We start from the raw sequence: 72089 nt of genomic DNA on the forward strand, positions 1-72089 counted from the left end.
GCATTCTCAGCATATTTGATCATGTAGTTCATTCCGTTTGCTTTGTTGGTTTTTGCAGGAAAAAAACTATCGATTGTTGAGATGGAGTATGGCATCAGAGTCAAGGGATAGGTCATTCGGTCAGAGATGCTTATTTGTGACTTCAGTTGTTGTGATTTGACAAAGATCTGAAAGATGAACCCACTTGTGGCCTTGGTAATGGTACTGGATCACTTTCTGGTTTGATGTCACAAGCTTCCTTTTAGGTGTGGTAGATGACATTGTCTTGAATCTGTTCCTCTTGATAGGTTAAAAGAAAATGACTTTCTTTTGCCTGAAGTCGATCACATATGAACTTCTCTTTTTGAGTTTTGCCATTTTTCAGGGCATTCAGCACATCATTGCGCACCACTTCTGGCATAGCTGCTCCTGAAGTCAAACTTGTCAAGGGCTGAGAAGTATCTAGCTGAAATGGGTTGATAAAACTCTGAAATGCTTCAACTGTTTGCTGGACTTGCTTCTCAGACAGAATGATTTCACGTGGTCTTAGATCTCGTTGCTGCTTCTCCGTATGTTCACCTCGGTCGCTTGTCATTTTCCACATCTCTTCTACATACTCTCCTTTGGCATTGGCAGTCAGGATATGATGTTGGCTGGCTTTATAGTTACTGGTGATTCCACAGATCACTGCAGAATATGTTCCAGACCCTGAGTTTGAATTAAGCCATTTCATAGCAGTCTCTTCTATTGTTTTGTCGGTGTGGCAGCGGTTGGCTGGGATATGTGATCTGGATACACTGATTGCTCCAGCATGCAAACGTTTCTCAGATCCTGGATGTGTTTCCTCAATGTGTTCAAGATAGTATCCCAAGTATGTGAGGAATCTAGCATAGTTCTGCTGGTATGAGCAGAAGAAAAGGTCTGGCATGTTGTTTAGGGTGGCTTTGTATCCTTCATAGTCATTCATTTTGATTGCCTTATTCATTGACAGGACAAACCAGGTGCAGTCCATGTATTCCATCCAAAACTGTCCAGTTTCTCCCAGCTCCCCATTTCTCACGGCTTCTCTGAATGCATGATATTCTGCCATGTGGTGAGATACATCTTCTGATGAGAGCACTTCAGTGAGAGTAGATTCATTCAGAGTGAGATTTTCCAAAAATGCAGTCCATTCTGCAGAGAGTGGTTCATGAGTTTCCAGATACTTGTCATAGAGGAGTCTCTAGAGTTTCCAGCATGGATTTGTGTGTGTTCATCGCTGGGATCCAGTTCATTTAGATCCAATGTTTCACATTTCATTGCCATCTAACCTCAGACATGGACTAATATCCCAGACTGGGGGCGTGGCTGATTCTTCTTTGAAGCACTCTGGCAAGGTATCCAGGCATCTTGTCATCTCTTTGACACCTTGACTATACCATAGCATTGCAACCATCAGAAAGTCAGTATATTCATTACAACAGCAAAATATTGTACACACACACACACACCATAATTTATATCCCACTTCTGCTCTCACTAGTCTCCCACTCCCACTCTCACTAGCTAGCTACATTGGGCTGGCAGCTAACAATCTTTTTTTGTATTTAATTTTTTTATTATTTTTTAAACAAACACATAAACAAACATGATAAACACAATAGGATATACAAAAGGATATACAAACACACATATGCTCCAGCTTGTACCCCCCTCTCCCGGACCCCCCATTGGATAATCCAACCATTATACCTTGTTCCTAACCAGACACTACCATTATATGCTTGCTTTTATTCTCTCCACCACTTCTAACCACATTGCCATTTTGGATTCATTGAGACCCAAAATTCTTGCTGTAGATATTTCTTGATAAATCACATCGAGATATGTAAGAATCCAGACCTTCCGGCAATTTTTTTCCGGTTGAAACCATTGTGATGCTATCAGCTTTTTTGCCACTGTGATACCGGATAAAACCAATCTCTTTAGCTGTGGAGGTACTGCATACTCAAAGACATCATTCAGCAGTAATACAGAGGGGTGTACAGGTATATCCAGAGTTAAGAGATTTGATAATTGCTGGGTCACTTCTTTCCAAAATATCTTAACTGGTGGGCAGTCCCAGTACATGTGCATAAATGTCCCTTCGTCCCCATTTGTACATAAGGAGCATTTGGAGTCTTGTTTAAGACCCATTTTGTTCAGTCTTATAGGAGTTAAGTATGTCCTGTGAATATAGTTAAGATTGATTTGTTGGTGGTCCGGGTTCCTTGATGCAAGTCGTACATTTACCCAGGCTTCTTGCCAGTCAAAGTCTATCTCCAGGTCTGGTATATCCCTCCTCCAGACTGAGTCTAGATGGAGGGTTTCATACGAGGCCGTTAGTAATTGATGATAAAAATCTGAAACAAAACCTCTCGATGTCTCTCTTTCATAGAAGAATTTGTGGTATCTGTGGTGTACAATTGGTATCCTTAATGGAACACCGTGAGCCTTCAAACATGCCAATAACTGTGCGTAAAAATAATATGTGGACTTGGTGAGATAAAATTTTTTGCGTATTTCATCGAAACTGTTGTTGAAAACGTCTCCTAATGTGTGCCTTGCTTTTCCCATCTAGGGAATCTTATAGGTTGTTTTCCAATCAAGAGTGCATTGTTATTGAATAAGGGAGTATGATTATGCCATTTATGTGGGATAGAGTATTTTTTTTGTGTTTCACGCCATATCCGGATCGCATGAGTGATTATGGGGCCAAATTTCCATTCGCATTGCTTAATTGATAATTTGGTGTACACTATGTCCTTCAGCCTATGTGGAGCTACTATATTTTCTTCTAAATTTCTCCAGGATACTGATGCTTGGGGATCAAACCATGTTGTCAGTGGTCTTACACCTTAAAATAGTGGTGGAAATCTGGAAATGCCATACCACCGTCTGCTTTGTTTCTCTGTGCGGTGGATCTTTTTATACGTGGTGGTTTGTTATTCCAAATAAATTTGTATGTGGAGGAGTGTAATTCTTTCCAGTAACCCTTTGGAGGGGGTAACGGTAGCATTGAGCTGAAGAAGTTGATTCTAGGTAGGATGTCCATCTTAACTATTGATATCCGTGCTTGTACTGAGTTTTTAAGTTTTGACCACCTGACAAGGTCGTATTTGATTTTGTTTTGGATTTTTATGTAATTGTGCTTCACCGTTTGGCTTATGGTAGGGAATATTTCAACTCCCAAACATCTAAAGTGTTTTACCATCGGTATCTCTTCTGGGAGGGTTATATTTCTTTTTGCAGGGGCGTTAAGTGGGAGGAAGGCCGACTTCGGCCAATTTATCCTAAATCCCGATAAATCTCCAAAGTCCTCAATCAACTTGAGAAGATGAGGCAATGCGGTGTTGGGGTTTTGCATGAACAGTATTACGTCGTCCGCATATAAACTAATTTTGTGTTGTGTGCCCTTGATTACGATTGGTTCTATGGATTGGGATTGTCTTATATATTGTGCTAAAGGCTCTAATGATAGATCGAATAGTCCGGGAGGGCAACCCTGTCTGGAAGAACGTGATACTGGAAAGATTTCGGAGGTGATTGTACCTGTTGTAATCATGGCCGATGGGTCTTTGTATAATACTTTAATCATATCAATGAATCCTTTTCCTAACCCCATCTTTTCTAATACTGCCCATAGATACGACCATTCCAACCTGTCAAAAGCTTTCATTGCATCCAGGGACAGCATCGCCATAGGTGTGTTGTCTTCCTTGTTAGCATCTAGTACGTGTAGTAATCGTCTTATATTATCAGTGATCAAGCGGCCTCTTATGAAGCCAGTTTGGTACGGATGAATTAAAGACATCATATGCTTTTGTAGTCTGATGGCTAATACCTTAGAGTACAGTTTGATATCGGTTCCGAGGAGGCTTAGAGGTCTATAACTACCACACTCTGTGGGGTCTTTGTCTTTTTTAAGGAGGACTGTTATGAGTGCAATATTGTCGTTCTATTGTCGTGGAAGTTCCCCTCCTTGACTGAGTATAAAATCATATTTAGTAATAAGGGTCCAATTATGTCCCAACAAGAGAGGTACATTTCTGGTGGGATACCGTCTCTTCCAGGAGCCCTACCACTTTGCATTTCAGATATGGCCTCCCTAAGTTCATCTAGTGTGATCGGTGTTTCTAACTGTTTAGCGTCATCCTCTGAAAGTTTAGGGAGGTTAATTTGATTAAGATATGTGTCCATTTTGTTTTGATCGAAGGTCGTTTCTGATTTGTATAAGTTGGAGTAGAATTCTTTGAATGTCGTGTTTATTTCTTTGGGTTCTGTAACAAGTCCTTGTTGTGCTCTAATGGTAGTTATATCTGCAAATTTTGCGTTGACTCTTAATCGCATAGCTAATAGGTGACTTGGTTTGGAACCTTGGGAGTACTGCTGTTGTCTTGTGCTACGTATTTGCATTTCAGATTGTTGTCTGTATATGGCGTTAATCTATTTTTTTAGTATATTGACTTGATTTTCTAGTTGAACCGAGTTGTTGTATTGTAAAGAATTAAATAATGTTGAGTAAAGCGTTTCCAGTTCAGCCAGTTTTGAGCATCGATTCTTGCATATTTGGGAGGAAAAGCTATCAGTGAAATCCTTGATCATTCCCTTTGTCGACATCCATAATATTCTGGGGTCCTGCACCAAATTCGCATTCCTCCGTAGGAATACCGTTAGAGCTTCTTTGATTTGTGTAATGAATTCCTTGTTATTAAGCAGCATCGTGTTAAATCGCCATCTTGGGGCTCGGGATGATAGTATACCAAATGTTCCTTTTAAGAGTAAATAACAGTGATCTGACAATGCATTGGGTATCATTTCCACATCGTAGTTATCAAATAGTCTCGGGTTGTAAAAACATAATCTATTCTGGATAATGTGTTATGTCTCGCAGATCGACCAGAGTACGTCCGGGTCATGGGGTTGAGTGATCGCCATAAGTCATTTACACCTGTAATCTTCGACCAATCCTTTAATGCATTAGATGAATTGTTTTGTTGGTTGGAAAAGGAGGGGTTTGATTTGTCCATCCTTGGATTCCAAATGGCATTAAAATCCGCACCAATTATAAATGAGTATTCGGGAAGGTCTAACATTGCTCTGGTAAGTGTAGTGAAGAAACTAACTTCGTATAAATTTGGGGCGTATACCGCTACCAACGCTATTTTTCTGTTCTTGTGTAAAATCTTAGCTATAGTTATCCGACCATCTGCATCAGACCATACTCCCTTCAATTCAATATTCAACTTCCGTCTAACGACTATGGCTACTTCCCGAGTTCTCGTTCCAAAGGAAGAGTGACTAATGTTATGATATGTGTTGTCCGCTAACGTATCTATGTCTTTCTCTAAAATGTGCGTTTCGCTTAGCAGAGCCACGTCCACCTGTTCTTTTTTCATCAGTGTGAGCACGCTTTTGCGTTTGTGTTGTTTATTTATTCCACCAGTGTTCCAGATCATTATATTCAAACTAGCCATAATCTATACATGTTGTTGTGTAGTTGTTGGTAATGCAATATTTTTTGACGCTTGACCACATTATTTATACCCTTCACATTGAGGGTTATAATTTTAAGATCACTCATGTCAAAAACTCATATAATACATAGTGTGTTGCATAAGTGCGTACTGGGAGCCTATTGAAGCTAATAGGTCTCTAAATGGCTGGAATAAGGAGGAGGTGAACGGAGGGGGGAGGGGGTGAAGTACATAAAACAAAATAACCCTAACGTCTTGCACAGACGGGTTACACATAAAACACATACGGCCCATCCCTAATGGTGGGCTAAAATGATTAACATCGTTCCAGTGAAGCTGAGAGGAGTCCCGCCGCGGGAGAGTAAAGGGCCAATCTACCGAGTGATAAAATCCCTACAGAGATCGGCCCCTCTCCGCACACCCCCCCCATCCCCACACCGCCGTGTGCGGGGGGGGGGGGGGGGCTATATAATAATAATAATAATAATAATAATAATAATAATAATAATAATAATAATAATAATAATAATAATAATAATAATAATAATAATAATAATAATAATAATAATAATAATGATAATGATAATGATAATGATGATGATGATGATGATGATGATAATAATAATAATAATAATAATAATAATAATAATAATAATAATAATAATAATAATAATAATAATAATAATAATAATAATAATAATAATAATAATAATAATAATAATAATAATAATAATAATAATAATAATAATAATTAAAAAAATAAACTATGGGAATGAATCATATTTTTTGTGTATATATTCAAATTGGAGTTACATTGGTCTGTTTGTTTGTCTGAATTGCATGAATACTGTGTAATATGTGATAATAATAATAATAATAATAATAATAATAATAATAATAATAATAATAATAATAATAATAATAATAATAATAATAATAATAATAATAATAATAATAATAATAATAATAATAATAATAATAATAATAATAATAATAATAATAATAATAATAATAATAATAATAATAATAATAATAATAATAATAATAATAAAATAATAATAATAATAATAATAATAATAATAAGACAAAGATGGTTGTGCCACTGATCTATAATCATGATTTTGAATCCATTGTTTGATATCTGAAGGAGTTAAGAGTATTTAAACCATAAATCACGTGACTAAAGCATAATCATGAAGCTGTATAGCCCATATCAGATAAAGTGATACAAATTAAATTAAAAGAAAAGCAGAAAAGAAAAGAAAGGCGGGGAGAGCCCGGGAGATTACGGTGACTCTGAAAAAATATCATCATAACCATGAACTACTGTAGCACTCCATAGGTTATAGATATGCTTGCCATATAGTTTTATCCAGACTACTCCATTCCAACTCATTGTGGGGGTTGGGGGGAGCCCCAATATTTGTGTGTCTGATATCAAAGCTGGACATTTCAATCATAAAAACTAGTCTTTTAATACATAATAACCTATATCAGTATAAGCAGCTAACAATCTACAAGCTAACTAGCTAATGTTATCACTAGAAGTAGAGTTGCTAATAATTATAATTTATTTTCTTAATAATTACAATTTCATAATTTCTCTCCCACTTCTACTCTCACTAGCTAGCTACATTGGGCTGGCTATATTAGCTAACAATCTAAAAGCTAACGTTAATGTTATCACTCTAGAAGTAGAGTTGCCACCTTTCATGTAAAAAAATATTGGACAGTCAATCTCTTCCCACAGCCAGAATAATAGATCAACTTACCCAAAATTGTCTTTGCTGAATAACTGACATGTGACATGAAACAGGGTTAGGGTTTTGGTTGGTTGGTGTGTGTAACCCGGTCAGCACTGCTTTATGTTGCACTGTGATACCCCGGTCCACCAGGGGGCGTAACATTGTTCACTTTTCATGTAATTAACTTCAGATAGTATAGCATTACATTACTTAAGTCTCAACTCTTGTTTAATATATTTTTTAGATATAAAGAAATAAGGGAGAAAAAAAGAGAAGAAATATGTTCTATTTTCTCGATTTGAGGTACAATGGAGAACATTGGTCATAGGATAGCAGGTGTACTATTCTAGATAGAAAGGTCATCTTGGACTTAAATTGAAGCTTATAAATGTGGGCAGTTTTTATATCCATGTGAGGCAGCAACATGTATAATAAAATACTTGAAAATTATCACTTTTTATGACAATTTGTCAGGCGGACAGATGTTTTTTTTGTCTGTTGGGGTATTCTGAGGGTGATATTTGACAATAGAAAGGTAGTAAGGCCCAGAGTATTATTCTGATACTTTTCCACTATGTGTCAGGATACACCATGCAAGGTTTCAGACTTATTTGACCATTTATGCAGTTGCAGTACCCTCATATTTGCAATTACATAATTTCGCCAGAAGCTTTTCCCAAAAAGAGGGTTTTTTGGCCCCTGAAGCCAAACAGGGCTGATTTGGGGGTGGTCATTATCAACTCGTGATGGCCCAAGGTACAGTATGGGATAACTGGAAATAATAATGAAAAAAAGGTAGCAAAAAACATCCTGAGGGGTGGACCTGGCTCCCGGCCTAATAGGGCCTGTTTTTTAATCTGCTCCTATGTTTTGTTTATTTTCTTTTTCTTTTTATTCATTTGAATGTTTCCTTCTGCTGAGAGCTCACTGAGTTTAAAGTGTGCTATATAAATTAAATCTATTATTATTATTATTATTATTATTATGACGGATGTCATCGAAGAGGCAGAGGACCGTGCCGCCCGCGCCGAGGCAGGAGCTCTGGCCAGGGCAGACCGACAGCGGCACTGGGCTGAAAACCCAAGAACCCGGACTCCCACAGCCTCCTCCCGTACCCCGTGTGGCGGCTCTCTCCCCAGCCGCAGAAGAGGAGTGTCCCCCGGGGCCGCTCCCACCACCAGCTCCGGTCTTGCCATCGCCGGCCCCTCAGCCTCCGTGCCCCTCTTCTGCCTCCAGTCTGCTGCCCGCCTGTAGCCTCCACACCAGTCACACCAGCACTCGCCTGCCTGCTTTGAGAGGGGAAGACCAGCACCCCTCCACCTCTTCCTCCTCAACAGCCATAAAGGATGCTATTTATTTATTTGTTTATCAGTTAGCAAAAGAGTATTAATTTTCATATGAATAAATAATCATGTTTTATTGTCATGTAGTGATGTTAATGGTCTTTTCTTAACTATTTCTCAGAGCCTGCAGTCCCACCGCAGTCCAGCCGGCGCTTTTCAAACATGCTGTAACTGTGGGGGACACGATCATTTTAAATATGTCGTTAATTTTGTCATTTCAAATGTATATATGCTAAATCAAAATGTACTTATCTCTCTTCAGAGCCGTTCCCACTGCCCCGCTCTTTCACTATGGTATGTGTGGTGATATTTTGTGTAGAATAAGCTATTAATGTCACTTAATTATTTTATGGACGGCTTCAGCTACCTGTTTTATGAATCCAAATTACACAGATATGTCACAAACAAGGTAACGGGGAACTACGCCTAAGTTCAGAATTCATACATGTTATTCCTCTGGTCTAAGACAGTACAAACATATTAGTGCAAATGAACAACTCTCTCTCTCTAAAATAAAAATGTTTGGCCAAATAGCAAACATTCTACATACTTTAAACACAACGTTGCCTAACCTAGCGAAGACAATCTTGTTCTGTAACTAAGATTTGCTGAAGAAGATAGTTGATTTCATAGAAGACTAGATTTCTCCAATGACAATTGGCCATATAGCGAACATTAATAAATACTTAACCTACAAACATGAAATGGTTCCGACAGCTCAATATTGATGTAACTATGAGAATAGTTGGGATCTGGTCTCTCTTTCGGCCAGTACGTGAAATATCCGAGCCCTTGCTCAGTGGCTGTCACGATACAGACTAGACTCAATGTGGAACGCCCTACCCAAAGCTGTAAAGGAATGTGAATCCCTACCCACATTCAAAACCGCTCTAAAAGAGCACCTACGGGAGGCTGCAATTCGAAACTGGCCATCGTAAATGTCCAAACCCACCCACCCCCTCCTAATGTACAGTCTCCTCCCCATCATATGTATATACTCTCGGTCAGGGGTGCAGTTGTAATATGGGCGGAGGCCAAACGGTATCCTATTATTATGCAAAGTCTAGGCACTTATCACATAGACTTTGCATAATAATAGGATGCGCGCACTTCGGAGCCCAAACGCCGTTTGACCGCGGTTGCCCAGCACTGCACCACTGCTCTCGGTCAGGAATGGATCTCTGGGTAACAGTACTGTATATTTGCATATCATATGTCACAAATGTAACAGTACTATATACCTGTATGTCATGTATGTCCCTATGCCATAAATGTCATGATGTCATGTATGTTGTGTTGTGTATGTCATAAATGTCACTATTAATTGAAAATGGGGGACCCTGATGTAAACAAGACAAACGTCTTTCTCAGGTCTGCATCCCCTTAACAATTGTGTGTATTGAGCCGTACTGTATTGTACCCATTCTGCAATATGTTCATTCATTCATTCATTCATTCATTCATTCATTCATTCATTCATTCATTCATTCATTCATTCATTCATTCATTCATTCATTCATTCATTCATTCATTCATTCATTCATTCATTCACAGCGATCCGAGAGAGCAGCTTGTGGAGCAGCAACCTGTGTCGTATCGCCATCTTGTGTTCAAAAGGTGGAACTTCATACTGTATCCATTCAATGGACAATAATGGAAATTAATTCAAATAAAATGCTTGTCATTGAAGGATTTGAAAAATATTCTGGAATTCGGGTCCTTTGCCTGGGAGATGTTTCATCCAAATCAGACCAGAAGCTTAGAAGTTATGGCTGATGCAGACAGACAGACACAGGAGTGATTGCCATACCCTCCAGGTATCACCGTAATCCAAAACTGCCAAGAAATGATCAATGATCCTCTTCCAGGTTTTCATCATGTGGCTCTGATTCTGTATAAGAGGCCATTTTAGCTGCAATTTATATTCTGTAAGGCTCTTGTTATAGAAAATGTCATGTTTCTCTGTTTAAATACATATTCTCGGTACAAGCCTTAACTAGTTATAGTTTAACTAGAATACAGACAGGACACTAGGACGACAGTCTAACACAGTGTTCTTAACACGACAACCCAAGGCCCAGGACAGTTAGTCTTAGATAGTTAGTCTTATGACATATTTACAGAAAATCACCTCTTGTCTTTTTCTTGTTTTTTGTTTCATATCAATCTTGTGTCAGATATGGAAAGTTTTTTCATTTGTAATCTTTGTTTTCATTTGTCATTCCAAGCTTGTGTATTTGATTGTAAGTCTGACCTCGGTCTCACTTTCTGGTCAGACGCTTGACTTGTCTCTGATTGTAAACTGAGGACTCTTCTGTGATCACAGAAATAAACTATTTTCTACAGTTCACTGTCTTGGCTAATTTTAAATATTCCACAACACTACAATGTTAGATCCATTCACAGTGATCTAGAAAACAGCTGGAACTTTATTCATAATAATAATACATCCGACTTATATATCACTTATCTTGGTACCCAAAGACGCTTAAAACACATTTGCATTCAGTACCAGTTAAACATTAATACATAATCTTACTCAGCACTAGAGTGGCAGATTCTCAACAGCTAATTCTACAATACAGTACAGCATTATCTGCATGAAAATAAGATGAGACAATATCAATAATAGAAAGTGAACAGGACAGGACCCAACTCTGGAACACATTTAGTTACCGGTAAGAACTCGGATAGGGTTCAATTGATCCCTGTTGAATCAAAACCAATCCTACGTAATCTCTCTAAAAGCAGTGAATTGTATCAAATGCAGAACAGCACAATGTTTTCTGTTGCCCATAGCAGATACACTATTTAAGACTAAATAACAACAGAGATGGTGCTTAACTCTGAAACTAACTGTCGAGAGCTCAATACAGACTACATTGGGTTGATTATTCATTATTACAGGATTTTTGTTAAGACAGTATAGTTTGGAAATTGGTCTGTAATTATTGAGATAACTTCTATCTTCACCATTATGTAAAGGAATGGGTCATGACTTTCAAAAACCTACAAACTATGCGAGATTAAATTATTAAATAGGTGTTATTTACTCTAGAAAAGTATCAAAGTTCTCCTCTTATCAATGGCTTGCAATGCCTCAATAACATTAGGAGAGGAAGGCTGTACAGTTTACAGAGAAAATTACTTATTGGGTGCACACTAAAGCCTCTTAAGGGCCCTTTCTCACTCACCCTATTCGTTTCTATTTCGTTCCGTTCTGGCCCGTTCCGAGATCTGATGCGAACTCCCCCCCCCCTCTCCCCCCTCTAGTTTGCGTACACACTGCAGTCTTGTTTCGTTCCGGGTTCTGTTTACGGTTTGCCTTTTGAGCGTTTACGCTTGCCGTAGGCGTACTAGGCGATGATGTCACGTTCGAAAATGTAAACACAGGAAGTGTTAACATGGCGCTGGAGACTCGATGCTGATATAAAATGAATAAATAAGCAATAAATATGAAGTTATATTTGAACCTCTGTTGTCAAGCCTTGTCAATATAACCCACCCCATTTTATCACGAATGGATGGTGTTGTAGTTCGCTTTTGAGCGTTTCCCAGGGCTAACGCTAAGCTAACGGTTAACGCTAGTTAGCTTAGCCTAGTCTAGTATAGCCTGTAGCACTTTTTCTTTTCAGCAAAGAACGTGCAATAAACAAAACGGATACATTCACTGTGTGTTCTGCCTCTTTTCTCACGAATGGAACTCTGTTGTAGAGTCCGCTTTTGAGCGTTTTGCAGGGTTAACGTTAACGCTAAGCTAACAGCTAACGCTAATTAGCTTAGCCTGTCTAGCAGCTAACATTATCCCATCGTTCGTGGCAATTATATTACATGTCATTGATCTACTGGTCGACCACGGCCGACTGGTTGGGCACCACTGGTCTAATTGAAATAAATGCATTCAAACAAGAAACTAATGTATAGAAAATAGCATGGCAAACAAAAATTGCCAGGCCTAATGCGAGCCAGGGAAGTGCTGTGCTTTGAAATGTGGTTTCATGTTTTCATCCACTTGTTTTTGGTTGAGGTCTGAACTCTCAAATTGCCCATAAATATAGTTTTTGTGGGTATTCTCCAGTTGTTGCTGTGTGTGGTGTTATCTGCCCAAAATTCAAGCAAGCATGACAGTAACGACGTTGTGTGTGTCACGCCCCCCGCACCCGCACGGCGCGATTCCGAGACCACCTAATCCAACTGATCCCGTTCAGCGGGGGGTAAAACGAATCAGCGCCGTTTCGCATCCCGAAAGGGGTGAGTGAGAACACTCCCCCCCGTTCTCGGGAGCAGTGATTCGATCCCCAAACGTGAGTGAGAAAGGCCCCTAAGTCTTAAGTCTCTTAACATTAGGACGATTTGCCCACCGGCACTTTGGCGACCACTAGTGGCTCGGGTGTGCATATTTTGTAATACAATATATATCGAATTGAAGGCCCATTTGTTGCCTGCCGAGAGCCCTTTCAGGTGACAAAATCCGTTCAGCAGTTCTCGAGTTACATGCCGGTATTTGAGGCTTGTGCAAAGTACACGGTATTGCGCAAAATACCACTCCCGACTCATGGGGCTCTAGTTCCGTCAATCATTTGGCGATCTCGAAAATGATTGTGGAGGGTTGTAGTAGCCAATGAGTGTGGCTTTCCAATGGTACCCCACCTGGGGATGTATGAATCAGGGATCTAGGTGAAAAACTAACGAGCAAAAACAGGAAGAGAAAGAAAGCCGAATGAATTGAAGTCTATGAGAAAACTGAGTTCTTCATTTGTACAGTTTAAAGTATAAAGTATAGTATTTTGGTTTGCAAAAAAAGTATGCAGTCCTCAAAAACGAAAACTAAAATGGCCACTTTTGGGGACGCAGGTTAGAAGGGACCCTGTGTTTTCATGTTCAAATACATGACCAGCAGACCAGCAGCAAAATGTGTATTAAAGGCTAATCTCTCTCAGATATTAAACGGTCAACCTCACACCAGCAATAATGACCATCTATGACTGAAATTGTTTCAATACTCTGGCTAGTGGCTACTGACTGTAGATCTGAGATAAAGGATCAACCACAAGGGGGAGCCAGTTTACCTGACATATTCTGCTCATATTCAGAATGATGTTACTGCATCAAGTCATGGGCTTTTAACCCAATACTTCTGTTATGAACTAGAAGACTAAGAAATTAGTAATTGGTATGACAAATAACTGTGCTGTCTGAAAGAGGATTGCAGTGTAACTTTGGTTAAAAATGATCAGATGGATTTTATTCATATTTTTTACAAAATTATAGCATAACATGAATTGATGTTGTGAGCTCCCCTCCATGCAGGATGCGTGTACCGCTTCCGCAACGGATTCTATTTCCGAGGTTGCCCTGATTGGCCGTGACGGCCACGTGACACGCCGCGGCCACGCCCCGCGGCAGCAGACGCGGCAGCGAGAGAGGCCACCGCTGTGTTGTACTTGAACGTGGACTTGAAACCAGCCTATTCTCTACCGTTAACCATGAGAGTTGTATACATTGCATAGTATATTGTATAGCGTATGGTGTATGGTAACTCAGTGGGGAAAGTGATTAAACAGCTCTGCACTCGGGAGATGTGGCGCGACAATGAGAAGCATTTTGGATAAAAGTATTCTGTACTTCTGTATGACAACAATGTATGCCTTTCAAATGTTAAATGATAAATGATTAAGCGTGGCGCGATGTGAAAGGCAGTGGGGCACAGCTCTGCACTCGGGAGATGTGGCGCGACAATGAGAAGCATTTTGGATAAAAGTATTCTGTACTGCGGCGTTGAAGTGGGGAAGCGGCAGTGAAACACAGCAGCCTCGGCGTTTTGCCGCGGGGCGTGGCCGCGGCGTGTCACGTGGCCGTCACGGCCAATCAGGGCAACCCCGGAAATAGAATCCGTTGCGGAAGCGGTACACGCATCCAGCGTATATACAACATAATATATAATGGGTTAACCCCTCCATCCAGGATATATACAACATAATATATAATGGGTTAACCCTAACATCTGTGGTTGTCCCCTCCATCCAGGATATATACAACATAATATATAATGGGTTAACCCTCCATCCAGGATATATACAACATAATATATAATGGGTTAACCCTAACATCCAGGATATATACAACGGACGGTGTGTCAGCAAAGCCAGCAGGATTATTAGGACCCCAGGCCTCTCAACCACAAACTGTTTCAGCTGTTGTCGTACGGCCCGGACCAGCAGACTCAGGGAGTTCTTTTCCCCAGCGGTCATCTACCGGCTTGTGACTGAGGAAGAATCTGTGCTATTCTATCGCGGAGAGAAAGGCTGTAGTTTACAAAGAAATATGACTTATTGGGTGCACACTATCTGGAGAATTATCCAGCGCCTTTCCTACAGAGATATTATTATTATTATCATTATTATAGGGGCACTTATTATACAAGTATTATTTATCATCTGGTGCCACCTAGTGGGCGTTTACTGCAACTGTAGGACGCCAGGGGACTGAGATATGGACAGGTGAGTTGATTCAGCGTCTCTGTGATGCACTATTTAAGAGACACACGTAGCCATATGCCTGTAATGAGAAAAGCCCCGTGGGCGATCTAACTGGCTAACGGTACGTTGCATTGTATTATCTCTTGTATGCACTGACTCTGTTCATAACTATCATTTATGTATGTAGCGCATGTGGCTAATGGATGCCGTTTTGTTTCCTGTTTTCTATAGGTAAATAATCTACTGACCGATGCTAAATGCTGACAGCTACTAACTGTTGCTACTGACAGCTGCTAAAATGCTACTGACTGTATCGACTCTACTGGCTAAATGCTACTACTAACTGGCTAAATGCCACTACTACTACCAAGCTGCTAAATGCTACTGACTGTATGCTGCTAACTAAGGACTAATGCTACCAGCTACGAGCTGTCTAAATTGACCATCTGGTGGCTATTAGTCAATGACAGTGGAGTATTGGAGCGTTTGGATGGGATATCCTAAATAAATAACGTTCAAGCAAGAGTCTGAATTGTTTCCTTTGGTCCGGTATAAACAGTTGATCGCCTGCACCCTTCCAATGGGGAGATCTAGTTGACATATTGACAGTGACTGCTAGATAATTGGACACTATCATTAATAAGAAGGGACCCTGTGTTTTCATGTTCAAATACATGACCAGCAGCAGCAACATGTATATTAAAGGCTAATCTCTTTCATCTCAGATATTAAACAGTCAACCTCACACCAGCAATAACGACCATCTATGACTGGAATTGTTTCAATACTCTGGCTAGTGGCTGACTGTAGATCTGAGATAAAGGATCAACCACAAGGGGGAGCCAGTTTACTTGACATATTCTGCTCTTCTGTGTAGGAGAATGATGTTACTGCATCAAGTCATGGGCTTTTAAAGACTTCTGTTATAAACTAGAAGACTAAGAAAATTGTAATTGGTATGACCAATTTGAAAATAGTTACCACAAGCAGGGTTTATCACTCAAAAAGTTATTTTATAGGTACCTTTCTGATTAAATATTTTGCCACAAACTGGACATCTAAATGGTCTAATATGACTTCTTGTACATTTTCACATTCCCTTTATCTCTGAACCCGTTCCAACTAATTAAACAACTAGAGTTTCTCTCCAGTATGACTTCCCATGTCTTTTCAGAACCCCTTTATCACTGAACCATTTCCACAAACTTAAACTTCAGGGTTTCTCTGCTGTATGAGTCATCATGTGTCTCTTCAAACTTCCTTTCTCACTGAACCCTTTTGCACAAACTGAACAACTAAATGGTTTCTCTCCTGTATGAGTTATTGCGTGTATCTTCAGATATCCTTTCTGACTGAACCCTTTCCCACAAACCGAACAACTAAATGGTTTCTCTCCAGTATGAGTTATTGCGTGTATCTTCAGATATCCTTTCTGACTGAACCCTTTCCCACAAACTGAACAACTAAATGGTTTCTCTCCTGTATGAGTTCTCATGTGTTTCTCCAGCTCTTGCTTCGTAATGAACCCTTTCCTACAAACTGAACAACTAAATGGTTTCTCTCCTGTATGAGTCATCATGTGTGTCTTAAGATGATATTTCCTACCGAACCCTTTCCCACAAACTGAACAACTAAATGGTTTCTCTCCTGTATGAGTCATCATGTGTGTCTTCAGAGCTCGCTTCATACTGAACCCCTTTCCACAAACTGAACAACTAAATGGTTTCTCTCCTGTATGAGTCATCATGTGTCTCTTCAGATCTACCTTCATACTGAACCCTTTCCTACAAACTGAACAACTAAATGGTTTTTCTCCAATATGATTATTTATGTGTATCTTCAGATCTCCCTTCTTTCTGAACCCAGGACTGCTATTAGACAAACTTTGTATTTTCTGTGTCTTCTTTGGTTTCAGAGTCATCAAACCTGGTCCTCCACTCTCCTTCCATTCATCACCGTCATTGGGCTCAGTTTCAGGACTGTCATCATCACTGTCATCAGTCTCATTTCCCGAACAGTCTGAAGAGAGGAGCTGGCCATCTCTAGTTGGTTCTAAATCACCAGCTGGATCTAGGTTACTGGCTGGTTCTGATACTCCACAGTCCTCAGCATCAGGTTCTGTTTTCATGTGTTCAGTTGAGGTGCTGGGTAAAGAGTATGCTTCTCCGTTTCTCTCCCTTTGGGTTTGAAGAGGCTGATCATTCTTTTCACCATCTTCACATTTCACTGGGTCTACTGTGATCTTGGAGCGATCCGCTTCTTCCAGCCCTGGATGTAGTTCAACTTTAATCTGTAGGAGCTCTGGGTCCTGGGTTTGGCTGAGTTGTGAGGACAGAGTATTCTCACTATAGTTTTCATATTTCACAGGATGTAAGATCATCTTGCACCTATCAGACTCCTCTAGATATTGACATAGTTCCTCCTGTTCCTCTTTAATCTGTAGGGGATCTGGGTCCTGGGTTTGGTTAAACCACGAGGACTGAGGTTTCTCTTCATCATGTTCACTCTTCACAGAGACAGGGTTGAATGTGACCTTCATGATATCAGCCTCCTGCAGACCTTGGAGGTGCTCTCCCTCCTGACTGCTCCAGAGTTCCTCCTGTTCCTCTTTCATCTGTAGGGGCTCTGGCTCCTCCTGGTCCAGACTGGGGCTCCTCTCCTGCTGCTCAGGGGGAACCTCCTCTTCACAGATGGACAGTTGTAAGGCAAGGGAGTCTAGAAAGAAGAAGAATTTAAATGTAAGTTGTAACCATTACTTTTGAAAGTAACAAATACTACACTGGAAAGTAACATGTTGAACGAATAGGCCTATATAGGGATACACAGATATTTTTTTTTCTTTTTTCTTCTCTTTCTTTTATTCTTTATTCTTTATCATTATTTTATTTAATTTTTTCTTGTTTAACTGTGGATTGTGTGTTTCTTTTATAATGGTATAAATGATTATTTGTGTAAATTAGGCTGTTAGTTTAGTTATAAGGGGCAGGTGACTATAAGATGTATTCTTCTTCCTGCTCCTTTTGTCCATGGAATGACTATTTATGATTGTGTAATGAAGAAACTCTGATTGTATGATTCCATGTGGCAAATAAAACTCTGAACTGAACTGAACTGAACAGATCATATACCCAATATCACTATCAGGGTGATACTAGCTACATTTGATTGATCTGTATCGACTACAGTTGGTCAGATCTATTACCAAGTTGTGATAAAGCTTCCTTTTTTAGAAGGAAAAGGTTCCCAGCTTTCATCCAGAATGGACCTGATTCAACTTGATGAGATATTGGCCAAAGGTTTGACACATTTCTATTACATAAGGCTATAAAGTAAGACATGTTCATGAGTATCTCATCTTTTACATGCGTGTTATGTTTACAGTCTATGCTAACTCGCCAGCAGTCTGAGCTGACCAAAGATTCTTCTTCTTCTTCTTCTTCTTCTTAACTTTTTAAGTTAATGTGGAAAGTTTTTATCTCTGGTCCCATTCCCACACTGGCCTGTTGAGTAGAATCCTCAGTCTTCACACCTGGCTCCAGTGCTCAGAACATGGCTTTCATTGACAATTTGAATCTGTTTTGGGAATGTTCCTCGCTTTTTAGAACTGACAGAGTCCATCCAAACAGACTGGGTAGTGTGAGACTTTGGCAATTATATTTGTGCTCACATAGGGAATGTCATCAAATGCATATGGACTCCACCTGTCTCACAATCTCACACTATTTCCAAAAGACACCCCTGATGTTGTTCTCTCTCTCAGTCATCAATAAACATGCTCCTTTTAAATAAATTAGGATAAAAGATAGATTAACCCTGTGGTTCTCACCTGAGCTATGTGATTTATTTAGAGAAAGGAACACACACACTCTGGAGACCCTTCCCACCTGTCACTATTGCAGCAATTTAGAAATAAATGTGCATCTGAGGTAATCAATGCTACTATTTGAATTGTATCACCAGCTCATATTTACATCCCTCAAATTTTTTGAAGGCGGTGAATTAAAACAAGAGCAAGATTACTACTTTACCTAGGCATGTATAATTTAATTGTCTAATATCTGAGCAGAAAGAGATTTATCTGGCCTTTAATAGGCACATTTTCTGAAGCCGGTCATTTGTTTGATAATAATCATATGGAGCAGGGTTCGAAATTAAGGGGGGCTTGGGGCAAAATGCCCTCGAAAATTGACCAAATGCCCTCGAAAATCAGTTAAGGGGGATAAGAAAAGCCCCAGACAGTTTACTAATTATATATATAATTATATATATGCTCTACAGTGCGACCATTTCACTCGTATTTGCCCCTAATAATATGTGTGCGCGAACCTGAAAAATCATTTACTCGCAGTGTGCGAGTGAAGATTACAAACAGCTCCGCTGTTCTGTATCGTATGGCTCCGCTCGGCGTCACTACTGCACTGTACCTCGCTTGTGCACGCGCACTGAATAAAAAATTCCACAATGCACCTTTAGGGCTCGCGTCCACCTGCCTCACATTTATGACCGCACGCGCCTTTTTTCAATGTATTCCAATGGGGAGGGAGCGTATGCGGCCGCATGCGGCCGCCTGTGGAAAGTGCGCTGCGGTCGGCTTTTTTTTTCACCGCCTTTCAACTTTTCTATGCGGCCACATACAGCCTAGAGCAGTGGTTCTCAAACTTTTTACACCAAGTACCACCTGAAAATGTAGCTGGCTCTCCAAGTACCACCATATGACCGGCGTTAAAATACAGTCTATTCAGCTATGCACAGTTCACGCAGGAGGCAAATGTATTCCTAATACCATTATTTATTGTTAACTTTTGTCAGACACAGCCACAATGTACAAAGGGGTAGCACTAGAACTAGCAAACGCTTCCACACAACTCATACAATGCAAGGGGCATTGAGAACATAATAACTAACATTCTCACATAGCAAGTGAGAAAATTAAGAACAACTGTATTTCAGCAAAATGTACTTAATTCTCTCTCTATCTCTATCTCTCTCTCTCTCTCTCTCACACAGCAAGCAATTGTCCATCATTCTCTCTCTACAAAAACTTAATTTCCTGTATTCTGGTGCAGGACTTTTTGAATATTTACCCTTTAAATGCCAGTGTTTGTGATGGGCATCACAAATTATTGTAAAAAAAGAAAAGAAAACACATATTCAATACATTTTTTTATTTTTACCCTTTAAATGCCAGTTTGGGTGATGGCATCACAAATTATTGTTAAAAAAAACACACAAAGTAAAATATTTTCAATATATCAAATGCAAAGTAAATTTTTCTGGGGGGGATTATTACAGGCTAGGCATGTGTCAACACAGATTTTGATGGATGTTTTGTAATGTCAGATTTAACACCAACTCTTTTCAGAAAAGTGGGAGTATTTCCTTTTTCTATCTGACATTTATTTGTGCTTTTTTGTAAATGTTTTCAAGTACCACCAGCAGTACCACCAAGTACCACTAGTGGTACGTGTACCACAGTTTGAGAACCACTGGCCTAGAGAGTTGAAACGTTCTGAACTTTTTCTCACCGCATGCGCCCCGCCCCATTCTACCGGGCGCACTGCCAGCATGTTTCAGCTAGAAATATGCGCCTGGTGGATGCGGGCCCTTACATCCCAACATCCGTCTGGCCACACCCCCATCAGCTTACCTACATAAGCAGGGGTGGGGCCACACACTCGCCTCCTTCTTCGCTTTCACCACAAGGAAGTGCCTTCGGTAGATCCCCACTTGACGAGGTTGCTAGTTGAAGAAAGTTGGAAAACAAGAGATACGTTGACATCATATCTTTATTTTCTCTCTCACTATTTTTCGAGAAAATACGGCGATATTGTCTTCGTTACTGGAGTGTCTGGAAGATGATGATCATTCTACACCTCCACCGGTTTTTTCGTATTAGGAGTTCACGCCGCTGACATGCCTCCCAACTACAATCCTCCTTGCTGCGGCTGGATGGGGTAAGACCCTCCAGCAACACAGCTGGACTGTAGGATGCACCAACTGTTGTGAGAAGCGGTGGGTTCCAGGTTTGGTGAGTAATGTTTGCTTGCGAGCACCACTTGTCTGTTAGTGCTATGGGGGCTAGCTGACAATGTTTACGAAAACCGGCCCCAGATTAGGGTCCTTCTGTTCAGCCTTTTAGGCGACAGCGGAGGATCTTGGTTTGAAGCCCATTATAGTCAACTAGTGGGCCACGACCAGTAACTGGTGATCCCAGGATTCTCTGGACGAGTGGATGCTTCTCTGTCACCGTGTAGGCCCCATCTTTCATATACAAATGAAAGTATACCCTCACGAGGAAATGTGGGCATGGATGTTCGTTATCGGGAGATCCATGTTCAAGTCGGCTACAGCCCAGATGGGACTTGTGCTGGCTCTGCCAGATGTCTGGTAAAATCACCGTTGTAAACGGTGTTGACATCTCTTTTTCTCTTCTCTCTTAAAAGGTGAGGAGGGTTTCAGAACGGCGGCCTGTCTGAAGTGTGGCTTGTTATATCGTTTGTGTACAAGTTCAGGTGGTAGCTGCTTAGCAGATAGCTGCTTAGCTTGCGTGCTAGTTGTGGCCTACTGTGTTAGCCCAGTGGTTCCCAAAGTCGGGGTCGCGACCCAAAGGTGGGCCGCGAGCAGCCACGGGTGGGCCGCGAGATGATAAAAAAAAAAAATAATAATAATAATAATAATAAAAAAAAAAAAAAATTATTTTTATTTTTTTTATTTTTTATTTTTTTTGTCAGGCCACTGAACTTAGAAGCAGGCCAGGACAGTGTTTCTAGTTGTATTCTAAAATTCTATTCTATTGTATTCTAAAATGTGACTATATGGTTTTATATTAACTTAATAAATAAACAAAAACGAAAAATCTACTTATTTCAACGAACATTTCAAACTAAATAACAGATTATGCACATAAAACGCTGAAAACAACCGAAGCAACAATAGTATTTTAATGAGGCTATTATTATTATCATTATTATTTTGCAACAAGTTAGCTCTCTCATAAATAGCACATATAAATGAATAACTAACTTGAACTAACTTAATAGGATTGAAGTGATATTTGGCTTAAAAAATCGGTCGCATGAAAAGAAAAAAAAGAAAAAAAGAAAAAGCCAGACGATGTGCATTGGGCCGCGGCTCTCTGACGCCTTATTTTCTGGGCCCTGGCCTGACAAGTTTGGGAACCCCTGTGTTAGCCAGTCAGCTGTTAGATGCGCTATTAGCTCGCTGTGTTTACCAGGCTAGTACACGTTAGCTTGCTGCTATCAGCCGAACGGCTGTTAGCTTAATGCTACACTGTTGAACGTTTTCTGTGACTATAACATGCCTTAAACACTCTGACTACGATGTCATCTTTGACAGAGGATGTTAGTCGAACCTACCCGGAGCCGGCCGGCGAGGACTGCGTCAACAAGGAGAACCGTAGCGGCGGGATGGAGCAGCGACGCTGCCCGTGTCGTCAAACACAGGATGCTGTGTTTACTACCGGTGCCCTGTTAGAGACTGCAGTTCGCTTGATCTGCGCTCTCGGTAGGAAGGTCCTGACCAGACCTTAAAACGCGTCTTCTTCCTTCCCTTCTAAATGTTTTGTAAATAACGATGTTTTCCAAAACGAGTGTTGCTGCACTACATTTAGGATACGACGCGAGTTGTGTGTGAATTATCTTGTCACTGCTATTAGCTTCTCCATGCAAATCGGGTTGTTTGTTACAGATGTAAAAATTATCTGGTTTGTTGTGTTGAGAAACATCATGTGTGTTCATGTACCGTGTACTCACAACTAAGGGGGTTAAACTAATCTATAAAGCTATGCTTAGTGACATATGAGTGAAGAATGAATTATTTTCTCAGCCTGTAATGACAATGAACAGTGTGTTCACATATTAACAGGTTTACCTGTTCAACTGGCCGTATTAAGGGTAAGGTAGGAGGGGCGTTTCCCCCCGGTTCCCTGGGGACTTCCTCACCCTCCTCTCAGACATGTTGTTTACAATATATTGTGTCACTGTGTGGTGGGATACGATGTAACCCTTGGCTTGATTGTTGGGGTTGTGCTAAAACTGCTTGAGGAACTGTATTTTCCTAAAAGAAAAGATTGTTTGGTCACTTTTCGTGTGTGCTTGGCAAGGCCTGTGGTCGATACTAATCGAGAATTGTGTATTCTCTCATTATGAAAAACGGCGTTCCTCTGTAGAGTGTATTGCCATTTTTGTGGTGGTAAAGGGTTGTGTGTATCTTGTGATCTACAACTGGGTTGGGTTGGCCACAGAAGCACATATGTAAGCTGGTACCGGGGCTCTTAAGGGGGCCCTCTATTCTGTGTTTTTTCCTTAGTAAAAATCAGATAGCAGGTTAGCACATGAGCTGTGTGAAGCTGTTAGACGCTTCATGTAGCTGACTATGACTGTGTCATACTCTTTTTTGTCGTTACATCGTATCATGGGTGTGGGGTCGTAAAGGGGTGAACTGGTAATCCTTTCCTCCCCTTCTTTTATGGGCAGGGGTTAAGACCTCCTGTCCTTCAAGGTTCCTGTCACGTTGCTGTTCGGCATGTTACAGGGGGGGGGGGGGGGGGAGTTTCCTGGTCCCAAGCCCTGGAATATTGGGCATGTGCACCGCAGAAATTCCCCCGCCACATAGTACGTCACTGTGCGCGTGCGTCTCTGTTGGTAAGACTTCCGTGAGCTGTTCAGGTCCATATGATGGATCTGTTTCAGGGAGGGGTCAGGGCTCCTCCTCACGAAGCTCCTACTCGGGCCTTCTGTGAGTTAGGACTCTCCTTCCATGTGAGGGAGCCTCCTCAGAGTGCAGAGCCTCCTCCTCAGATTGTCAAGGTGAGTAGAACTCCAAAAAGGAGTCCTGCTCTATTGTGTGTATTTTCGATTCAATTCGATTATTGGGTGTGTATGGGTTCAGTGCCTCCTCTTCGGAGAGCCCTAAAACCAAAATTGACATGGCTCAATGTTGCAATATATTCTTTTCAATCTATACAGCTCGCGTGGGAAGTCTCTCTGGGGATTTCCGCCTCCTCCCTATGGGAGGGTGGTGGGATGTAAAAATGTAAACAATTTTTACCCTCAGCCTGCGTCACGAGGGATTCATGTCAGTCTGTGTTCTTTCTTTTTTGAATAAAAAGAGGAAGGTACATGAAGCACGACGGCTCCGTGTCGTTCTCCCAGGCGACTTGGAGGAACAATGTTTGGTGTCTTGCTAGACTATCCATTGATGTGTTTGGGTCTCGACGCATACATAGTGCTGGCTCGGTGTGTTTCTGTTACAGGATCACACAGGGGCTAAGTGCGCCTCGGTTGCTTGTTAAAACAGCGTTTTTATAGGGCAACTGGGATGGGGTTTTGTCTCTTCCGAGCGCCAGTTTACTAGGTTGTCTCGATGAATTCTCGTTCATATCTGGGGGATGTTAACGGAATAGATCTGAACATAGGTAGAGGGGTCTCACGCCCTTGGGGTGGGCCACTGAGCACGGTCTAAATGATTTAGACCGTGTTTTAGATCGACACGCATACCTACCCCCTCTCCTGGAGTGGACATGTCGGCGTGGTTACGACACAGGACTGGTCTGGTCACACTGGTCCAGGTCAGTTAACCCGTTGTCCGCCGGGGATGCAGATCTGCTGTTCTGGTACCCCGAGGGACTTGTGCTTTTTTCGGGGGGAAAAATGCCAGGTCGGTCCGGGTGTCACAGGGTTAGGCGCTATGGAGACCCTGGACAACAGAAAGTCAAAATAAATAACATCACATCCCACCATTTATATCTCAGCACAGGAGCCCCCCAAGGCTGCGTCCTTTCACCCTGGCTTTTCTCCCTATACACCAACCTGCTCGTAAAAATATATAAATATGCAGACGACACAACCCTTATAGGCCTCATCACAGACAATAACGAAACAGAATACCGTACACAAATCAACCACACACTCACCTGGTGCACAGACAATAACCTCCTTCTCAACTCATCAAAAACCCAAGAACTCATCATCGATTTCAGACGCCAGCCAAACCCCAAAACCCCCATATCCATCTCCGGCAAACCCATAATCACCACAGATTCCTTCAAATTTCTCGGCACTCACATAAGCAATAACCTCAAATGGAAAACCAACACAGACCACATACACAAAAAAGCAAATCAAAGACTCTTCTTCCTCCGCCAGCTTAAGAAATACAGAGTCAATAAACATCTCTTGCTCCGTTTCTACCAGGCCATTATACAAAGCATCCTCACCTTCTCCATAACTGTTTGGTACAGCAATCTGGACACTCACTCAAAAAACAAACTACAAAGAATCATCAATAAATCCTCAAAAATAATCTGCACCCCCCTCCCTTCTCTCGAATCACTCCACCGCCAAATCACAATCAGGAGAGCCAGGAAAATCATCTCCGACCCCACTCACCCAGCACACCACATCTTCCAGCTGCTGCCCTCCGGGAGGCGCTACAGATCCCTGACCACCAAAACATCCCGGTTCAAAAACAGCTTCTTCCCCACTGCCATACGGACACTGAACTCCCTGTAGCACCCCCCCCCCCTCCCTGTAGTACCCCCCCGCAACCGCCCTTACCTCTGCTGACATGGACATGGACAACTCTGAACTGTATCTATGTAATTGTGTTTTCTTTTATGTACGCTGTAAGTCAGGGCTATTCAACTAAATTGTTCAGGGGGCCACATTGTCAGAAACCCAAGGGGCCAGGGGCCGGACTGCCACGGCGCCTCCCCGACCCGTGCTATGAATATATGTACACTTGACACAACACGCAACCACATTTTCACAACTTTTATTTAAAGGGGAACTATTTTACTATTTCTTTCACTATTTGGGCACTTTTACACAATTCCTGTGGGTTTATGGAACACCTCTGTAATATTTTTTTTTTTTAATTCATTGTTTTGTATTTCTAATCAAGTACTAAAAAACACGTTTTGAGCCTGGGCTCCAACCACTGTGGGAACTGTGTGGAAACTCAGCTGATTATCATGCAGCAGTGTCTCTCTGACATCACAAATCAGCACATTTTCAGATGACTCAGTTCAGTGAGGGTGAATATTGTGAGAGGAGAATTGGAAGAATGCGCCAATATGAGAATTAGAGACATAGATCATATTAATATAAGTCCACATAGCTAGGAAACAATGCTAAACACTGAAAAAGGCCATTTATAAGATCCCCTTTAACTACATTGCAAAAGTAGTATACTTTTCAAAAAAAGTGCTTCATTTATGTGCAACAACTGCAACATCTCCTCTTCAACATTTCAATATAAAAATAAAATAAAAAACAAACAAGTGCATGATGTGCATATGAACATTCTAACATCAACACTTGAACAAAAAAACACATTTATAGTGCAGCTGAGCTTATGAAAAAGTGCTTCATGTCTGTGCAACAACAGCAAATCACAGCATCTTATTAGCACTTATTGTCGACTCTTAACTCTCAAACATCAGGGGGGTGGGGGGCAGACAGGCCTAGCCTACATACACACATCTAATGAGAGCGATTGCACTTCTTTGACTGGGCAATGGCAGAGAAAGAGGGTTCATAGGAAGTGAGGGCTACCCGCAAACAGTGATGCAAATGCTCATTTGTCAAGGAGGCATGGTTGCTTGTTTTAATGGCATTCATGTGAGAGAAACTGGATTCACAGGTGTATATTGAGCCAAACATTGTTAGCACAGATATTGCCAGCGTTTTTATTTTGGGGAATGTCTTGACATGAATACACTTTATCCAAAATGTTGTGGTGGATTCATTCTCAAGTGCCTGCTTCAGAGCAGATGATGCTTGCATGTCAATTATTTCAAGTTGCAGGAGACCTTCATCAATGTGAAGTGATGCAAGGAACTCTTGTCCTTTTGTGGAAATAGCAGCTACATTGGCAAATGGGTTGCTCACAAAATGCATCAATTATCTGGACATGTCAAATTCATCAAATCAACTTGCAAAGTTTTCCCTCAATTTATCAATGAAATCTGTCATTAATTGAGTGACTTTTGGCTCAATTGTGCGTGTTAACGTTGACATGAAAAAAAAAGTAAAAAAAAAAAATAATAAAAAATATTTTAATTTTTTTTATTATCATGTAATCTTTGGCGGGCCGGTCAGAATCATCCCGCGGGCCAGTTGAATAGCCCTGCTGTAAGTGATGTTATATGTTCTATGTTTTATGTTGGAACTGCTATGCTATGCACTGAAACCAAATTCCACCAGCCTGGCTGGGTGGTCATTAAAGAAATTGAATTGAAATTGAATTGAATTGAATTGGGTACATATTGTACTCTGCACTGTCGTAATGGCTTACGGCCATGCCAACCTGTACACGCCCGATCTCGTCCGATCTCGGCCGCTACGCAGGTTTGGTCCTGGTTAGTACTTGGTTGGGAGACCGCCTGGGAATACCAAGTGCGGTGTGCTTGGGGCTGGTTCTCCATTCTTTTCGCTCCTCTCTCACGCGTGGCGAAGAGGGGGCTGTTGGGGTGGTCTCGGACCTCCTCTGGCAACCCTGTGCTTCCTGTGCCGCCGGGCCCGGTCCGAAGTAATGTTTCGTCGACCCGTAGGCCTGGAATAACCCTTTTTTGAAAACTGAAACACTTGTACTGCGGTATAGCCAGTTATGCCCACAGGTGTGTTTTGGAGTTTTTTCTTGAGGGGTTATAGGAACAACCACTGCATAGGGTAACGACAAGGTGGTTGATTCCCTGGTGTGTTGGAGCAGTGTCAACTCCCGGGTTACCCGGTTGAGTGTGCCCCTGCACGTTCATGACGTCTGCCAATCATGTCAGCCTTCTCTGCCTCAACCACTCTGGGTGGGTTTTTTTTAATGGAGGCTTGGTCATGCAACAATGCCAGCATACGCCCCTTCCGCCGGGGGGGCTGTTCTCAGCTAACTCCTTTGGCGCCTGTCTCGTCCGCAGTGCTCCAGGCTCAGGTTACAGCCTGTTGCCTGGTTTCCCCGGTGCGCTGCCTGCTTCCGTTGGTTAACCTTTTTTGTGTGCTTACGGCCATGCTGACTGCCTGTTCTGCAGGGTCAGTGTACCAGGCGGTGTGCTATTGGGGGGAAAGGGCCCACTCTTGGAGGGGCCTTATCCGAATACGCTGGCGATGTGGGGGCGGTGTCACTAAGTGACCGCCTGGTGGGGTCTTGATGCCTGGCGTCATTGACCTCTCCGGGCCCCCGTTTTCCAGGGGATCCAGTCCCTTCAGTGGGTCTGGGTCTTCCTTCGCGCTCCACTGCTATGGCCTTGCCACGGGGTTGGGTTTGTTCTTGACCCCGTGATTCTGGGGGCAGTAACGAGGTTGTTCCTTCCATTCGTTCCCGGGTGGCATGCGGGTTGTGCGTGTGTGTAGTCGTGGGGTCAGGCCATGGTCTGCTCACCCTGTGCGTTGAGTTGCTTGAGTGCCTCTTCGCGCGGTCGGATCCGTCGCCCTCCCGTGATCCTCCAATAGGAGGGGTGCCCTCCATTAGGGGGGGTCGGGGGGGCTCGGTCCTCCCTGATCTGATGGTTGTGGAGGGCCTCAGCGGGGTACATTTGTCGGCCGATGGCTCTCGCTCGGCCTCCCTTGTGCAGTAGTGACGCCGAGCGGAGCCATACGATACAGAACGTTAGGTTATGGCTATAACCAAGTTCTGTGAGTATTGGTGACGCTCGGCGTCAGACGCCACTGCGGGCCTTGATCTCGCCTTGTGGTGAAAGCTATGTAGGTAAGCTGATGGGGGTGTGGCCAGACGGATGTTGGGATGTACAGGTGCATTGTGGAATTTTTTATTCAGTGCGCATGCACGAGCGAGGTACAGTGCAGTAGTGACGCCGAGCGTCAACAATACTCACAGAACTTGGTTATAGCCATAACCTAACGTTAATAGTTCAGAAACTACAAGTCCCACATTCCACAAGGCACATAAACGTCCAATCACAGTAGAGTTTCCTGCGGTGACGTGGCTGGTTTCATGCGAGAGAAAGGAAACAATAACACAGTACGCGCTGGAAAACAAAGTCACGGTACCGGCATAGGCAAGTTATAGATTCAGAATCAGACAATGCAAAAGAATCTGCCAGCCATGAAGCCCATTCATTTTTATTTTTAGCAAAAGAGAGACAAGGAGAAAGAGGAATCCGGCGAGGCAGCTAATGTTACTGGGGCGGATAACGTTAGCGAAGTTAGCACACGTGTAGTAGTTTTTAATAGAACATAAATCCTAAACCTCATTGAATCTTTTATTCCTACTAGAAAAGGTCTGAAACTGGTGTTCAAATCAAACTAATGTGTTTTAGGCTTGTAGAATCATGTCACTATCATGAAATCTGATGTGTCCTGAGGGACAAGATTAGAGTGTGTGTGTGTTGTAACAGAGACCGGGGGAGCACCACAGGAGGTCATTTGCATACAGCCCCTGGCAGCTGCAGAACACTAGATCAAAGGTGGTTAAACTGGTCCTGTGGCTGATTATAGTACAGGAAGCCGACAACATGCTGCAGCTGTCAGGAGGAGGAGCAAGCATCTCCATTCTCTGTAACAATAAGTACATGTTTAAATGACTATTGGTATACTTGGATTAATTTAATATGAACTATAGAAGATCCTGTTTTATTGTGGACATAATCTTGAATCTAATGATATAAAGTACGTCAGGTGTATGACGGGGAAACACAGAGTTTGAAATTGGGCCACGTTTTGAATCTACATTGGAAAATACTTAAATATGTTGCATACTAAACTGTATAAAAGAAGATATTGATGTAAGCTAAAAGAATGATTAGGCCTGTTAGCTATGCACTGAAAGTCAGCAGACTGTGTTACAGATTTAATCCCCTGCAAAATAAGACTAGTTTCACTTAAGGTGAAATTAGGCTTAATGGTAACAGAATGTGTTCAATTATGATATCTCTGTGTTTATGTAATCAATTACAATTCAAATATATATATTGTGAGATCAATAACCCAAATATTAAGTTGTTGGACGGTGTTTGTTCTTTGACTGGAAAACAGAGGAAATATAGAGCTGGCTGTGAAGCCAACCTCCTATTTTCACATTTAAACTTAATAGGCCTGGGATTGGAGGAAAATATCTGATGATGTCACTTTGGTGACGTCACGCAGAGACTCCAGGCTTTTTGATATAAGAGGGGGTGTGGTGACGATGTCGGGAGGACACTCTGAAACGAAACCACCAAGGAACCACACCCACCTCTTCACACAGGAGACGACCGGAAGCAGAGGAGCAGAACACACAAAGAACATTTTGGAGGGAGAACAGACCTTTACCTTTGTTCATCAGCCAGAAAACAAAGACAACTCAACAACTACAATTCAACAATCTACTTTCTTAGTCTAGTTGGGATCGCAGACGGCATAGTGTCTCGTGATCACAACTATAGCGTTCTTTATTTTAATTGAAACAGATCATTTTTGTATGATTTTGTGGATTTTAATAAACCACTACTTTTGAAATAACTACCTTCTCCTCCTTTCTCCTGCTGTGCCGCTGGTCGTCAAACAAAGACCTCCCGGTCTTTGTTAAAAGTACTTTCCAGGGCTTTTAAGGTTTTGAACACAATGCAGAGCAGATTAGATATTAGGTTCTGATTAAATCAGAACAATTAGCCCAGAAAAGTACTTCATTTTGGTGCTGTGAACCGGAGAACAAGAAGCGACTCGGGAGAGAATTTTTTCTTTTTTTCTTCATTTTTCATTCTTCAAACCCAACAACGACCAGAGCTGCCAAACGACAGCTTCGTACCTGAGAAATAGGTGAGTGATGGGTCGCTCAGTTCGAACAAAGGGGTTGACAAAGTTAAAGCCTCATATAGGAATTATGTATGAAGGATCATTAGAAATATATGAGAACGTTGAGAGCCTCGTATAAGACGATATACGAAGGAGGGGAGGCATGACGACTGTTTTAACAGCATGATCAAAGCGTTGGACTGCAGTAGATGAAACGTTTATTGAATCGTAAACGCGGTATATCTGGAGTGGCAAAGTTCGACTGGGCGCATTTTGGGTAGTGAAAACACCTATTTCATTTTGACCTAGGACTGGGCGCGGATAAGTTGGCAATTTTTTTACATACAGTATCGAGGCGATGAGTGGATTGTGTCTATACTAGTTGGTGGGGCAGGATCTGCGCTAGGGAACCGTGACTCAAAACGGCACCGGCGTGGAGACTGGTCCATCGACGAGGTATGGGGTCGTTAACACACAAATTCAACATTATTTGGATCATGTAAATCAGAATGATTAAGAGCGAAATAGATCAGTGATAAATAGGGGACACGTTATGCGATTACAGGAAGGAAACGACTCAATTAATGTGAGCGAGGGCTAGCTGGTGAGACGAGGTTGTAACATATTTTTTAGGGATAAGCGTTGTGATGTCGATTCGACGAAGCGTGGTATCTGCGTTAAATATCGACCGAACTAAATGAAGAAAAAATGCCCGCTTTAGGACATATTCGAACGGATCAGGATGGCGAGCAGGGTTGTCCAACAAATTGAGATGTGGATTACAAAAACCCGAAAGTCAAAGGCGATCCTTTTTAGTACGTACACACCAGGACATATTATGAGACTCGTCCGCTGTAATAAAGGGCGAACAATGGTACTTGATAGCAATTCGGTTGAAAGACTGATATAGTACTTGGTAGCAATTCGGTTGAAAGACTGTTGTAAACTTAAATATTCAGTATAGTTAAAGTGTACGATTGCACTTGATCTCGTTTTTAATAGTCGCGCGGAAGTTATTGAATAAAGTGAAATAAAATGTGAATTTTTTTAAATGGCCGCGCGGACGTTCTGGTAACAATAGTATGTAAATCTGAATGGATGTTTGTGTTTTTATTTGTGGTTAGGAGTGGCTAGGGAGGGGATTAGGCACCCCGAACCTCTAGCTCGCAAGAGTCTGGGCGCACGTTAAACACAAACTATAGTGCTGGGGAGTTACTGAAGGCCCTCGTGCGTAACGAGGTATGAATTAACATACCACTGTGGTACCGTCTAGTCGGCCCAGGAAACGTCGCACGTAAGTTGGTGTGGGCACTGGGTGGTACGTGGACGACAGTCCACACCTAGGAGCAGGGCGGTGCACCGGAGGGGGCACAGCTCCTGCCATGAACAGGCTAGGCTGGCGAAAACGGTCAATATTTCCATGCCCAGAGCAAGCGGGGTGGGGACAAGACCGTCGGTTTCTAAACTGAGTGGCTGATAGGTACTACGGACAGTCAGCCGCTTGGGGTCCTGATTTGATGACGGACTATGAGGTCGCTATCGACTGGGTCGCCAGCCGGTCAGGAGAGCGTTATGACCCCTGCTTATAGTCACAGAAACGCAGGAAGTGGGACTGTGAGTGACTGGACAGTATGGGCATAAATGCACTTGGCTCAATGTACAGTCAGGCCACAGTAACCTTACTAGCCGATACAGGGTTAGTAGGCGAGCTGTGCTTCTGTGATCAGTGTTTTTGAAAAGAAAATGCTGGGAAGCAGAGGGATGAGGGGTGTCAATTCAGAGGAATCTGGATTGTCTCTCCTAAGATTGGAAAGGGACCCAGCCTTAAACTGCACCTGAAGGTAAAAGAAGGGGACTTCTTCTGTTCATGAGAGGAGACCTTAGCCTGGAAGTGGAGGCCTGTATCCTTAGTTGGGTGAAAGGGGGTCCAGTGTAGGAGGCAATGCGGCCCTGAAAAGCCGGTTTCCCCACACGTGGCATCTCCTGATCCTGGCGGGGAGAGGTGCATCTAAGTAGGGCAAGCAGTGCATCCGAACGGGAGGAGGGTACTCTTAACTGGAAGGAGGTTAAAAGGGTCAAAGCGAATATTATGTATGTTTGAATGATGGCTATGGTTAGGAATGATTGATGAAACATATGAGTTTATTGTTGTATTATTATGAAATTTAAATGACCAAACAGCCGTGGGGAAATGTAATAGTAGAACGGCGGTTTTTTCGAGGGCCGTTGGAACGCGGCAGCAGTTAGCTGCTACATTAGCCTGGGGGGCGACCGGGGAATACTAGTGACGAAGCGGCGTAGTTTCGAGGGTATAAAGTCGATCGGTAGTATCATGGGACTACGGGGTTGTGTAAGGCACTTTAAAATTTTCAAATTCGACGCGGATAAAGTAGTTGTTTAATATATTAAGGGATCGGAACGAATGAAAGTTGACCCGGAAGTCGTCCTGAGCACCGCGGAAGCGAAGGCGGTGGGGTCAAGCTAGTGTTTTGAGAAGGCCTGTGTGATGTAATGTGTTTATTTTTTGATTAAATCTCTACACTGGCGTTTTGAGAGGATTAGAGTTCTGTTGTGGGGAAAGTGGTGTTGCGTTAACATTGCGAGGTGTCGGCCCGCGCGGCGAAAGAGGACAATGGGCCATTGGGGAACGTTATTATGGTGTCGTGGGTGAAGCTAAGCTAATGCTAACTAGCCACGCTAACGGCTAAGCGGTCGCCGGTTGTGACGTCATAAGGGTGTGTGGAGCGAAGGACGGACTGGCGGCCTGCGCTGGGCTAAAGCTAACGAAGCTAATATGCTAAGCTAACTGTGCTAACGACATAGCATGACGAGACTCTCGGGATATCTCGCGATGAGGCGGCCATCTTGAGTAGGGGCGCAGGGCGTCGATTGTTGAGGGGAAGGTGGAGTTTATTTAGGAATGCGGTAGGGGGCAGCAGAGGCCATGGTAAGTTTCCAGTCGAAACTGTTTTTGGGTTCTACACACAGAACGATTTCATTTAGAGGTTAGTTTAATAATAGAGTTAGATTGTTATGCTGTGATAATTTGGGGAAATAGTTTAATCTGGTGGTGGAATGTGGGGCCCAGGTCCCCCCCTCCCCCTCTCTCTCTCTCCCTCCCCCTCCTCTCCCGCTCTCTCCCTCTCTCTCTCTCCCTCTCTCTCTCTCCCTCTCTCTCCCTTTCCCCCCCACTCTCTCCCTCTCTCTCCCTCCCTCTCTCTCTCCCTCTTTCTCCCCCTCTCTCTCTCTTTTCTCTCTTCTCTCCCTAAACCCCCCCTCTCTCCATCCCTCTCTCTCCCTCTCCACAACCCCCCCCCTCTATCTCCCTCTTTCTCCCCCTCTCTCTCTCTTTTCTCTTTTCTCTCCCTAAACCCCCCCTCTCCCTCTTTCCCTCCCTCCTCTCCCTCTTTCTCCCTCGCTCTCTCTCCCTCTCTCTCCCTCCCTCTCTCTCCCTCCCTCTCTCTCCCTCTCCACACCCCCCCCCTCTCTCTCTCTCTCTCTCTCTCTCTCCCTCCCCCTCACTCCCCGCATGGTTATGTGGCACAGGCTATATTGTAATGAGGTGTTATATGGACGAGGAATCTCGCTTAGAGGTATACCTCCTCCACCTCTCTTCCATTTTCTCGTCCCCCCTCGGCCCCCCCAAAACGCTCTCTCTTTCTCTCCTAGTTTGGACTTGTATATTGTTTATTGTTATTCTCTATAGGTTTCAAATGCGGTGTATTGTTATTTTTATTGTTTATTGTTATTCTCTGTAGGTTCCAAATGCAGGTTTATTGTTATTTTTTGGGGATTGCTAGTGCTGGTAGTGGTATTGGCCGGCGTTAGGGCGATGATGTTATAGCAACCAGCGGTGGGCCATACTCTCTGGCTCTCACCAGGTCTCCGTGCCAGTGGTTTGGATGTTGCGTTCATGATGGTGGGTCGTAAGTCGGAGCATGCTTTGAGGACAGGTTAGGGACTCTCCACGCAGCTGGTCCTGCGTGTGAGGGGTCACTCTGCTCGGCTGCACCTGCGATGGCGGTGTTGGTCGTCGTGGCTCGCTGTCTGCCTCCACGCATTGACGGGGATGCGCTATGTGTGCAACTCGTCGAAGCTCGCTGCCACACGGCGCGCATTTTTGTTTTAACGGGGGTACGGGACTGCTAGACAGCGTGGCGTGGGTGGTAGACAGATCGTCGTGGCTCGCTGTCTGCCTCCGCGCATTGAGTCAACGGGGATGCGCTATGCGTGCGCTCGTCAAAAGCTTGCTGCCACACTGCGCGCATTGAGTCATATTATGTGTGGATATTTGGGTGGAGGTGGTTAAGGTGGTTAATTTGAGTCGGAGGTGCTGTGTGTGTGCAGCAGTGGTTGAGAGTGGTACGGAATTTGGATATCCTTGAGTAGGAAGCCCGGGGTTTCGCGCTCCAGGTTTGCAAACTGGGGGGGGACACCGTGGGCTACAAGTCAGGCTGACCAGTGAGATGTCATTGGTCTGCAGGGATTTCAAAATGGGGGTAGTGTCGGCGCCTGTGGTTTAATAAACAGGTTGTGTGACACTGTTCCCAAGGCACGAGAATTCGGTGACATGAGGCACTGAAAATTAATTTCTTTTCTCGTGAGAAGTGGGTCTAACACCTAAGTGGTTAGGTGTTACGGGGGAATGTGTAGTAATTGTGTGCAGAATTATGTGTGAGATAGGTGTATTACTGGTATGTAAAATATAATATGAGTGGAATACATTTTTAGGCTTTCTCAGATAGAAATAAATAAAGCTACACATAGAAGGAAATGTTAGAATTAAAGATACACATAGTCATTTGCAAAGCAATAAGAGTTAAAGTGATTTTATGCACCTAAATTACCATATCCAGTACAAATGTTTAGAAATGATAGGCTGTGAATAACAAATTTCTGATTGACCAACAGAAGGAAAAGACTGATGCGAAATTGGGTTCCCCAGAGTTGTGTGAAGGAGCAGGACAACGGGATTGGGAGATCCAGTTTTCCGATGGAGACAACTGAAAACAATTAAGGCTGTGTCGTTAAAAAGTCAAAAGAAAATTGCACAAATGCTCTCTAAAGTGATATTAGTATAGAAGATGCCCGGCATTCCATGCTTAAAGATAAATGATGGATTGTGAAGGGGAAATGCCACTGATAATTAAGTGTGTGCTTTTTCTTTCTCTCTTCACAGCTGCTCCAGGGCGGACAGGGCAGTGCTGACAATTCCAAACTCCAAACAGGGGAATCGAATTGACTGTTGAAAGTCGGGGTATAGTATCACACAAAGCGTGTTGTCAATTCCTGTTTGCACCAATATATCAGTATGAGTGATATTAACTCAAGTTTGTAAAGATAGTTTAAATACAGAGAAACTTGCTTTCCAAACGGTGGAATTTGAGTGTGTGAGGGCACGTGTGAATGATTAATATAGAGCAGATTCACTAACTTTGATAGGTGTAATTAGGAGCAAAAATAGGGTAACCAAAACTAGACAAAAAGACTAGTTAATTTGAGCCATAGTGTAATAGATAGAAGCAATTTAAAAATGGCTAATAGTCAGGCCAATGGTGGGGTAATGCCGATAACCTCTGCAGACATTTCATTGACCGAATTGAACAGTGACGTTAACCTGATTGACTTGAATGTGACCGACTCCCCTCCTGAGACCAGTGTGACGGAGGGACTGGAAATAATGTCTTTAACTCCGCCACAGGGGGTCGTTGCTGCGAGCGACCCAGAGACAACTGTATTACCCGAGCCGATCCACGCTGAAGTGTCCGTTGCAGGTGACTGCCAGTTAACCAAGAGACAAAGAAATCAACTGAGGGGAGCGATGTTGTTGCAGCAGTCCCAGGGAGTTGACGCTGGCCGTACGGCGGGAATAGAAACCGACAGCAGGTATGAGATAATACATAAACAGTTTCTACAGCCCACCTGTGTCCCGTGCCTAGGTTTCCTCCACCCCCACCATCAGTACCAAACTGAGAGACGTGGCCCGATGACTAGGAGCCAGTCAACAAGGGCCAGGGTGGAGGAAGAGCGGAGGGCGTGCCTCCCTCTAGAACAACAGCCAACCGAGGCTGGACAGGTAGTGGAATACCTCCAAGGCCTAATCCAGTCCGCACAGCCAAGAGGGGAGACGGGCTCCAACGGAGAACCAAATGGCCAGAGACGGGCCCAGTTGGGGTCACCAGGGGGTCCTGCGCCGGGACAACAACAAACCCCAAGAGGGACACCCTGGCAGGCACGGGGATCAAGTGGAGGCAGGAGAGGGGGCGCGAATGGAAACAAAGGTCGGCAGGTTGATTGCTGGAAGTGTGGGGAGATCGGACATATTTCATGGGAATGTGAGAATGGCTATAGAGCCACAACAGGAGGCACTCGAGGGGGGAACAGAGGAGGTGGGCGTTAGGCAAAACCAAGGTCGGTATCAAGTGCCGTGTCCACGGCCCGTAAGCTCCCCCTGTCCAGGACCCCCTCAGCACCAGAGCCAAGATGAGAGGCGGGGCCCAGCGATGAGAAGTCAAACCGCCAGTGCTGAGATGGGGGAAGAGGCGGCGCCCTATAGACAACAGAGAGCGTTTATAGCAGCGTTCGAACGACACGAGGCAGTTCATCGAGATCTGATGAAGACACAGCTGGAGATCGGTCAAGCCGCACACGATACGCAGAGGCTGGAAGAAGAACTGGCGAGAAAGACTGCACTGTTAGATGGTACAGCTATTGAGATCATGCTTCGGGCGTCGGTGTTAGGCCGCCGTGATCAAGCAATGCCGTGTGCCCCGTTGCCCGGACAGATAGCGGGCCCCTCCCAACAACAGGCTCAAATAACTGTGACTGAACCAAATAGGTACGTGGCTTTCTCCCCAGAACAGGCTCAAGGGAACCATGGCGGTGATGGCAGACAGCAAGGACATGCTCTGGGCCCGATGACCCCAGGGCCTTCCGATCACAGGCGGGCGGCCCACCGGGTCCCACAACCGAGGGGACGAGGACAGGTTTGCTGGATCTGTGGACTGATGGGTCATTTTCAAAGGTCATGTCTGCAGAGGCCACCGGCAGAATAAAAATATATACAACTGGTTAGAATAAAAATGGAATAGATTGAATAAAAAATATATGCTCCTGATTAGAATAAAAATAGAATAAAAAATAAATAGAGGGGTTAGGTGATTAGGTTATGGAAGTTACTAGAATGGATGTGTGAGTAACTGACGGATGCATGAACTAATCGGACTAACAAGAACATCAAATCAATTGGTGAACAGTTAATATTAGGTATTCAATATTAGACAGTGAAATGATGTGACACTGCGGCAGCTAGTGGTCAGTAGATTATCCATGTTTGATCAACATTCAGATTGGTCAAAGGGTGGACAGCATGGTTAAGAAATTAAAAAGACCCATAGTTGTTCCTAGGTTTTATGATATTGATAGATGGACATCCGCCATCATGAGTAATAGATATAGGTGTTTATTTTTATTTCTACATATTTTTTCTCTTTTCTAGTGTGTTACGAGCAACTCCTGACTTAGGAGCGTTCATTTTGTTTATTCATTTGATTTTTCCATTTTTGTTTCTTAGTTTATACGGGGATGAATACGCCCCTAGATAATAGGTTAATTTTGTTTCTAAGAGTGAGTTGAAAAAAGAGATGCTCACAAGTTTGGTTTATTGTTTTCAATTATTAGTTTGGGCATGTTTTTTCTTTGTTTTTGTTTCTTTTCTATATATTTTCTTTAGGGTACCTGACAAGCTGGGAGTGATCTCGACACATCAGGACTGGGTAGTATATGTCTATATAATGGACTGGGAACAAAGTGAATGGACTAAGAGCTGGTTCATGGATTTTTGTTCTCCGCCCATTAAAAATCCGGATCTAGGATCTGGGGGTGTGTCGTGATTGGTGAAAGTGTTGGGAAGCATGATTTTCTGTACATTGATAAGCTCAGTAGGTTTTGGTCGCTATTGGCCAAATAGTCTTTGTGTAGGGTGTGGACATGTGCAATTGATAATTGGCTTGTGGGGGACTCTGACGGCGTAGTAAAGGCTGGCAGAGAATGTGGAAGATGTGTGTTTATGGCGGACTGTGATTTGTTGCCATACATGTAGGACTACTGGGAGAGAGAGTGTGTCAGTACTGGCTGTCCAGGCCCGGAGGCAGCTGTCCAGGGACGAAGGTAATGATGTTTGAATGTTATTCCACATCAAAGGGTGGTGTGGGTTATACTGTTTTGACAGCATAATATAAAGAGAGCCATGTGAATTTTTCTGAATTTTGAATATTAACGATCTAGAAGGCATAAAATATATAGAAAAATGATTTGGAAAAGAAAGTTGTCAGACCAGTAAAGAGTGTCTGAGGGAGGAAAAATATGGATTCTCAATCAATTGTTGTGGTATAAGTAACCTGCACTGTCCACCGAAGCGATATATATTCACTGCAGGATACGAATGGGAGATTGGGGAACCAGCATGCATCCGAGGGTGGTACGAGGCAGACCAAGGACTCCATCAGTACTGGGGAACCAGACACTGGCTAGTGTCTACCCAGAGGTCCATGGGGAATCACAACACTGCGGGTACCAAGAGATCCAGGAGAAGCCTAACTCTCAAGCGTTGAGAGTTCCGGCCAACGCAGTGACCGGGTCTTGAGGCTTCGGAGGGGAACGAGAGAGGCCAAACGACAGGCAAACTACGAGGAGACAGGCTGCTAGGCCTCATCAACAACTCCGGCTGTCAACAGACAGGCTGCAAGGCCTTAGCAATTGACCAGGGTGTCAACAAGCGAAAGGGTGGAGCTGCTATCGGCCCTATCAACGACCAGGCGGAGGGGGGGAGAAGTAAACCTCTTCCACTAATCCGAGGGTCAACGGGGGTTGAGCAGCCAGAGACGACCTCCTCACAGCTGTGACAGCGACAGAGGGGAGACCTAATCACCCCACCTGAGAGCGACGCAACTGACACCAGAGGAAAAAGCTCCTGGTTCAACTGAACCGGCAATACAGCAGGGGGTCATACCCCTATAGAGTTCAGCACGAGGCACGAGGTCTCGACAGAAGACGGGGTGGGATGATGTCTAATTCCACCTCCCAGAGTTGGTTGTAGCATTCAGCTGTCGTGAACTGCACCAGCTCTGAGAAATAAGGAGGGGGCCAGGTCAATCCAGAAAACATTGACCCCCCCCCCTTCTCACTGCTCCAAGTCAGAATTTGACAAACCACAGTGGAAACCAGTGGAAATTGATCCTGGTACGAAAAAGCGTGTCAAAGACTGCACACGGCGCACAATAATTAAAATGGACTGCAAATAAAGATGTTTGAGTTTATAATTATACATAAGAAAGAGATTTTTAGGATCCGAGTGTGGGAATCCGTAGGTATTTTATCCAAGTATGATTTAAAATGTCTTAATTCTTATCCAGGTAGTAGTAAGCAGAAGTTAGGATCTATGTTTGACATAATTAAGGATAGTTAAACTATCCGAGTGTGGAAACTGTAGTAGTTTTTAATAGAACATAAATCCTAAACCTCATTGAATCTTTTATTCCTACTAGAAAAGGTCTGAAACTGGTGTTCAAATCAAACTAATGTGTTTTAGGCTTGTAGAATCATGTCACTATCATGAAATCTGATGTGTCCTGAGGGACAAGATTATAGTGTGTGTGTGTTGTAACAGAGACCGGGGGAGCACCACAGGAGGTCATTTGCATACAGCCCCTGGCAGCTGCAGAACACTAGATCAAAGGTGGTTAAACTGGTCATGTGGCTGATTATAGTACAGGAAGCCGACAACATGCTGCAGCTGTCAGGAGGAGGAGCAAGCGTCTCCATTCTCTGTAACAATAAGTACATGTTAAGTGACTATTGGTATACTTGGATTAATTTAATATGAACTATAGAAGATCCTGTTTTATTGTGGACATAATCTTGAATCTAATGATATAAAGTACGTCAGGTGTATGACGGGGAAACACAGAGTTTGAAATTGGGCCACGTTTTGAATCTACATTGGAAAATACTTAAATATGTTGCATACTAAACTGTATAAAAGAGGATATTGATGTAAGCTAAAAGAATGATTAGGCCTGTTAGCTATTCACTGAAAGTCAGCAGACTGTGTTACAGATTTAATCCCCTGCAAAATAAGACTAGTTTCACTTAAGGTGAAATTAGGCTTAATGGTAACAGAATGTGTTCAATTATGATATCTCTGTGTTTATGTAATCAATTACAATTCAAATATATATATTGTGAGATCAATAACCCAAATATTAAGTTGTTGGACGGTGTTTGTTCTTTGACTGGAAAACAGAGGAAATATAGAGCTGGCTGTGAAGCCAACCTCCTATTTTCACATTTAAACTTAGTAGGCCTGGGATTGGAGGAAAATATCTGATGATGTCACTTTGGTGACGTCACGCAGAGACTCCAGGCTTTTTGATATAAGAGGGGGTGTGGTGACGATGTCGGGAGGACACTCTGAAACGAAACCACCAAGGAACCACACCCACCTCTTCACACAGGAGACGACTATGCGGAAGCAGAGGAGCAGAACACACAAAGAACATTTTGGAGGGAGAACAGACCTTTACCTTTGTTCATCAGCCAGAGAACAAAGACAACTCAACAACTACAATTCAACAATCTACTTTCTTAGTCTAGTTGGGATCGCAGACGGCATAGTGTCTCGTGATCACAACTATAGCGTTCTTTATTTTAATTGAAACAGATCATTTTTGTATGATTTTGTGGATTTTAATAAACCACTACTTTTGAAATAACTACCTTCTCCTCCTTTCTCCTGCTGTGCCGCTGGTCGTCAAACAAAGACCTCCCGGTCTTTGTTAAAAGTACTTTCCAGGGCTTTTAAGGTTTTGAACACAACGCAGAGCAGATTAGATATTAGGTTCTGATTAAATCAGAACAATTAGCCCAGAAAAGTACTTCACACGCACATACATGCACACTGTGGGCCAGCCAGTGACTTTGGTGGTGTGTGCTATTGCACAGATGTGTGTCCCGTTTGCACACGCACATACACACACACGCACATAGTAAGCCATCACTGGGAACGCTCAGAGGAAAGGGGGGCTGAGAATATCTGTGTCTATCTGTGTGTGTGTGTGTCTCGCTCTCTCTCCCACTCCCTCTCTACATCTCTCTCCTGAACCTATTTAATTCAAAAGGAAGACATTGATGGACAGTAGCTATACGTATAAATTATAGCTCAGTTGACATTACACACACTTCTGCAGTCCCTCCCGCCGTCCTCTCTCTCTCTCTCTCTCTCTCTCTCTCTCTCTCTCTCTCTCTCTCTCTCTCTCTCTCTCTCTCTCTCTCTCTCTCTATCAATCTATCTCCCTCTCTCTCCCTCCCTCTCCTCGCTAGTTCTCTGCCTGTCAAACCCTGTTTGAGGAAGTGTCGGGTTACACTATGCCTACGTCCCCGACACACACGCAGTCAAGTGTGTGTGTCCGACGAGGGAGAGATGGTGCACACATTACACACACTTCTGCAGGGTTTTTTGAACGGACGTTCGAACCTTCGTTTTTAACATTAATTTAAAAAAAAGTATTACAAATATTATTCTCATTTTCTTTTAATAAATTCTTTCAATATTCAGTATTCAAGTAGAACAGCTAGCTAGCCGTTGTGGACACTCACCTTTCCACAGCTAAACGGTTGGCAAGGCACCTTGGTTGAGAAATGCAGGCTTCAATCTATGTTGTTTACTCTATCTGTTCAGTCCTGTTCAGTACTGATTATGACATCATACTGTGACATCACAAATGTTCTAGAATGTCTATTATGACATCATACTGTGACATCACAAATGTTCTAGAATGTCTATTATGACATCATACTGTGACATCACAAATGTTCTAGATGTTTTATTATGACATCATACTGTGACATCACAACGGAACATATTTGAGTCCATTTGAATAATATATAAATAATATGTATGGTAAGGCTGTCCCCGAAGCTTGAATACTTTTGACAACAAATGTTTGTTTCCGCGTGCGAGTTTTGCGCTCTGATTGGCCAGGTCATGTGACATGTGCGCCAATCGCGCCTATTTCCGGGTCTAACAGCCTGCAAACTACCTGCCGTTCTATTGCCATGCTCTAAGACAAACTCTAACCTTAACCAACTTCGAAAGAGCGCCTAAGCTTAACCAGTGTAGACACTTGCAGTCCCACGATTGGTCGTACATGTCACATGACCAGAAATGACCTGGCCAATCAGAGACGCGGAAACAAACATTTGTTGTCTAAAGTATTCAGGCGTCCCTGAAGCCTGTTTTTGGGATTCAAACTTCGTCAGGGTTCTTCGAACGGACGTTCAAACCTTTGTTTTTAATAAAAAAAATTTAAATTAAAAATTAAAATTTTATAATTATATATATATCTTTTTAAACTAAATCCTCAATTTGAATAAAGTGATTCAAACTTCGTCAGGGTTTTTCGAACGGACGTTCGAACCTTTGTTTTTAATTAAAAAAATATTATAAAAAAAATAATTCAATTTTTTTTTATTATAATTTTTTTTTATATATATCCTCAAACTAAATCCTCAATTTGACTAAAGTGATTAATCTGATTAAATTAGTATTTTTTCTTTTATTATTTTGTTAGTGATGTAATCAAAAATAACAATTGGAACAAAAAAAACGATAATATACGATTGGTAGACACTCTGAAAAAGAACACTTAAAAATCCAAAACAAAACTGGATGAATTATTATAATAATATGTGGTTGGCACTTCTTTATCATTGCTATTGTAGATAACTGTGGCAATTCTAGAGTTAATACATGTAATTTTTTTTATTAATTGATAACCCAAAAAAAACATTATCTACTTGAGGAGAGAATGTGTATATCTGTGTTTTAACTTTGTGTACACACTTACCGCCCATAATGGGAGTAGGTATGCGTTTCTGCTTGGGGAGAAGTCTTGGTTTTGGGGTAGGGATGGGAATCGAGAATCGGAATCGATTGGGAACCGGTTCCAAATGGTCAGATTCCTGGAATCGCATGCCTCCGTGACGATCGATTCCTCTTATCGATGCCATTATTTAATTTAAAGGGGAACTATCTTATAAATGGCCTTTTTGAGTGTTTAGCATTGTTTCCTAGCTATGTGAACTTATATTAATATGATCTATGTCTCAAAATTCTCATATTGGCGCATTCTTCCAATTCTCCTCTCACAATATTCACCCTCACTGAACTGAGTCGTTTGAAAATGTGCCTATATGTGATGTCATATAGTCACTGCTGCATGTTAATGTTCAGCAGGCGGCGCAGGGGCTCAAAACAGCTCGAGATCTTGAGGTAGAAAAATGCTGTTTTTGAGGACTTGATTAGAAATACAAAACAATGAATAAAAAAAATATATATATTACAGAGGTGTTCCATAGACTCACAGGAATTGTGTAAAAGTGCCCAAATAGTGAAAGAAATAGTAAAATAGTTCCCCTTTAAGTAACATAAGTGCGCTTTTATTTTGATTAGTTTTATATCCTGAAAATACTCCAAATTTCTCTAGTATTTCGTTCGCATTTCTAATTGAGGTATCCAATTTAGTTAAGTATAGTATTATATCGTCCGCGAAAAACGATAGGCGATGCTCCATACCCCCTATTCTCATCCCTGTGATTCCCGGGTCCTGTCTAATCGTCATCGCTAATGGTTCGATTGCGAACAGAAATAGCAACGGAGAAATCGGACATCCCTGTCTGGTAGATCTCTGTAGTTTAAACGTGTTGATATTTGGTTGTTTGTAGTTATTTCGACCATTGGGTCTGTGTATAGAATCCTGATCCATTTTATATATCCTTCTCCAAACCCGAACCTTTTAAGTGTTTCAAACAGATATCCCCACTCAATCCTGTCAAATGCCTTTTCGGCGTCTAATGACAGAACTGCGTGGTCTTTTTTGTTTTTCTTAGTGTGAAGAACATTTAGTAATCTCCTAATGTTATGAAATCCCCGTCTTCCCAATACAAATCCATTCTGGTCATTTTTTATCAGATGTGGAATCAACTTCTCTATGCGTCTAGCTAGCATCTTACATAAAATCTTCATATGAGGGACACAGGACGATATGAAGTTGTGTCTGAGGGTGGCTTTCCCGGTTTCTTAAGTACCGAAATCATCGCCGATCTTAAGGATGGAGGCAAAGTCCCCTCCTCATATGCTTCATTGAACATTTCCAGTAGGTGGGGTAGCAGTTTCCCTGCAAATCTCTTGTATATTTCTGTGGGTATCCCATCTGGGCCCGCCACCTTCCCGCTATTCATAACCGTAAGCGCCTCGTTTAATTCTTCTATTGTTAGCTCTTGGTCAAACTGTTTCTGTTCCTCTTCCGTTATTTTTGGGAATTCTAACTTGTCCAGGAATTCATTTTGTTGTTCTGTGTCCTTTGGGTATTCTGATTTATATAACTTTTCATAATATTCCTTAAAGGCGTTATTTATTTCTATTGGGTCATTCGTTTCAACCCCATTCCCTAATTTGATCGTATTTATCATTCTTTCCGTTTGTGCCTTTCTAATTCTCCACGCCAGTATCTTGCCTGCTTTTTCCCCTTGGTCGTAGTATGATTGTTTTAGCCACTGTCCGATGTTATCTTTGTAGTGGATAGATGCTTGTATTGGGCCTTTAATACCCGTAGTTCTCTCTGTTTTACTGGGTCTTCTCCTCTATATAGCTGTTCTTCCACTTCTTTCACCCGTCTTTCTATGTCCTCCATTTGCTTATAGTGTTCCTTAGATTTATGTTTAGTATAGCTTATCATCTCTCCCCTTATATGCACCTTAAAAAAAGTCTATTCTAGAGAACGATGGCCTACTTAGTAATTTTGAAGCGCACGAATATTCCCTCTTGCCTGGGTTTAGTTTTCTCCATATCTCCACCAAGTCGAGGTCTCTCATAAACATATCCATCACTTTCCTTGTTCTTCCGTGGGAGGTATCCCCTCCCCCTGACTTATCTATTTCCGGTCTCCTCACGCAGTTAAAGTCTCCCCCATGATGAACTGGCCCGTGAGAGTTGCCATTTTCATAAACAGTTCTTGAAAAAACAGCGGGTCATCATTGTTTGGTCCATATATATTTACTAGGTTCACCTGCGTGGAGACTATAGTACTGCTTAATATTATAAATCTCCCTCCCGGGTCTACAATTTTATTTCTTAAAGTAAATGGTATTGACTTGTCTATTAGTATCATCACTCCTCTAGCTTGTGAGTTGAATGGCGCCGAGTAGACCTGTCCCTGCCATCTATTCTCGACTCTCTTGACATCTTCCCCAGTGCTGTGTGTTTCCTGTAAATAAACAATTTTTGCTCCTGATCGTTTTATCTTCCCTAGAATCTGTTTTAGCTTAATAATGTGGCTCATCCCCCTCACGTTCCAGCTCATATATTTTATTTCGTTCCTACTCATCCTTATGTTATGTCCTATGTTGCCCCCTCTCTTCTTGCCCTCCTCCCCCCTCTCTCCTCTATGTTTTGTGATGTGGTGTTCCAGCCGAAGTGTCCTGTAATAATAAATAAAAAAAGAGAAAAAACACAAATATCCCCAGACCCCACATATAAAGCTAACGTCCCCCCCTATTGGGCGTGGACCTCTGACCCTCCTCTTTTCCGACTTCCTACAGGTCCCTTCCTGCTTCCTTTTAACAGGATGCATCTTACCTGCCTTTCTCCCTCTCCTGCCGCTCTTCCCTCCTAGTATGCTCTAACCCAGGGGTGGCCAACCCGCGGCTCGCGAGCCGCATGCGGCTCTTTGCCCGTCAATGTGCGGCTCTTCCATCCATAAAAAAAATTAAAAAAATTTTTTTTTTTATTTTTTTTTATTTTTATTTTTTTTATTTTTTTATTTTTTTGTCACTCATTCCATAAGGACGTAGAATAAAAAAATTTTAAATGGTCCATTTGCATGTTCTTGGTATCTGAATCTAGGGACATATATGGATCAGTGTCAGAAATAGTGTGTCTGTTACTAGGCTTGAGTAAATTGTAATGAACCAAAGGAGAATATCAATTCTATTTAAAAAAAAAAATTATCTTTGACTGTAAATAACACCATGCTAAAATTGACCAGACCTGAAAAATCGAAGCAAATGAATAAAGGGAAGATGATTAAACAGAAGGTTTTGTAGATACAGTACTGAATTCTGCCATCTTTTTTATAATGTAAATTTCTCCACCATTTTTCATCATATTGCAACACCGTTTTTTGCAAGACGTTCACAGAAAGGTAGAGAAACTAACTGCGTTCTGTTTTATGGCAATAACGTTCAGGTTTGTGGGAGATAATCCCAAAAAATAAGAGAAATTAAAAAGTAAATCCAGAAGTCAGATGATTGACAGGGGCTGGTGTGAGCTGGGTAGGGTAGTTTTTCGAAATTTGAAAGCCCTGAGTCTCTTCCTTCAAAAGACTACACTCACTTTTGGCTGTGCCACTTCCTCCTGTCAATATGCGCCGGTTTTCCGACTCAATGCCCTGAGATTTCTATAATCTTATATTTCACTAATAACAGTTCAAATAATTGGTAAACAAACATAATGCTGAAAATATACACTTTTACTGTATATCTCGGGCTTAAGAGGTTAACCCTGTGAGGCCCAAATTAAAAAGAAATGAGCAACTTCAGAGGCCAGAGGGTGGGACATATAAACACATTTACTATCAAATAGCATTGTGAGGCTGAACAACAGGACCAATTGACTATACATGTGCTTAAAGGGGAACTATCTTATAAATGGCTTTTTTCAGTGTTTACCATTGTTTCTTAGCTATGTGGACTTATATTAACACTTTGGTTGCCTTGGGTTAAATGAATGATATACCATAGATTGCCAGCGCTATTTGTCTATGGAGAAAGTCCCCTTCTTTGCAGGGCTATAACTTTTTAAATTCTATTGCTACATTGCCATTATTAGGGCCCATTCAAAGTCCTATATGTATTGTTCATTGTGTAGCAACGTTAAACTTTTTCATTCACATATTCATAGTAAAGTATGGTCTAATGTATAAGTATGTTTTCATCTCTTTCTGCAGCTTCTCCAGAACGTGATATATAGCCCCAAATGCATTATATTGATGATGAAATACAGTTTGATGGCAATCAGCGCGATATAAAAAATTCCAACTAGACGTACTTCTAGAAGTTACTACACGTCATCTGATGTTGACCGGATGGGCGAGGGGGCGTTTATAATTCCGTGGGCAGCGTTATACCAATCATCTAATGTGGGTCAAATGTTGATAATAGCAGTTAGTATCTAAGACGGTAACGTTACACGCTAAAACTCACCCCAGTCTCCGCGCGCCGTTGGGCGATCATCGTCGAGTAGAAATTGTATCATTATGGGATATATTTTTACCCGGTCCATCTCCAGCTTGTATAATGGTATATACGTCCAAATCATGTTGTTTATCGAGTTATTGCCAATCGATCACCGTGTAGCGTGACGAGCCAGAGTCCCATGAACCATAGCGAGCGCCCGGAAGTACTACGGTCGTCATGACAACCTCTATTCAAGATCCTGTGTGGCGATTACGCCGATCGGCCACCAGATGGAGCTCCTGAACCGCCAGAGAGCTCAGTGGGTCCTGCTGGTTGATCTCAGGCCAGCGGAGGGGGAATATGAATCCGCTCGCAGATCTTTGAAATATTGATATAAGGACGCTGTACAGCGTCCCCCGGCAACTTTAGCATGGCCAGCAAAGACGTCTAAAGACGTGTCCCGGCAGTCAAAGTGTTAATAGGATATATGTCTCTAATTCTCATATTGGCGAATTCTTCCAATTCTCCTCTCACAATATTCACCCTCACTGAACTGAGTCATCTGAAAATGTGCATATCTGTGATGTCAGAGATTTCTCAGCTGCATAATAATGTGGCAGTTGATGTGGCAGTTGGCACCAGGCCACACAGTGGTTGGAGCCCAGCCTCAAAATGGCTTAAGATCTTAAGGTAGAAAAATGCGGTTTTTAGTACTTGATTAGAAATACAAAACAATGCATTTTTTTTGAAAAAAACCTAGGTGTTCTGTTCTGAAGGATCAGATTAAACCGAATATATATATTTATTTATATATATTTAATTGTATTTGTATATCCCCTGATATCCCTTGTATATTCCTTGTACAATATGCATTGAATATCCCTTCTAGTCTACTGAACATCCCATAATAGTCTCCATTCTACCATTGGACGAGACCTTGGTGCCAGGTCGCTATACCCCTCAGACCAAGTTCAATCGTACCGCTCAACATGTATGGACAAGTCCTAGTTCCGCGTAGGAATATGTCTACCGCACCACTAATGGTACTATTTATTCATAGTGCGTATATATACTGCGCTATTAAAGTAGAACTTTCTTTTAGTCCAGTTCCTTACCCTCCAACAGAGTGACAGATGCAAAAGCCTCCCCGCGAACCACGTGTGGGCAGTAAGGCCAATTCGGCCCAGTATCGGCATTGAGACATCGTGTATATTAATATTTGAATAGTCATATTTGGCACTATATCGTCGAGTTGGACGTATTCTATTAAGCTAATAATAGTCTATTCATATATAGTGCCTCGTGCGGTAAGAGTTCTATAGTAATCAGCACCCCCATCGTTTCGGGCATCAGCTGGACGCTTATCCAGGGTGGTTGACCCCACGTGAAGCTGCACCCGAGGAGCTCCAGGCCAAAGAGCGAGTGGACCTGTATATTGGATTATTCTACCGACGACGGCTAGCCTTCCCCGGCTTGGATTATGCTTTGAGTACTTTGATTATTCTATGGATAAAGGCCAACACTGCGGTGTGTTGGAAATACCCCCCCCGGAGAGGACGACAGGTGAGACGGCGCTCTGCACAGTGAGGTCGCCTCACGTCTCTCCGTCGTGGACCGGAGGACGCCGGCCACAGAGGGTCCAACTGCATTCATCTGTGGATCGAGGATCGTTGGGCACCGTGTCGCACAACTGTGGACTCTCCCAAGATACCCTCGGCCAGACGGGATCCAGCCAGTGACTCTCTAACCCCCCCCCCCCCTCCAGCTGTCCTACAAGCAGTCGGAACCTTCCCCTAGTGTATCCAGCTATATAATCATTCAAGTATCATCGCTATTGTTCCCTAAATATTCCAGGTTGTATATTTGCTTCCTGCGCAATCAGAGATTGGACATTCGATATTGATCTACCTACGAATACTCATTTGCCATAAAAGTGCATACTATTTCAAATCATAAATGTAATTAAGTGATCGTTGTACATACCCTTTGCTATGTATTAAAACTCAAACTTTCGATTTGGTACATTTGTGTTGGATCCGTTTATCAGGTGGGAGTGTTCAACATATTCATACCTAGTACTGGGTGGCCAGAGTCTAAAGTACAAGAGGTAGTGGTAGTAAGTATCATATCTAACCATACAGTCAGGGAATTGTACCCCTCAGTTACAATTGGTCCTTCGAGCCGGATGGTAATCAGTGTAATATTAATATAGTGTTATTAATATTAAAATGGCCTATGATGAACACTCCACGAAACGATCCTCCTAACCAACAACGCCCGCGGCGCAAACGACAGCTCCCTCAGTACCTAGAGGCTTACGCTGTCAGTCAACAACCTAGTCTTCTACCAACAGTAAACGCGGTAAAACTAGAAAGTAAAATTATGTCTAACCCTAACGACCAGGCTACCCCGACCATAGAGGCCCCTATGGGTTCTAATGTAACTGACCAAGCTCACGGTGGGGACCAGGGGGAACCAGACATGACTTTACACCCCGCCAATACCGAAGAAGTAGTCCCCGACGAGTCCCGGGAGGAAGACAACACTACCAAGAGAGAACTCGGCACGGAAGAAGATGAGGAGAGCACCGTGGAGATAGAGCTCCAAGACTCCGCACGGAGTACCCCAAGGGACGGCTCCCCTATACAACCGTCTTCTCCCAGCGAGGCAGAGAGGACACTACAGCAGGCATTCCTCGTCAGCCTGAAAGCCTCTACTGAACGCGATAGACTCCAGGGTGAACGCGATCGATTGCAGATACAGCAACGGAGCGAAGAAGAGCACATACGCCTGGAAATAAGACGCATTCAGATGGAAGAGAATATGGCAAGAGACCGGGCCGACGCCCAGCGCGCCGCCACCGGTGCCCAGAGTGAATCGGATCTCACCAAGCGCGAAGCCGAGCGCGACAGAGCACAAGCGCAACTAATAGAACAGCTGATCAGAAGGACAACACCCCCTCCCTCCACCAGAGGCTCCAGGAACTCGTCTAGACATCACTCCAGGGCGGCATCCCCTAGCCGAGTAAGCAACCCTGAACTTGACCAACAGACGAGGTCTATACCCCCCGCAGACCCCCTTCCCCAACCGGTCCAAGCGAGACCCAGCCACCGGGAAGGAGCAGCATAGACTGCGGAGAGGCTAAATCAGAGACTACAAGCCCTGGATGACCTAACGGAAGACGAAGAGGAAGAGGAGGAGAACCACGCCCGACGACAGCACAGTACTCTACCGGACCAGGAGGTCCAGTACAGCCCAGGCTATACCCCCGCGGAGCTGCGCTACAGACCCCCGATGCTATTCACGGGTGAGCACGACGCACGACCCGCACCGAGGAACAGCACCTGGACCAGCGGGCCATGGTACACAGCCGGTACCAGCCCACGCCAAGGAGCAGGAGGAGACTCGCCTAGGAGGCCTCTCCCCCAACGCTCGCCGATGTATCAACAATCCGCGTCATACATTGGCACACCTATGGTACCAGACTTCACCCAGGAGAACCGGGCCCAGTATACGGAGCTCCGCATGTGTCTGGAGACAATGTTGGTGGATGTCATTGATGAACGCCATAAATACGCGATACTACTGAAGCATTTAAAGGTACCCCGCGCGCACAACATAGCGCTCGCCTACGCCACTTCCACGACCCCATACACCGCAGCGCTGGTAGCGTTGGACCAGAGATATGGACGTATATGGGATTACGTGATCCAGGAGATCAGGCACATCGACCGCCTACCCCCAGCAACAGACAATCGAGCACTGGATGACCTGTCCATCAGAGTGCAGTCCCTGGTAGGGATGCTGGGAGCGCAGAGGGAAAAGGGTAGGCATGAACTATACGCCAACTCAAATGTAGAGAGGATCTTGGAGAAGCTACCGCCCGCCCGACAGGAGCGCTTTAGGCGGCAGAGAGACCACCGAGACCCTAATGGCCCCGAACCGAACCTCCTCGATCTAGCCGACTTCCTGGCGAGAGAAGTCAGCAGCTTACGGCTAGATACATTCGGACGGAGCACCCCTGGCTCCAGAGAAGGAACCAGGAGACTAAATGATGGAAGAAGATCGGTGACTGTCATGCACCAATCGGAGTCAGTGCCAAGCAGTAGGAGCCACAGTACCCCCTCAAGAAAGGAGAAGTGGAAGATAGTGTGCCCCTACTGTGAGAAAGAACACTGGCTGTCACAATGTGACTCATTCCCCAAGATGAATGCGGAGGAAGCGAGTCAATGGATAAAGTCCAACAGACGCTGTTTTCGCTGTGCGCGATCACACATGGCAGCCGAATGCCGCTTAAAGAAAAAGTGCAGTCGGTGCGATGGAGCCCATCTGGACATACTCCACGACAGTAACAGACGGCGGCCTCCACCCGCACCATCAAGCAGCAAAGCAAGCGTCATGTACATCGACCCCGCCAGCAGCAGCGGAGCCAGGGTGCTCTTAAAGGTAGTCCGTGTGACATTGAGCTACCAGAATAAAGTCATGGACACTTACGCCGTCCTTGATGACGGGTCAGAGAAGACCCTTCTGCTCGCGTCCGCTGCGGCCCAGCTAGGGCTGCGGGGGAGCGAAAACCAAATGACAATTCGGACAATAAGAAGAGATTTGAAAACGATAAAGGGCGAGAATGTCTCATTCTCTATCGCAGCAAGCGGCCAGCCCGAGCGACGGTACAGGATTACAGACGCTTTCACCAGCCAAGAAATAGGACTGTCGCGGTACACATACCCCGTAGCCAAGCTGATGGAGAAATATGTACATCTACGCAAGCTACCGATCCCACTCATAGACGGTGCTACCCCGACACTGTTGATAGGCTCCGACCATGCAGACCTCATTGTCCCGATAGACCGGGTTCATACCGGACCCAGAGGCTGTCCTGCAGCAGTCGAGACCCGCCTAGGATGGACTCTCCAAGGCCCACTCGCCAAATCTCTCAACCGAACCACAGCCACTAGCTGTCTCCACTCCCGAGTCACAGAGGGAGACACCGCACTCCTGCAGCATGTAGAGAGGCTATGGACCTTAGAACAAATGCCCTTTAAGAACGAAAAGAAAGACATTCGCTCTAAAGACGACATCTACGCCATTAACCTCCTCGAGACGGGAACAAAGAGAGTCCCAGTCAGCGGCGTGTTGAGATACGCCACGCCACTCCTGCGGCGGGAAGGGATGCCTACCTTTCACGCAAAGAAAGACGCCACAGAGCGGTACCTACTAAACACAGAGCGGCGCTTAGCCAAGGACCCCGCCCAAGAAAGTGTATACCGCGCTGAGATTGAGAAGCTCATCACAGCGGGACACGTCACAAAGATTGACATTAAAGAGGCCGACCAGACGACTGAATCGTGGTACGTGCCCCACCGCAAGGTTCATCACAACGGCAAAGACCGCATCGTGTTTAACTGCAGCTACCAGATCGGATCCCAAAATCTGAATAAAGAGCTATTGCCCGGTCCTACACTCGGCCCCTCCCTACTAGGCGTACTACTCCGCTTCCGCCAGGACAAGGTGGCTATCAGCGGGGATATCAAAGGGATGTTCCTGCAGGTGAGATTAGTAGAGGAGGACAAGCCCCTGTTGCGGTTCCTATGGAGAGAGAGGCCAGGAGATGAGCACCCAGCCATCTACCAATGGGAAGTCCTCCCTTTCGGAACTACATGCAGCCCATGCTGTGCTACATTTGCACTACAGAGACATGTCGCAGAGGACCCAGCAGCGGACGAAGAGGTCCGACACAGTGTGAAGAACAGCTTCTACGTAGATAACTGTCTACAAAGCGTTTCGACCCAGGAAGAAGCCGAGGCTCTCCTACTTAAACTCCGCGCCTCTCTGATCAAAGGCGGCTTTGATCTCAGGCAGTGGGCCAGCAGCGATCCGCACGTACTGCGCAGCCTCTCCTCCGAGGACAAGGCAGCGAGCAGCGAGACCTGGATGGCCACAATCCCAGGAGAAGCCCAAGAGAAGACACTAGGACTAGTGTGGCGCTTCAAAACAGATTCGCTCCACTATAGACACAAACCCCTGACCACGGAGCAGGGAAGGTCGACGGCAATACCGACCACCAGACGGAGTGTGTACAGAACACTCGCCCGACAATATGACCCGTTAGGATGTATACTACCGTACACCACCAGGGCAAAGATGATTGTACGAGCATTGTGGGACAAGGACCAGGGCTGGGACGACCCCATTCCCGCACACCTTGCATCCACCTGGAGAGAGTGGGAGATGGAACTCCACTCACTCCCAGGCGTTAATATACGCCGAAGCTACTTCCCACCCACGGTGAGGCCAGAGACATGTAAAATGGATATACACGTCTTCAGTGACGCCTCCGAGGTCGCCTACGGATCAGTAGCCTACTTGCGGGCCCAAGAAGAGGGGGGAGAGATCTACACAGCATTCATCCTCGCCCGCTCGAGAATAGCCCCACGCAAGCAACAGTCTATCCCACATCTAGAGCTCTGCGCAGCCCTCGCAGGAGCGCATCTAGCCACGCTCATCCAACGTGAGCTCACCATTCCGGTGCATAGAACAATCCTGTGGTCAGATTCCACGACAGTACTCGCCTGGATCAAATCGGATTCATGCAAATACAAAGTCTTCGTGGGAGTCAGAGTCACTGAGATTCAAGAGTTAACCGGAGAGTTAACCGGAGAAGCAAACTGGCGCTATGTTGATACAAAACACAACCCAGCTGACGTCATCACCCGGGGAATGTCCCTAGATGACTTAACCCGTCGTAACATCTACAGTGACGGACCAGCATTCCTCAAGCTCCCGGAAGGAGATTGGCCCACGCCCACCCCGAGGGAAGCAAGTGACGAGGAGGCTGAGAATAAGAAACCTATGTTCTGTGGATTGAGCACTGTTGTCTCCGCAGACCCCAACATAGACGATTGCATTACCATAGAGAGTGCGCAGCAACGGACATTCCTGCGGCACCACCCAGAGATTCAGTCCCCCGCTGATATGTCAGCAGCTGACTACGAGGAAGCAGAACTGCTTCTACTGCAACGAGCCCAGAGAGACTCGTTCCCCGATGAACTAGACTGTCTACAGGGAGGAAAGCCTGTCCCATCAGACAGCAGATTGATTCATCTGGCCCCCGAGAGTGACACACATACCCTCATCAGAGTGGGTGGTCGCCTGCGGAGAGCCCCCAATTTACCGGATGACATTAAGTACCCGATCGTATTGAACAGCCGACACAAGGTCACAGAGCTGATTATAAAGAAATACGACGAGGATGTACACCACGCAGGAGCAGAGAGAGTCTTCGCGGAGATCAGACGTCGTTACTGGATACTTCAAGGAAGAGAGGCGGTGCGACGCTTCCAGCGAACCTGTCTAGACTGCCGAAAGTGGCGCGCGCAGCCCAGCATACCACGGATGGCTGACCTACCTCCATGTCGCCTCCGACTCGGCGACAAGCCATTCCACTCAACAGGCATGGACTGTTTTGGCCCGCTGCACATAAAGAAAGGAAGAGGCACCGAGAAGCGGTGGGGTATTGTATTCAAATGCATGACCACCAGAGCGATACATATCGAGCTCCTTCCGACCATGAGCACAGACTCATTCCTTATGGCCTTCCGAAGATTCACATCACGGAAAGGAAAACCGTCTACATTATTGTCCGATCACGGGACAAACTTCAAAGGCGGAGAAAGAGAGCTGAGGGAGAGCTTCCAAGCTATGGGCCCAGAACTTAAGACCCACCTCGCTCCAGCCCAGATTGACTTCCAATTCAACCCCCCAAACGCACCCCACTTCGGTGGAACTTGGGAACGAGAAGTACGTTCTATAAAGACAGCCCTGTACGCAGTACTTGGGGCCCAGACTGTGGCGGAAGAAGTCCTAATGACAGTCCTCACGGAGATTGAGGGAGTATTGAACTCAAAGCCCCTCGGTTACGTCTCCAGTGATGTAGCAGATGTCGACCCAGTCACCCCCAACACCCTCCTGATGGGGCGGCTAGATCCCGCGTTACCCCAGACAATGTACCGGCCTGAAGAAGCGAACGGCCGACGAATGTGGAGGTACAGCCAAGTATTAGCCGACAAGTTTTGGAGCAGTTTCCTACTGCACTACCTACCGTCTCTACAGACCCGCCAGAAGTGGGTAAAAGAGAGAGACAATTTGACGGAAGGAACAGTCGTCATAATTATTGACCAGTCACTACCCAGAGCTATGTGGCCGGCTGGCCGCGTAAGCAAAGTGATCACCGGTGCCGATGGCAAGGTCCGAGCAGCTGAAGTACTCGTCCAAGGGCGCACTTACACCCGTCCTGTGGCGAGGCTCATAGAACTGCCCCGACTCCCAGACACAATCGATGATGACCATGACCCTATGACTTTGTGAGTTGACTGACCCTTACAGCGAACCCTTGAGTGGTAGACAGTGCGGTTAATCTGTCTCTGCTTAACTAATTAGGTTGGGACCAATTAGGGGGCGGCTGTTCTGAAGGATCAGATTAAACCGAATATATATATTTATTTATATATATATATTTAATTGTATTTGTATATCCCCTGATATCCCTTGTATATTCCTTGTACAATATGCATTGAATATCCCTTCTAGTCTACTGAACATCCCATAATAGTCTCCATTCTACCATTGGACGAGACCTTGGTGCCAGGTCGCTATACCCCTCAGACCAAGTTCAATCGTACCGCTCAACATGTATGGACAAGTCCTAGTTCCGCGTAGGAATATGTCTACCGCACCACTAATGGTACTATTTATTCATAGTGCGTATATATACTGCGCTATTAAAGTAGAACTTTCTTTTAGTCCAGTTCCTTACCCTCCAACAGAGTGACAGACGCAAAAGCCTCCCCGCGAACCACGTGTGGGCAGTAAGGCCAATTCGGCCCAGTATCGGCATTGAGACATCGTGTATATTAATATTTGAATAGTCATATTTGGCACTATATCGTCGAGTTGGACGTATTCTATTAAGCTAATAATAGTCTATTCATATATAGTGCCTCGTGCGGTAAGAGTTCTATAGTAATCAGCACCCCCATCATTTCGGGCATCAGCTGGACGCTTATCCAGGGTGGTTGACCCCACGTGAAGCTGCACCCGAGGAGCTCCAGGCCAAAGAGCGAGTGGACCTGTATATTGGATTATTCTACGGACGACGGCTAGCCTTCCCCGGCTTGGATTATGCTTTGAGTACTTTGATTATTCTATGGATAAAGGCCAACACTGCGGTGTGTTGGAAATACCCCCCCCGGAGAGGACGACAGGTGAGACGGCGCTCTGCACAGTGAGGTCGCCTCACGTCTCTCCGTCGTGGACCGGAGGACGCCGGCCACAGAGGGTCCAACTGCATTCATCTGTGGATCGAGGATCGTTGGGCACCGTGTCGCACAACTGTGGACTCTCCCAAGATACCCTCGGCCAGACGGGATCCAGCCAGTGACTCTCTAACCCCCCCCCCCCCCTCCAGCTGTCCTACAAGCAGTCGGAACCTTCCCCTAGTGTATCCAGCTATATAATCATTCAAGTATCATCGCTATTGTTCCCTAAATATTCCAGGTTGTATATTTGCTTCCTGCGCAATCAGAGATTGGACATTCGATATTGATCTACCTACGAATACTCATTTGCCATAAAAGTGCATACTATTTCAAATCATAAATGTAATTAAGTGATCGTTGTACATACCCTTTGCTATGTATTAAAACTCAAACTTTCGATTTGGTACATTTGTGTTGGATCCGTTTATCAGGTGGGAGTGTTCAACATATTCATACCTAGTACTGGGTGGCCAGAGTCTAAAGTACAAGAGGTAGTGGTAGTAAGTATCATATCTAACCCTACAGTCAGGGAATTGTACCCCTCAGTTACATGTTCCATAGACTCACAGGAATTGTGTAAAAGTGCCCAAATAGTGAAAGAAATAGTAAAATAGTTCCCCTTTAACATTTTTTAAATAAACATAATTTTTTTAAATGGCTAAAAGTGATTTTGTAATTTTGAAACCGTGGGTCTCACAGGGTACTTTTAACCCTGTGAGGCCCAAATAAAAAAGACATTAGCAACTTCAGAGGCCAGAGGGTGAGACCTATAAACACATGAAGGGTGCCGTGACTGAAAAAAAAGGTTGAGAAACGCTGGTATATGGTGTGGCTCTTTGTGGTACCACAGTCATTTTTTTGTGGCTCTTAGTCTCTGACTGGTTGGCCACCCCTGCTCTAACCCCATGCTCCCTTTTTCTCATTTCTGCTATCTAAAGTCTAACTTGACTAAACTATCTTCAACTTGAATCTGTATCACTACTCCCCCCCTTCCTCCTCCCGTAACCATCTTGAGGAACCCTCTATTTCAGCCTCTAAACTTCTGGATCTCTATCACTTTAAAACATTGAAACATTGAAACAAAACCATTGAAACAAAACCAAATCCGCCACCAACCGGGTATCGACCATATCCAATACCTGTTAAGAAAGGGGATATGACCTACGAAAACCCCTAAGCTATACCCATTACCCGTTAAGAAGGGGGGTATCTTTTGTAGAGTTAAATCAGAACTTGTTGCGCCTTTATGTAATATACCCTTTCCCTTCCTCCACAAATCCTAACTATCCACTCCTCCTCATGTCTATGTTGGGTCCTTGACCTCTCCGTAGTGCCCCTATATAACTATCCCGTTTACCTGTCTGTGTGTGTCCAGTACCTATACTGAACGGTAGAGGTCGCCAGACCTTATACCTTTTTCCCTCTATTAGTTTCCCTTATCTAAACCAAAAATTGCAGTGCTTTTATGAAATATGCATTTTCCCTTCATCCCCAATTCCTAGCTAACCACTCCTCCTTCTGTCTATGTTTGGCCGTCGGCCTCTCCATAGTGCCTTTAACTAACTATAACTACTTAACTATAACTGCTCAGTCCACATATTGAAAAATAGAAATTACCCTTTTCCATAGAATATACCATTCCCCTGCTAAAACTGTTCTCAGAATCCCCCCCCCCCCCCCCCCCCCCCCCCCCTTCCCACTTTTAAGTCGGGTCCTTGAACCTCTTATTCCTACATAAAGCCCCTATATATATATTATATTCATATAAATTATCCGGTATGAAGGGGGCCTGCCATATATATACAAGCCTTTTCCCTTGCATTTCAAGCATGGGGGTATGTCTCCTAGAAACTTCCATCAGAAATTACAATCCATAATGTCTCCGTACCCGTACAGCCTATATATTGAACCATTGAAATTGCCTGATTTTATTGATTATTTCCCCCCCCCCCCTCCCCTCCCTTCCATATACCATTCTTAGCTACCCGTGTCATCCTCCTGTTGCTTTTCCTCTGATCCTTGCCCCGCAGGTGTCTGTCTCCGTCGCGTTGGGTCTGTCCCAACCGTCATACCACAGGCTCGTCGTGCTTGTTCCGGAGTATCACACAAAGTAGTCCTTCCTTCCCATGTCACCTTCAGAATGGCTCCTCGTACAAAGCCTGTCTGTCATTTCCCCCGAAAGCAGTAGTCTCTCACTTCCCTGTATTCCTCCCGTTTCTTGACCAGGGACGGGGCGAGGTCTTGGTATATCCTCACTTGTTGTAATCCTTCGTGTGTCAAAACTCGCTTCTTTTTTGCGATGTCTAGTATGGTTTCTTTGTCCCGTTGGTTGGAGAATACCACTATAAGTGGCCTCCTCCCGGTCCCGTTTTCGCCTTTCTTTTTCTTTCTTGAGGGAGCCCCTCTGTACACTGCCTCCAGCTTGGGATTTTTAGTGAAGACTCCTACCCCCGCTAGCCCCCCGAACATCTTTGAGTAGTATTCTGTCATTGTCCCTCTCGGTCCTTTCGGGTTCTGTTCCTCTGGTATGCCGATCACTCTCAGATTCTTCCGTTTAGCATAGTTGATCATATTTTCCATATTCTCTCCCATCTCCTTACTGTCAGTTCGGAGCCTCTGGCATTCTCTCTCCCAATGATCTTGGTCCGCAGCTCTGCTATCCAACGAGGTCTCTCTTTCCGTGTACCTTCTCTCCTGTTCCTTCATCCTCGCTTCTAGGTTAGCCACGGCAGCTTCACATGCCTCCATCTTTCCCTCCACCCTGTCTTTTATCTTTCTTTCCCAACTTGCCAATAAAGTTTCGTTTTGTTTCTCCAGCTTTTCCTCCAACCGTGCAAATTCCCCCATTAACGATAGGTTATGTATATAACCTAGTTATATTAGTATTGGCTGAGCGTCCCGCTCTAGCCTATTGAGATACCCCTTATCACCTATGGTACCTAATGTACCCCACGAACAACTAAATGCACCCCACCTGAGGGCCCCGCCCCTATGGAGGCATAGCCTATATAACCATGACTCTGGTCACCAAACACTCTTCCTCGCCAAATCTCGTTCCAGCAAAAGATCCCTCAAAAGGGAACTCAGGGCCACGTAGAGCGGGACGCTCAGCCAATACTAATATAACTAGGTTATATACATAACCTATCGTTATATATCGTATGGCTATCGCGTCCCGCTCTAGCCTATTGAGATATGGGTTAGAGCGGACGCGAGACCCGACAGATGTACCCCCTGAGGACCCGTAAGCCCACATCAAGGGGTGCGGGGAGCCCTGTCACCCCATCCTTCCTAGTGAAGGGGGGGCGCAGTCAACTCCACCTGAATGCGAACAAGAGGGAACCAGAACCCCTTTTTTTTTTTTTTTTTCACTTTTTCTCCCATTTTTCCATATTTTCTCCCATCCCAATTTCGTATCATCCAATTCAACCCTCCCCTGTCACGAACGCTGTTTCTTGCCTCCCACAAGCCGGCTGCAATGTGGACTAAGTCATACATAGCACAAGTCCCCTCCGGTACTTGAGGTAACAGCAGTCGCATCTTTTCACCTGCGCAGCTCGATCTCTCAGTGTCGAGGAGTAACGCGTGGGAGGCTCACGCTGCCCCCGACACTTCCTGATTCTACTGCGCAGGCGCACCAACCGACTTGTAGGAGTCGCTTGTTCACAACGTTCGATCCCCACCCTTCAGTTTTCCCTCCCCGTAATACGGCCAATGTGTATAACTGCGGACGACCAGCCAAACTGAAAAACAATGTGGAGAGCTGGATTCGAACACGCGAATCCTAGCGTCTCCACACTGGTGGCGAGTGCCTTGCCCACTACACCACCTAGCCGCCCGGAACCAGAACCCCTTGAACACACCGCACAGGCGGAACCACGTGTGACTCAACACACTGTGGCCCAACCCACACACTCCTGCTACCCTACCAAAGGACGGGAAGCAGGGAAGGCCACAGACCCCAGAACCGCCTGGGAGACAGAACCCCCGGTCATGTCCATGAGGCAAAACCTTACAAAGGGGCCCGGGGAGGACCATGAAGCTGCAGCACAGATGTCCTCCACCGAGGCCCCACCCAGGAGAGCGGCAGAGGCAGCCACCCCACGATCGGAGTGCGCCCTGACGCCCCCAGGGGGATCCTGCCCAGCCAACGTGTAGCAGAGGGCAATGCCCTCGCACAACCAATGGGACAGGCGCTGTTCGATAGTGCCTTACCGGCATGAGAACCACCGTGACAGACAAAAAGCTGAACGGTGACCCCGAGGTCCTGAGTACGGCTGAGGCAATTCCCAAAGCACGGACCGGACATGACAGGTGAAGGCCCGCATCTAACTCACCACCGTGAGGAGGCGGATGAAACGCCTGAACCACAATATCCCTGGAGCGGAAGAACTTTACAGGCACGAAGGCAGGATTAGGCCGCAGAGTGGCACCGCAATCGGAACGAAAGACAGGCACTCTGGGCGTACCGAGAGAGCACAAAGCACACCCACGCGTCAGCGGAGGTGACGGCCAGCAAGAACGCGGTCTTGAACGACAGCTGTTCCAACGGCGCCTGCTCGAGCGGCTCAAACGGGGCCAAGGACAACCGACCGAGGACCAGTTGAAGATCCCAAGTCGGAGCCCAGGAGCGTTGCACCGGCTTAGCGCGTCGAGCGCCAAGCAGGAAACGCTTCACAAGAGGGTGGCTGAACAAGACATCCCCTCAACCCCTCATGATAGGAGGATATAGCTGCTGCATATACCCTCACCGTCGAAGCCGACAGTCTATCAAGGAGAGACTGGAGGTAACTAAGGACAGCATCCAGGGGGCAGGAGACTGAGTCCCGGCCCCCCGCCTTACACCACACTTGGAACATACGTCATCTGCCCGCGTAAGCGCGACAGTGGAGGGAGCATGCGCATTCCGGATGGTAACACCATCAGGATCAAGAACCTGCGCCCCTCAACGTACCCGTCCCAACAACTGACCTAACAGATGTATGGGGAAGAATCCCTGGCGGCACGGCATCGGTCCCAGACCTGCCTGGCTATGTCCAGACGTAATCCTCACCCGTCAAAATGAGGACCGCCCCGCGACAGTACACCTGCACCCACATTCTCCCTGCCGAGAATGTGGGGAGCCCTCAGGCCGCGCAGATGGAGGACGCTCATAGCCAGCCGCCCGCCGCCTGGTGCAGACAGGGGGAGCGTACTCCTCCCTGTCTGTCGATACACGACACTGACGTCGTATCGTCCGTCCTGATCAACACCATTTGTGGACCAGAAGGACCGCTTTCAACACCAACACATTGAACGTAGCGCAGACCGGGCAGCATGGTTTGCCAGCTGCCCCCTACTGCGTTGGCCCGACGCGTCACCAGCGAGGGAGGCGTCGGTGAAAACGCGATGTGAGACAGCGCCGTAACCGTCCTAGGACAGAACCTCCCGAGCGTGTTGACAACACGCTCTGAGAGGGATGCCCATAGCCCTCCAACCGTTGACTGGGAAGAGGAGTACTCTACATCCAGTCTACAGCAACCCCAGGCTGGTAGAGACCTGCCTGGTACGAGACCTGACGATCCACCTTGACCGCGAAGGACCAGAACGTTATCAGGGCAGAACACTCCGTAACCCCTGACGACGCAGAGGCCCCAGTGCGGCCTCCACGCACTTGGTGAAGATGCGGGGAGCCAGAGAAAACCGAACGGCAGCCTCTGGTACTCATATGCTAACCCTGCAAAGGAAGCGTAGGTAAGCCCTAGGATGGAAGATCGGAGATGCGCATACGCATCCTACAGGTCTATGGAGGAGAACCAGACCCCCACCTGACAGTGTTCAACAGGTAGGAGACGATCCAAAAAATGCTGAACCTTCCCATGGGACAGGTCCAGCCTGGGTCTTACACCCCTCCCTCCCGACTTCTCAGGCAGAGAACACCGGGAGGAGAACGCCACGACGATGGCTTGCTTCGTCCACAGAGATTGGATCTCGTTGACCAGAGCTGTCACTGCTGGAGACCCTGACAATAGGGTCTGTACCAAACCTGAAAACGGGTGGGGTTGTGTAAACACAAGTCCCCGCCTCAGCGTTCTCTCCATCCACCTCGACATATGGTACTGCCGTAGTCATATGTGATGACACTCCCAACGCACCCGCCGTCACGTGGCGCAGGTCCGCCAGGAACTGTAGATAGTTGGCCCGGTCCCCCCGCTGTGCGTAGCCAACCCTGGAACCGTGCAAGCAGCGCGTTCCGTGTCGGGACATCTGACCCTGACACCACCCACGAGGCAATCGCACCCAAGGGGGGACCCCGACAGAAAGGGCCGGTCTGATACGGGGGGCTTCCGATGAAAAAAGCCCCCCCACTGAACACCCCTCCAGAACATGCTGAGGAGTTGTTCTGCAGCCGGACATGCAAGGTGTAAGGACCCCATGGGTTCCTACACACCGTAGCCCTGCAGTGATATTACTACCACCCCAAATCACGCGTGCCTGCGACCACTGCCAATATTTCAGGAGTGGGAGGCACCAACATGATACCTGGCCTGGCGAAGGCGAGGCCGGGGAAGCCCGCACTGTGTGCCTCAAAAGGTTTCGAGCCCCCCTGCTGACAACACTTAAGTTGACAGACGTAACACCAGGCTCAACCAACACATCTTATGGTGTGGGAGCCGCTTGACAGCACAACATTCTCTCGGACAGACCCAGGCTCAGCCATCAACTGGGTGTCAGCCCCTGTCCCCATGAGAAGCGAAAGGGGGGCCGCCCGCGCTTCAACGAAGGCACGCGGCCCGCAGCCAAAGGAAACAATCAGAGCCCACTTTTTCCGCTGGTGTTGGGGAAGGGAGTGATCGGAGAGCGGGCTGCTCGCGGCAGGACGGTGACGGCTTGTTTGTTCAAGCCGAACCCATCCTACATGGCCGATCCCTCGCCCGCCAAGGCTGTCGGCCTTGTGGACACCTGTCGAATCAACGCCCAGGATACCTCCGGCGGGGGAAAACATGGCCGCCTGTCGAGGGCCTCGTCATCGCCGCTGACGAGGCCATGCTCTCTCTTCTTCTGGCTGCGCGGTGTGAGGCGGTGTAGGGCCTAGGACAATACCGCCCGCGCTCCAGCAGAAGACCAAAATCCCCTGCGGAGAGGGGAACCCTGAGCGGTTATAGCTTGCGGCTGGGTCAAAACTAATAACGTCAACAACCTCGCGCGATGTGTCGACGTCGGCTGGCCCTCAAGGCCCCGCCACCAGACACATGGCGTCGGCCGGGCGGGGCACTGTTTCAATATGTCAAAAACAAAGGACTGATGTTAACACGGAGCACCAGTGGAGGTTGCTGTTGTGTGCACCATGAAAGGGTTAAATGAATAAAAGAACTAAACCACAAAATACTGTAGAATGAGCAAACCCATATACACAACGTTAAGGGGAGGCGGACCAGAGCGAACTAGTCCCGCCTTCATTCAAAATATTCACAACAGCACACCAGCCCTAGCTTAGCCCATTTACCAAAAAAGGTAAACAAAGCCCCCCCCACACTACTCCCCCAGTATACCGATTGACCGTCAGTATGAATGGTTGAGAGGAGAGAAAGCTGTAGCAAGACAGACCTTCTCATAGCAGAGTGACAGAACGAAACAATAGCCCACTACACAGGGCCGCCTCAGGGGGTGGGGGGCCTCGCGTTTAAAACCGCACAGGGCCTCACATTTCTCCCAGGCGGCCCTGCCCCTATACTACTACAGCCTAGCTTGAGGCGATGTGGAACCCAGATCAACAACCGCCTGCGCACAGACACGCAACATGTTTACCATGTCGGCTGGACCCATAGCCCCACTACCCGACGCCAATGTGGATAGGAACTAGCCAGCTGAGCCATAACCCGCCGTTAAGTCCCATCCTGCAGTAATATAGCTCTACTGCTACACCGCCGAGCTCACGCATCGGCCCCAGATGGGGACACCGTTCCATAGACCCCGCCGGAACACAAGGTAACATACCTGGCTAGGCTACCTAGCCACGGCCTACCCTGTTGTCAACCCATTTACCCGAAAAAAGGTAAATAGGACTCAGCAAAAAAAACCACAACAGCCACCGACTGACCTTCATTGATGAACCGGGCAAGAGGAGGGAGAAGTGACAACATCTCACGGCGGAGACATTAGAACAGCGGAGCAGTTAGTATGTAGCAGTAGTGGTAGCATGTGGCATTAGCGATAGCATGTAGCATAGCATTAGATGTTTAGCAGCACGCCCAAGACAGTTTGGAAACCGTTCACCAAACCATCCTGCCCCCGGCGCCAACACACAACATGGTTGTGTAACAAAACAAACCAGCATTACTAACACTAATACCCATGCCTGAAGACACAGGGCCTACCTGGGTACAAGCCGGCCCGACAGCCAATCTTGTACAGCTGAACCTTGATCTGCTGTCATCAGACGAGGAACATCAACATAGGCCCGTCGTGTCGCCGAAAACATGCTTCGAAGATGCCACGGGCCAGCAACCTCCGGTAAGCTTTCAACATTATGACTCTGATCTTTTTCATCCTGCTAGTTACGTATGGTGCACGCAGCCGATACGATGGAACGAAAATAGAGGAAGAGTGTTTGGTGACCAGAGTCATGGTTATATAGGCTACGCCTCCATAGGGGCGGGGCCCTCAGGTAGGGTGCATTTAGTTGTTCGTGGGGTACATTAGGTACCATAGGAGATAAGGGGTATCTCAATAGGCTAGAGCGGGACGCGATAGCCATACGATATATAACTGCTGGTTCCTCTTCCGCTTCTTCCTTCAACAGTGCGCGCATGGCATCCATTGTTTGTTGGTTTCTCTTCTCGGCTTCTTCTGACAAGAGTTCTCTCAATAGCGAGCGCATGTTTTCCATTGTCATAGCCGTCTTTCCTTCTCCCTCTCCGCACCCGCTGTTATCTCTTCCTTGCGTATCTCTTTGCTAGCGCTTAGTTCAGCCCTACTCGCCATCTGTATCCTGGTGTCTACTGCCGTTAGCTTCTTGCTAATCGCTCCTAGGCCCAAAGCCTCCGGTATATGGGTCTGTCTGTGCCTAGTGGAGCGTCTGTTTATCTCCGACTCCCTATCGCCTTTTCCTTCCGACTCAGAGTTTTCCATTTAATTTTCTTAATAGAGTAGTCTTGAAACTGTTTTCCCCTTCGCTTTTCTCGGGGGGTATTCGGATTTCAGCCGTGTTTTCAGATAGTTTAGTCAATTATCACCGGGAGCATGTGGTGCGAGTTGTCTACTGCACGGCCGCCATCTTGAAGTCTCTTGAGGAATGTATTTACCCTAATTTGTGGAAGATTGCAAAGGTTACTCCCTTGTCAAAGCAAAATGTCAGATAATCATTTACAGGGCGAACAGCATATTATGCCACATCAATGTGGAACGCCCTACCCACAGCTGTAAAGGAATGTGAATCACTACCCACTTTTAAAACCACTCTCAAAGAGCACCTACGGGAGACTGCAATTCGAAACTGGCCCCTGTAAATGTCCTCACCCAATAATACACAAGACCCTCTTCTTGGGACCAAGTAAGGTTCCGTCGATAATCCAATGTACAGTTACCCCCTACCCATCCCACCCCACGTTCCCAACCAGCTCCAATGTACAGTTGAAAATGGGGGACCCTGATGTAAACAAGACGAAAGTCTTTCTCTGGTCTGCATCCCCTTAACAATTGTGTGTATTGAGCTGTACTGTATTGTACCCATTCTGCAATCTGTTAAATAAAATTATCAATCAATCAATATTACCTGTCTTGAGTAAACTTGTTAAATAGTCTATCTTACGAAAAAAGTGCGACCCCCAGTGGACCGGTTAGGAATAGCAGTTACTTTTATTATAAAGCAAAGTTTTATAGAAATGCAATGTATGTCTTCCACACTTAGCAAAGTCTTCCGGCGGGCCGAGCTGGAACCCCTAGCGGGCCGTATGTTTGACACCCCTGCTTTAGGTAAATGTTGTCTGAAAACATTTCTCTTCTTGCTTTTTTATGTTTTATTATGTTTTATTTGTAAATGTTTGGGATAAATAATCAAATCAAATCAAATGTATGTACAGAGTTGTAGTATTAACATGTACAGTGATACAGGTCAGTCATACTGGCCAGCAGTGTAACTAGTAAGAGTAGGTAAGGGTTATGTACAGATATAGAATCTACAGATATGTAAAAATTATTATATGCAGGTATGTACAGACAGTTGTGGATATATATATATATATATATATATATATATATATATATATATATATATACAGTGAGAATACATAGGTATATATAGAATTATTGTACATGCTATTATATGGGTTATATGCAGGTGTATAAGTAAGTAGAGGGATTATATAGCAGGTATATTCAGACAAATATGGATATAAATATGCAGTAAATATACAAATATGAATGTAAATATGCAGTATATACAGCACTGTTGTACATGCTATCATACAGAGTATATGGGTAGACTATAGTATGAGGTGGGTAGTTATTGTATTATGATTACTATGATTACAGTGGAGGGCAGTTGTAGACGGTGAAAGCAGTAGTCTGGTAAGAATGAGGAGGTAAACTCAACACCACTTTGTAAAGATCCACTCTTATAGCTCCATCTGTAGTGGAAACCATCACTTCTGCCCATGAATTGTCATCAAATGCGTTACCATGGAAACAACCGTCTGATTCTCTACAGCAGCTTCATCAAATAAAACCAGAAGGAGATCCTTTTAAATAATTCTATAATTCTGTATATACCATATATATATATTTATTCCCACCACATATATACCTGTCCTCACCTGTATGTACTTACCTGCACATAGTCCTTTACTATCTCTGTATCTGTACACATCCTACTAGTTACGCTGCTGGTCAGTAGTAGTCATACTGTCTCTATTTATATAATACAACTCTGTACATACATCTGATTAGCACTACACTCAGTCAGTAGTACTAATTTATATATTTTATACCCAGTTTAATCACCTGTACATTGTATATTACTGATACATTTGCACTCTGGCTGGATGACAAACTTGTTTCCGTTGTACCATTCACACATCGACGGCAGAGGCAACCATGCAAGTTGCCAACCTGCTCATCGGGAGCAGTTAGGGGTTAAGTGTCTTGCTCAAGGACACATCGACACGCTGCCCAGGAGGAGCGGGAATCGAACCGGGAACCTCCAGATTACCAGACGACTGCCCTACCTCCCGAGCCACTGTCGCCCCTAATTATCATGTTGTGTTTCCCCCAGAAGTAGGCAACCCAAGATATTAACATTATAACTCCGCTCACTATAAACTCGCAGTACAGTCGAGAACAGAGAGAATCTTACATTATGATCTATAACATCCGAACATTGAGACTCATGAATTAATTTTTTTAAAGTGATAATAATGTTCATGCATCAAACACCTTTCTAAAAGTGACAGCCTTTTTTGTCATATTGTGAACATTTCCCCAATGGCAATAATTGCATAATAATAACAATAAAAAAAGGTGAAAAGTGATCATGTCTCCTGTGTGTCTTCACTCTTACAGCAGCATAAGTGGGTCTGATTAGGTCAGCCTGATCACCACACAACTCCAATACAGTTCATACAAGTTTATTAAACTGGAACGTTCATGTTGTCCAGATTGTTGAAGACGCCGGCGAAAGTCCAAAACAAACGGCCGGGAGTCAAACAAACTAACAGTGATTGTGATCACACAATGGATACCACTTCAGATACATCTCTAACATGTCGCCTACTAAACCATTATCCTCCTAATGTCACATTATGGTAATTTCTACTCTTCGGCATTTTGGAGACAGGGTAAGAGATAATTCTGCTGTAGCTCTGATTCCAGACCAGAAGGGGTATGTGGCTCCAGAGGGTGGGGGCTCCACTGGGCATTTCACATCTAGACCATCTCTTAATCTACCACCAGTAACTACAGTACATGAAGTCAAAAGAGGTCAACACTGACATTGTACACTTCTCACCACTAGAGGGCAGAATCGCACAGTGAACACACACACACTTTTCTTTCTTTTTTATTGTAGAGAATCCTGTGGGGAAAAAAACATTGTTAGATATACTGTAGAGACACTAAATGTAGCCTCATAGTAAAGTCACATTTAAATCATTAAAAAGGAGTAAATCAAATGTTGCAGCTTCTGATGCAGAGGACAAAACACTGACAGATCTCTGGATGCAGAGGACAAAACACTGACAGATCTCTGGATGCAGAGGACAAATCACTGACAGATCTCTTGATGCAGAGGACAAATCACTGACAGATCTCTTGATGCAGAGGACAAATCACTGACAGATCTCTTGATGCAGAGGACAAATCACTGACAGATCTCTTGATGCAGAGGACAAATCACTGACAGATCTCTTGATGCAGAGGACAAATCACTGACAGATCTCTTGATGCAGAGGACAAATCACTGACAGATCTCTTGATGCAGAGGACAAATCACTGACAGATCTCTTGATTCAGAGGACAAAACACCGACAGATCTCCTGTTTTTAGACTGGATGATCACACCCACCGCAAAATCCAATGTCCTCAATAATAATCCCACAACAATTCAAGTCTACAAAAGAATGTATATGATTTATGGCTGATCTAATTAATTACATGCTTTGCATCTAAATTAATCACATATAAATGTAGCTGTGAGAAGGGCAAAAAGAAGCAGGATTTTCTTGAATTCTGTTTTATTCTCAAATTCTGTCCAGGTTATTTGACCTGTTTAACCCCACCAAGGGTCCAATAGACATGAACACACTTGGAGCTTCTGAAGAGGAAGGGGGTCCTGGTTGGGACCATTAGAGAAAATAAGCCTGAGCTTCAACCCAAACTCCTGCAGCTGAGAGCGAGACCTGTCCTTGTTGTCCATGTTTTTATTTACTTGAAAGAGTGCATGTATGTTTCAAGTTTCTTTAATAGTTGTCATACATACTTTTATACAAAATGCTTCTTTCTGTTATGCTCCAGAGACTGTGCTAGACAAAAGATAAGTATGAATAAAATAGTATAGCATGTAAAAATAGAAGTAAAAAATAGAAGTCTGATGACAGTATACTAAAGTAACTATATCAGACATTACAAGTTCTACAATAAGTATTGAAGATGTAATGTTTTGTAATGTTGTTTGCTGGAGCCACTTCATCCAAAACGGCACATACCCGGTCAGAGAGCAGACACAGACACCAGAGAACAGTCCTTTGTATTTTAATTAGGATATGTTGGTAAATGAGAGTGATGTGTATGTGATGTGAATGAATGTTGGTGGTAGGCGATGATTATTGTAGCTTACCACCACCGGTATGACTGTGTATGAACGAATAATGGCCTCTGTGAAGCACTGAGTGTCATGAAGAGCGCTATATAAATCCAAGTCATTATTATTATCTCTCCGAATGATGGAGTGTTTCAGAGTGGTTTTCATCCAGTTTGTAAGGCTGGATGAAATAGTTAGATATTGAGTGAGTGAGCAACAGATAAGCAGAATATACGGGGAATTAGGAGAATACATACTTAGTAGTCATAACATGCTGGCATCTAGAATATACACATAACTGAAAAGATGCTACAGCATATTAGCAGAGGTAAAGGTCATATGTGTTATGCATTATACACTGCCGTTAGGTGACCTATCTGTATGACCACCACTAGCTGCCACTCCGTGCCATGTCCGCTCCATGCGGCAAACCGAGCCAATGCTAATGGAAATATGCTATATAGCATAACCAGCTGAAGAACATCTGGAGGCGGGACACTGAGGCGGAGCTCAAGAGACGAGGAACTACCTGGGGGGAGGCAGAAAGGTCAGCCCAAAGCCGTGTTGGATGGAGAAAAGTCGTAGATGGCCTATGCTCCATTGGGAGCGATGGGCCTAAGTAAGTAATAACCAGCTGGCTAGCATTAGCTCAATTAGCAGCACGAACCAAACACAACCCCAAGTCATAATCATATACACAAGTCACAGCATCTTAACAAAAACACAATGCAGGCTACATATGACATTCATCTAGCATAAACCACAGGCACTACATTTGGAGGCTGTGGGTAACTTACTTCCTCAGAAACGCACTCTCATTCTGCAATGGAAACACAGGTGCCATTACCAGACTAAGGACCCTTGGGCTGTCCAGAGAGATGCCAGACTAGGACTAATAATACCCCTGGGCTGTCCAAAGAAGTGCCTGAATGGAAATAATACACAGTATAACGAATAGTGGGGAATTTACAACAATAAGGTCAAGCTAAGGTCATTCTGTCTATTTCAAAGACATGAAACAGCAAACACACACACTTTCTATAGGCCTATAATGGGGAAATGGCTGATTTTAGTAGTGAACAGTAAAAATGACAAACTTTACTATTTTTCTCAAAGATAAAACCCTAACATTACAGAATGCATGATTATTGTTTGTAATGGCTATGAGATTAAAACATGTGGTTTTAATGGGACATTTCTGTCCTCAAATTACTTGTGAATTTTAAATCTGCTACACAAAAACTAATAATGCATCAAAGTCAATATTGTGTCTAATCTTTGACATATGCAAGACTGATAAAAGAAATAAAAACCGGAGAGCGGTGGTTGCTCTCTAGTGTCCTCACGGTGAGCGCATGGTTAATGTAGTGCAGTAACCAGCAGAGGCACCCGGAGGGGATCCCCCAGGACAGAACTGAAAGGG

This window comes from Notolepis coatsorum (assembly GCF_963971535.1).
Source record: "Notolepis coatsorum genome assembly, chromosome: 6".
Classification (NCBI taxonomy): Eukaryota; Metazoa; Chordata; class Actinopteri; order Aulopiformes; family Paralepididae; genus Notolepis; species Notolepis coatsorum.